At 37.0% G+C, this 65719-nt stretch overlaps 2 protein-coding genes across 2 annotated transcripts; both read right to left on the bottom strand.

Moving 5' to 3' along the window:
• Positions 1 to 5023: 5023 nt before the first annotated feature.
• On the bottom strand, positions 5024 to 36186 carry LOC121415776 (protein SMG5-like). Its single transcript, XM_041609105.1, has 20 exons — positions 36064 to 36186; positions 33599 to 33697; positions 28355 to 28478; positions 27483 to 27645; positions 24705 to 24791; positions 23274 to 23442; positions 21622 to 21747; positions 19908 to 20167; positions 18822 to 18959; positions 17392 to 17762; positions 16295 to 16556; positions 14750 to 14925; positions 13956 to 14031; positions 10770 to 10960; positions 10182 to 10334; positions 8996 to 9097; positions 8351 to 8507; positions 7504 to 7594; positions 5900 to 5980; positions 5024 to 5257 (listed from the first exon to the last, which is right to left on the bottom strand). Exons 1-20 carry the CDS (start codon positions 36159 to 36161, stop codon positions 5029 to 5031), a joined length of 3153 nt encoding a protein of 1050 aa, XP_041465039.1. The 5' UTR covers positions 36162 to 36186; the 3' UTR covers positions 5024 to 5028.
• Positions 36187 to 45109: 8923 nt separating this feature from the next.
• On the bottom strand, positions 45110 to 48676 carry LOC121414831 (G-protein coupled receptor 54-like). The gene is made up of 2 exons (XM_041607887.1): positions 48543 to 48676; positions 45110 to 47096 (listed from the first exon to the last, which is right to left on the bottom strand). The coding sequence occupies exons 1-2, from the start codon at positions 48640 to 48642 to the stop codon at positions 46411 to 46413; spliced, it is 786 nt and encodes a 261-aa protein (XP_041463821.1). The 5' UTR covers positions 48643 to 48676; the 3' UTR covers positions 45110 to 46410.
• Positions 48677 to 65719: the final 17043 nt, after the last annotated feature.

Genomic DNA, 65719 nt, shown 5'->3' with positions numbered 1-65719 from the left:
TTGGGTGAAAAAAAGAGGAAGAAAATGAGACTGATCGAGACGAGACAGGACAAAGAGATGAAGCAAAAAAGGGTTAGAGACATACAGTGTAATGAAGACAAAGAAAGAGTAGAAAAGGAGAGATTGCAGTGAAGGGAGAGAAAGACACACTCACACACAAAGAGAAATAGAGACAGAAAGATACAATAAGAGACAATTCCGATGGATAGAAGGAAGGAAAATTGCAAAAAAAGGGCATACAATCAATTTTAGCAATTGACAGATTGTAATAGCCTCAAGAGTTTTTTAAAAATTCAATCTCATAAAAGCTCAAAATTAAAAGTAGTAGGTGACAACTGTGGCTACTCAGCTGTAGAGCTACATGTACAAAAAGTCACAAGGTAACACTCCCCGTGAGTAATTAAATGCTTCAAAATCTCGAAATAGGTTCAGTCGAAAGAGTAGGGGAAGGCGGGGTAAGTTGTGACACTTTTTGCATTTTGCATGTTAGAATTGATATGACTAGTACTATTGTAGAAATAAGTACCTTGCCTTTAAATTTGATTCTTGGGAAATGTTTTTCACCTACATGTAACTTTCTACCCCCACACTGAAAGTCATCGTGACCTTTGAAAAAAACGATGTCAAATGGCTCAACTTGCCCCATATATGGGGTAAGTTGTGCCACCCGTCTGGGGTAAGTTGAGCCACCCGTCTGGGGTAAGTTGAGCCACAAAAACTACGTACAAAATGTATAGGGGGAGAACCAGCATGTCAATTTTTTGTTTAAAGTCTTTTCACTTGCTAATTCTCTATAAATACTAACGTCCTTTAAAAGGAAAAGAGCAGTCATGTAAATTTGCTCCTTTCAGCCTGCATTTCAATCGATTTTTATGGTTTGTTTGTTTTTTAAGATACATTACCATGGCTCAACTTGCCCCATGCTGTTTGGCTCAACTTACCCCAGTCCGAACTTAGTGCGATAATATTGTATCCACACATTTATTATGCATCCATCATATAAAAGACTATAACAAGAATGAAGATCCATACCTGGACTAACAATGTTGTTATCATGTCTTTACTATATTTAAAGACGTGTGTGTGTATAAAGCACTTATCTATTTCACACTCTTTTTTACTTTTTTGGCTGAAATTCATACTTTTCCCTCTAAAAAACTACTTTTTGTTTCAAAGTGGAAAACAATGTGGTGGGGTTAGGGGTTATGCTATGGGTCATCAATACATGACACCACCACAATGTCTGACTCATTCATTATTGGCCTGGGGCTGGTGGCTCAACTTGCCCCTATGGTCAACTTACCCTGCCTTCCCCTACCTTTTATTCTTCATGTATCTAATGTCAAAATATGAAATCCAACCCTTTGAAGCTTAATTACAATCTGCTCTTGCAAACTACATAATATTTTAATAGACTAAAAACTGATTTGATCAAATCTTATTGCGAGCGGTCCCAATTTTATCTTTTCTAGCATTAAAAGAGGGGCAAAATGCAGACTAATACTTCAAATTCTACCATAAGAGGAAGAAGTAGTATTTAATCCATGATGCTAGGTAATTCAGCATAATTAAGAAAATACTTTAAAAAAAAATTGTATGAAATTAGAAAATACTTTGCTATTTCATCATCAAGTACTTTCTGCTTTAAAAATCAATGTCTGTAATCCTCACATAACTGCTCTTCAACAAAGGAGTCTTTATTGATTTCATATTTCTCTTCTCTCATACTTCCTTTGGTGACCCTCTCTTTCTCCATCTCTTCCCCTCTCTCTCTCTCTCACACACACACTTTCTTTGGCCCGAATTCACAAAGGTGGTTTTAAAAAACCCACGGTTGAGTCCATGGTTTATGCAGATTTACTCTATAAATTACTCTTAATTTAGCGTGTATCTGGCGCGTGCATAGAGAATGTCTAATTCTGATGCGCGCTTTTGTGACTTGCGCTAAATTGACGCCTGTTACCATGGTTATATACGCTATTTTATTCATGAGTCCTCTGTTTGTAAAGTGCACTCATGAATAAAAATAGAGGTCTCATGAATAAAATAGCGTATCTAACCATGGTAACAGGCATCAATTTGGCGCACTGTGACAAAAGCGCGTATCAGCATTCGAATTATTTATATACGCACCAGATACGCGCTAAATTAAGCATAATTTATATAGGAAATCTGCATAAACCATGGATTCAACCGTGGATTTTCAAAACCACCTTTGTGAATTTGGGCCTTTGTGTCTTTCTCTCTCTCCTCATCTCTTTCCCTTGTCTATTTTTTCTGACACTTTTTACTTCTCTCATTTTTGCCTCCTCTAGTACTGTATTCAAGAATAATGAAAATTATTTTCAGTCTTTCCTAGTCCCACGGTCACCCATGCAAAACTGACTGTTCGTGATGTGAACATAGCATAGTCTACCTTTGAAAATATTGGCCTATCAATGTTGTTAATCCACGATTAAATACAGTTTATCATTATTTGAAACAAAATATTAGCTTTACATACATGAATATCAATTTTCCATTCAGAAACTGCATTAAAAATAACTTCAGAATAACAATCGATAAAGTACAATTAAATTCTTTATTCATGATAATGAAACCATCATTCAGAAGATATTGCAAATTAATATTCAAAACAATAAATATGTCAGTATCTATGGTTTTAACATATAAAATTAATTGAAGTTTAGTCTAAAAACATTGATAGGGGCAAGTTTTAATAGTACAAGGCATGCAATGCACATTGGGAGCATACATGTATATGGGTATGATCTCATTTTTACATATCAACATAACATCTTTATAGCACCGTTTTATATTAATCAGATAAATTGAACTCATAATTCATGATTTTAAATTGGACCTACATCTTGATGTAATGCATTCTAGTTTTGTGCTGATAGGAATGACCCCCAAGCATACAAAATATTGATGATGTAAAAAAAGTGTACACGGTTTTAGATGTAAAATGTACATGTATGCATAACCAAATTTGCTGATAAAATAATAAAAACAACCCCAGTGTGTTTAAAATGTTTAAGATACATGTACTCAGGAACCATGAAAAGAATCAAACTGCAAATTACATTTATATGAGATATTAAAAACATGATCGCATAAAAATCATTTGCATGAAAGGCAGTCCAGTTCAAAGAGCCTATCTTATTTCCAACACTGCAAATGCAGTATAGAAATATCAAAAAATGAAGAAAAAAAAACAGACATGTGTAGAAGAGGAATCCAGCCAGACATCTATTTTGAAGGACGGACCATTGTGCATGAACAATACAGCTCCTGAAATGGTATCGTATCGACCCAGCTGAACCTGCCACTGCATTTAGCAGTGACTTTCAGCAAGAGTCACTTTCATACCAATCCTTCAATTTCTGAATTGAATACCGGTATAAAAGCCTGTCTAAAGCTTTGGTACAGACTAAAGGGCAGTTATTTGAGTATCATAAAAAATTACAATATCAGAGAAGCAGAGTAGTGATTGAATGCTATTTTTGCCAGGAATTTTTTCCCCGCTGTTAGGATTTAAATTCAAATCTAACAATCTCTCTCGGTAGTGTCCTTATTTTTATTCAATATTGCTGTTTAATTAATTACTTTACACATTTAGTTCTGGATATTAGAAAGACACTGATAAAGATTATATCCTGAAATTTTAAGCCCATTCCTTGCATGAGAAGGTTTCATATTTGTTTGATTTGTATATTTAAGGTAAAAAATCAATATTATCAATCAATGTTATATCAATATTATCAATCTTGATACAAATAGTGAAATTTGTTAGATCTAATGCAATGTTCATTTTTTGGGGAACACCAAGAGTATCGTTCAAACAATCAGGAAGAATTGTGTTTGATCGCAACAACTAAGCACCATCCGTTTCCTTCAACTTCATCCAATCATTAGCACAGACACATAAAAAGAGTCATTAGTGACCTCACTTGAAATTCATACATATGGGATAATAGAGTTAGTATGTATCGACATGTTCATTCAGTCTAAGCCATCCAAAGTCAGGTAACGATGTGAATCAGCAATGCCTATCTTTCATTCCTTTTCAACAAGCCGAGAACACTCATAGCTGAATTGACCTGCCACTCATAAATGCCTCGATATTGAGCAATCCATTCATTCACAAAGAGAAAGTCGTTGGTGACCTGCTTTGACCCTCGTAGATGGTTTTAACTTTTGAGTGGCCCCAGTCACATATGGGGTGACACATGGTTAGTACACATTTAGTTGTAGAGTGAGGAAAGCCATACCCAAAGTCAGGCACCGATGTGAACAGTGACGCTTCTCGCCTTCATCTTCCCTCCAGTCAACAGCATTCCTCCTTCCTGTGGTCATCTAGGTCACCAAATCCTTCTTGAAATTCTCCTCTGGTCTTCTCCAGTGCAGCGGCATTTTCTGAAAATAACAACACAGAGAATAGTACGTACCTCTCATTTTCACAAAAGCTAAACTTAAAACATGTCTTCTCACAATTTGCGTCTGTCCACCAAAAAACCTCTTGGAATGGTCTGTGAAAAGGGCAACAACTTAGTATTGTATTTGTTAATGAGTGAAAAGCAGGTTTGTGAAAACATTGCACAATTAGATCCTCATCTTAATACAAAAACCCTCTATTGAAAAGGGGGATAGTTTCTCAACTTTATATTGAAGGGTTCTGGTGGAGTGATTTACATCAATGACAATTGCAAGTACAGTCAATTGATTGGTTCAATTGAAACCTAACCTTCATCATTCCTTTTCTGTTCCTTCACCCTTCCCCCCCCCCTGAGATCTTTAAAAGGACAAATTTGGTCTTACTTGGAGTGAGGAACCTTTTTTCGCCCTTTCTTCTGTAACCACCCCCCCTCCCAAATTTCAAAATACTGGATTGTCATCAGTGGCTGTCAATAGTTACCTTTGATTGGATCAATTGCAACTCTCTACAAAACATGATTAGCATCCATCAATTTATCAAACAACATCCTACTTCTGTCCGCATACCTTTTTTCACCTTGGATCTTCCCTTCACGTATGGGCCTGCCACCTAGCTTGGAAATCCCTGGCCGTGGTGACGTCGACACCGACGTTGAGAAGCTTGTCGATGGTGGCCGTCACCCTGGGATTGTCTGATGGCTCCTGGTGTGTGAGAATGGTGACCATCCCCCCTGGGGTAGGGTTGGCAGGGCTACGCAAGGAGGGATCCCCAGAGCGAACGGCAAAGAAATGAGCACATTCCGCTATGCTGCAGAAGGTTCTGAGAAAGTGAAGCAAAAAAAAAAAAAAAATCAAAATAGAAATCATATATTGAAAATTATATTAGCCAGTCTGCCATAATACAGTGTATTTAAGATTACACTAAAAACTTGGTAAATGTAATTCCTGTTATCAATTAATTTCAGTATAATACATTGGTGTTCCTTTGTCATTTTTTTGGCTTCCTCCTTTACTTGTGCGATTTGAGCATCTATAACAAATTCAAATTGTAAGATGAAATTGCATTCATTGGAATTGTTATTATTACGTAAATCATTATTTTCATTCTTATCATGCAAGGATATCTGAGTTACAACCCCAAGGATCACTAGGTCATGGGGAGTAGATTATTATACGCTGACCCCGGACTTAATGAAAGTATAGGATATACCTGTAATAGAGACTTTTTTTTAGAAAACAAACTCAACGCACCAGTAAGAAATTCTTTGGCTATGCCAGATTAGCTTAATAATGACTTTACCATAACACAATTTCCAGTAGCAATACACCATGTACATATCGTCTGCTGGTAATAAATCTAGTTTTACTATACGTGATTGTTATCCAAACGGTGTCAATTCCCCATCAAACTGGAGAAAATGCCTTCCAGTTATGAATTATTAACAGACCAGAAATGTCTTACCTGACATTAACATCATCTATCTTGGTTTTGGAGTTGTCGTCAAAGCGTAGACTCTCTTTATCTTTTTGTGCTCTTAAGTATCTTTAGAACAGAACAAAGAGAAAGGGTATTGTCAAGTATACATGAATTATTTCCAAAAATACTACAACACATCTTTTTTAATATGTCATCGTATTATGGACCCCTATGAAAAACAGCGTTTACTGATAGGGTGTTCCATCCTACGCGTCGTAAATAAATAAATAAACAATAATGTCGCTAAGGCAAGCACATAATACTCCTGTCTGTAACACAGAAAATTGAGCTATTGGTCAAGCAAGAAAAGTGGAAGATGGCGACTTCACCTTTGACCTTCTTACCTCAAAATCAATAGAATTGCTAGGATCTATGCTAGTATCATACACACCAACTTATATGAGCCTCGGTTAAGTTCAACTAAAAGTTATCCCGTTAACGAGGACTGCAGAAGGGTAAGATGAAAACATGTCACTGTGATCTTGACCTTTTGACCTCAAATTAATAGGCTTTCTGGGATTCATGATAGCATCATACACACAAAATTATTTGAGCCTAGGTTAAGTTAAACGGAAGTTATCATTGTACAAGAAAAAGTTAACGAACGGACAGACGGACGGACACACCGAGCGTGATACCATAATACGTCTCGTCGAGACAGGCATATAAAAATCGTATTAACAATGTGATTCATGAGCAATGAGATGATCATGAATCAATTTACATTACCTATGACATTCAGGTAAAACATTCTTCTAACTAATTAATTAATTAATCAATTAATTAAATTATTCATTTTATTATACCTTCATTCATTCATTCATTCACTCACTCACCCACTCACTCACTTTTTTTGCACGTTTTTATTAAGGATTTCATTCAAATGAATTACATAAACTCCAGATAAATACACTCACTCATTTATTTATTTATTTATTTTTTATTTATTTATTTATTTATCTATTTATTTATTTATCTATTCATTCATTAATTTATTCATTCATTTATTTATTCATTCATTCATTTATTTATATTAATTAATTATTTATTTATTCATTCATTTTTGTTTCCATTTTTCTATTTTTTTTCTTGTGGGGGGGGCTACCTTTTTCCCCTCTTACTGCCTAATTTGGCAACATTGGAAAAGCTTTAAAATGGCAATGAATTGGGATTTTCCAGGGCTCCTTTTTTAGTTTCCATGGTTTATTTGGGCATTTCAGGGGCAAAATCGCCCAAGTCCCCATGTAATTTTTTTTCCCCTGATGTCATTACAAATGACAGGACTATGCTCATGTGCCTTTCCTTGGTATTTTGACAAATGGGAATGAATTGCTTTAACCAAGATCAAATATCGACATGTAGTAAACTTTGCATTTAAGAAACACCTGGCACTCCTGGCAGCCTCTCCACTATGCACGTTTCAGTTTTATGTTTGGGTTAACAAGCAGATTTTTCCATCAGAGCAACCGTCGCAGGACCAAATGTCTTGGAACCAATTCTTCGTCCTCAAACCAGCATGCCAATCATCCCTCCTCAGAAAACATGCCCATACTAAAGTACCCAAAGAAAACTAATAAAGAATCACTCACCTGTTGCCAATTTGGAATTCTTTCTCCATGAACTTAATTGCTTCTCGAGCCTTGGATTGGTATTTCTTGTTGACATCTAATTGAGAAACAACTGAGAGAAAACACAAAATATTTGCACAGGATGAAGAAGGGCAATTCCATTTAATGTGACTGGCCACCCATCAGTGATTGCTTTCAGGATAGCATATTTAAGGCTGTGATCATGTCGTCCTATTTATGTGGCAGGACCAATGGTAGGAGGACAGGTACAGCAACTAGATAATGATTAATTTTATGGAAGAGGGTACACTGAGCAAGAAGACAGCGTGTATAGAGATTAAAACTTCCAGCTAGAGACACAAGGGCTGAGGAAGATGTTGAGGTCCTGTAGTCACTGTGCACTTTTGTGGGCTATCAATTTTGCCAAGTTATATATCATTTTAAAGCTTAGGATGTGCTCTTTGAAGCTCAATGAAAATCTAAAAAACCCTCAATACTGTTGGTTTTTTGGTGGCAGGTCACAAACAGTAATCATTTTTTAACATTCAACCCTTTTATTTTGTTATGGCTACTTTACTTCAAGTAAAGTAGTAAAGATGAATGATATTGGAAACAATGGCACCTTTTCCATAAGAATCACAAGGAGAAGATGAATCACATTCAAGTAGGGTCCTTAACACTACCACCAAACACTGACACTACAGTAACATGTACCGAGTTTGGGTATAATGAAGATGAATCATGATGTAGTGACTTAAGACCTGACAACCAATAGCTGATTGGATAAGACGGCTGTATCTGGAATCAGGTATGGTGAAAGAGTGTCCATGCTATTAACACTAAAACCAAACACTACTACAACACTTACCTGCTTTAGGTATAATGAAGATGAATCGTGATGTAGTGACTAACGATCTCACAACTGATAGCTGATTGGATAAGACAGCAGTATCTGGGATCAGGTATGGGGAAAGAGTGTCCATGCCCAGGGGTTCTATACTGCCTTCGAGCTGACTTACTTCAGACTGAAAAAATAACAACAAATATTCATACAAGAATTACAATAAAGTCAACCTTGAAAATGAAAGTGCTTCTTAAATGTAATGCACTACATAAAGTACTTGTAACTTCTTTTTTTTTGTCTGTCCATTGGTCTTTCATTCTTCCAACCATTCATCCATCTAATTATTGATTTATTATTTTACTTATATATTCATTCATATCTATCTATCTATCTATCCAACCATCCCTTATTTCAGTCGTTCATTCATTCATTCATTCATTCATTCACTCATTCATTATACAAATGTATTTAATTAATCAATTAATATTGATTTATTAATTAATTTCTTTGTTTACTTATTCATTGATTAATTCATTTATCTATTTATTTATTCATTTATATATTCATAAAACAGAAACTTCTCTCTCATATTGAAAATTAAACTTTTACTAAAACTTGAACCACAGTCCCAAACCATCTTATCCAGGAAAAATTTAAATTGATACCTACCTGTAATCTAAGCTGGGCCATTCCTCTCATAACTTGCTGTCTCCTCGTTTCTCCATCATCAGCTTTTTCTTCAGGTTTACCACTTCCTTGAGATTCATCATCCTACAGAAAAAAAAATTGATTCCAAAGTAATTTTTCCCTTTTCCATTTAATTTGTTGGGTCAGATGTATAAAAAGTAACAATTGCAAGCCAAGCAAAAGATCATGCCTCGGCAATAGCTTTAATATGTATAACCCTTTGCTAGTGCTTGAACCCTTTCAGAAAGCAATTGCTAGCGGCTTGAACAATAGCAGCGTAACTCACAGAAAAGGCAGGACTTGAAAGCAAAGGTGTGGCAGTGCAAATTACTGCTTCTTTCATTTAACATCTTTTCCTTAGACATGGTGTCAAAATAACTTGTTTCTTTTCAACAAATTTACATATTTGGAATTTAACTTGCACTTACTAGGAAGAAAACATGTACATGTAGGCTTCTATACATCTTGGGGTTCTCTCTCAGGTGCATAAAAATGATTAAAAAACGTAAACGCCCTGATCAAGCAAACACTAAAGCTGCTCTCAAGGAGCTTGAAAAAACCCAAGCAAGTGCTTAAACGCACAAGTGCTTCATGCATATGCTTTTAAGCAATAGCTTGATCGTCAAGGAAGTGCTAGCAGTCAGCTACTGCTTGAACTAACTAGCAAAAGCATTTGCTCGCTCATTTTTATGCATACAGAAGCAAGCAAAAGCCTAGCAAAAGCAATTGCTACTTTTTATGCATCTGACCCTCTGGGTTCGAATCCCAGACAAGACAGATTTTCCTTCAGCAATGAATTGAGCCACATTGTGCTGCACTCAACCCAGGAGTGGTAAATGGGTACCGCCAGGATTAATTCCTTGAATGTATTCAGCATTACAGCCTTTTCATTTATAGCGGGACAGGTTTACATACGGACTTGCTCATTTTTGTACCCGGTTTGCTATAGACTTATACTGGGGTATTGCAAGAAACCAGGCTCAAATGCTGATCAAGTTTTAAGTCCTAAAATCAAATGTAAGTCCTTTGATTCTTGATAAATATTGAACTGCAACTCGACCTTCCATTGCTCCATTACTCTCATCAGAGATATCCTATGTTGACTATGTCGACTGTATCTTTTATGAAACAAGGTCTAGAACTTATAGACCCTCAAAGAAACCCTCACCTGTGGTTGTTGCTGGGGTTCGTCATCTTCTTGTTCATCAGACTGGTCTACAGCTTCACTGATGAAGTGATCATCCTCGCAACAAAGACTGATACCCTCGATACTGCTCAGGTAGTAACCAAACTGACGAAGACACAGGACTCGTATGACAGTCTGGAGGGAAGAGTCAGTTAATGATATTTTTTTAATCATAATTTTCAGCTTCACTGGCCCTTTTTATTGTAGTATCTAGGGAGATTAAAGGAAACCAAAACCCAAGAAGAGAATATTATTGGAAAGAGTAAAATGAGAGGAACAATTAAAAAAAAGTTTCATCAAAATCGGTTATGAAATAAGCAAGTTATGGGAGTTTGAAAACTCTTGTTGTACTGTCTATGGGCATCCTCAAATTGGCAAACGTGCTTCAAACCCTTTTCTTACAATCCAAGGGCCACAGGTTCGAATTTCTGCCACTGAATTAATTTCCATTGGAAAGAAATTTAGTCAGTGTGATGCACTTGATTGGTAGTTTTATGGCAAAGTTTTGTGCAACAGGCCTGACAATTCTTACTGATACCCTTATTGGCATGCATTATTTGTAATACCAACCTCTTCTTGTGCAGTCAGGTCCAGGTCATGATGGATTCCGAACTTCATCTTCTTCTGTAGGTACTGTAGAGGCGGCATGGTCCATATAGCAATGTCTTCAGTCAGAGGAATAGGCTGGTACCATGTCTTGCCATTTCCACTGTTGAGAGCACCCTCAAGGAGCTGTCTCAGGGCAATGCTACCACACCAATCTGTTCACAATGGTATCAGAAAATTAGGAGTCGTAAAGGACAAGTCAATCCAAAAGTTGATTTGAATAAAAAGAGAAAATGCAACAAGCGTAACACTGAAAATTTAATCAAAATCTGATGTAAAATTAGAAAGTTATGGCATTTTAAAATTTCGCTTAGTTTCACATAACACTGATATGCACATCCTGGTCGGTATGCAAATGAGGAGACTGATGACATCATCCATTCACTACTTCTTTTGCATTTTATTATATGAAATATTCCAATTTTCTCCTCATTGTCAAGTGACACAACAATTAATTCCTCCCTGAACATGTGGAATTAGCATTGTACAATACCATATGGTTGACTTAACTTGGTCCTTATTGTCTAATCTGTAAAAAAACAAAAGTTTAAACAATAAAAACACAAAAGAAATAGTGAGTGAGGAACCTCACCGACTGTCTCATTTGCATGTCACTGAGTTGTGCATATAACTGTTTTGTGAAAAATAAGCGAAACTCTTAAATGTCATAACTTTCTTAATTTACGTCCGATTTTGATGAAATTTTAAGCGTTATGCTTGTTGGCTTTTTCTCTATTTATGCACATGAAAATTTTCCTGGGGTGGACTTGACCTTTAAAGAGTACTTTATGTAAAGTCGTTCTGAAAACCACTTCAGGAGATGGTGATAAGGACACTAGTAAAGTGATCTTCTAAACTGGCTTCCTCAACAGGTTTAATGGAAACCAGCTGAAGAAAATATACTGACAACCGGTCAAGGTCTCTCTGGGTTGCATGTTTACCCAGTACCAGGTGATGTGAATTTAGGTTTATGACTTACAGTCTCCGCTTATGAAATGACTTGTATATTCCTATCAATTGTCTCATATGGTCAAGTCATTCCTTCAATTTTGAAACATATTCTAGTACCAATGAATATCATGGGGACTTCAACGCTATTTGGATGTTATTCAGGTATTACCCAGAATAGAATTTTATTTTTATTACAAGTACCTACAGACTAGTGTTGTTATCTAGAAAAAAAATCCCGGTCCGAAACCGTCCCGGCAACTTCAAAATTTCCTTATCGGGATCCCGGCTCGTCCCGAATCCCGAAACGTATCTCCACGCACAAATGCAATCCAAAACTGTATACCTACATTTCCAGCCTTAAATACGGTTCAACCACACTGCGCACTGGCGGTGCACCAGACAGTCAAAGTGTGCATGCCACCACCGCAAATTGTAAACATTCACTCAAAACGTGGGGAAAATAATGATGAGACAGTCAAAGCATGCCACCACCGCAAACTGTAAACATTGATGACCACTGACATGACCCGAATTATGTTTTAGTCGATCCAGCTGCGGATCTGACAGTCCAATGATCTGTGGTCGGTGCGCACGTGGTTGACAGTTATAAGCAAATTGCGTAATGTCTTGTCAGTGAGCCAGTGGCCCTAGCTAGCCCGGAATATGGATTAACTTTCAGTTTCACTCTCTCTCTCTCCCTCTCTCGTAACTCTGAACAGTATGATATCACCAAGGAGATATCTCCTTGATATCACTACTACTGAGAAAAGTGAATACTATCTTATCAGAGAAGCTTATTTGGAAATTTACACAAGATTAGTCCCGGCGGCCGGCACTTCGCATCAAAACAACAAACTCATTTTTTCTTTAATCATGAATTACTTTCGATCAAGAAAACATTATTTGAATAGATACTCAGACTATTCACAGTAAAAAAAAATATTTTGAACAACTATTTAAATATTAAGAAACATTGTTTAAGCCAGTCAATATACAACTATTTTTTAAACTATTAAACCAATAGAAATTTTTTTAAAACTTTAAACAGTTTGTTTTTAAATATTTTTTGCAATTTCCAACGATATCATTTAAAACTGTTAATATCATTGGAAATTTGTTTGATGCATTTAACAACATATTTTTACAACATATAGGGTATGATATGACTTTCAAAACAATGTTGTTTCAAAGTTTAAACAACGCCACTTTAAACATCGCCAATTCTAACAGCGTTTGGGTACAATTTTATAATTTAAGTCGAAATATATCTAGGAGAAATGATTTGACCGACTGGTTTGCAATTGTAAACATCAAGTCAACAGTGTCAGATGGTCCCCAGTCGTGAACGACCAAACACTTCCCGTACCCCCCCCCCCTCTCTCTCTCTCTCTCCCGGCTCTAACCAGCTGAAACATGGTGCGCATTCGTCTAGTTGTTATTTGCAAACCTTTTCGCAAAAAAATACCCCAACAAATACAATCATCACAAAATTAATGTCGACTTTTTTTAAATGACTAAATTTGCAAATACTCATAGATCATCATCGTCAATTGTTAGTAAATTATTTCATGATAAATTCACTAGTCCATACATATCGTAGCAGATTCAACTCGAAAGTATGGGGTAAATGAATGACTCAGTAAAACGAACTGAGGTGAAAGAGGTCTGCACATGAGACTATACAGTAGACGATTGTTGTCTGCGTAGATCTCTCGGAGCCGTGTGCAAAGCTAGATTGCGTGCATGCTCTCATGCGATCGACGAGTACAGATGTAATTGCGTAATATTTCGAGGTGCATGTGCACACAGCCAGTTGAAACTAAATTGTTCTCCCGTATTTCGTAAGTACAATTATTAATTAAGGAAATATTACAACATGAATTTGGCCATTATTGGTTTTATTTTCCTGCCGGGATACGGTCTAAGTTGATTGATCCCGGAACCGTCTCGGAACCATCTCGGAGCCTCAGACCGCCGGGAATTCATCCCGATCCCGGACCGACTGACAACACTACTACAGACCTCACGTAATGCTCTGTATATCCCAAATTATTGCCTTGCATTCTACAGTTATTCCATAATCATTAAAACAAACTGCTATTCTAGTACAAACACATATTATTAAGAGTTATTGTTTGTTGTTAACTTTCTAATAAAAAAAATATCTTTAAAAAAAAAATATTTCAATAGCATAGTTACCTTGGTTTACAAGTGACTTTTCATGGGGACACATGTTGAGGAGACTGGCTAGTCTAGCCCAGAGTGGCTGAGAACTCTGATAAAAAGATCAAATAAAATACATCTATTCAGGAATCAACAAGTAGCTATATTTACATGTATATGTATTAGCGCAAACAACGTTATTAAATATAGTCCACAACCCTCCACTAAGAATTCACGTGACATATCCAAGCGGTATCCAATAAAACTGTTTGTAAATTACACCAAACTTTATGCATTATGAAATGAAGATCGGTGGCAAATCAGATTTTCAATTTTTAAGTAAACACTAATTTTGTAGATTGAGTCTTGATAATAGGCATTTGAAATAAAAGTGTATTACGAGCCAGCATTTGATTTGCAATTGTAGGAAAGTGACTCCCATTAAGATAAAACCGTTAATTTGAGATGTCTTATGAACATGTCAGTGGTTGTGAATGTAGAAATGCTAACTTACAACCCACTTTATGAAACACCCCCTTGGGCTGGAAATTACAAATACAATCAATTATAGAATTCTTGAATTGATTGTAATTGTGATTTTATGCCAAAACCATCTATAAAGACTTTAAAATTATTTTTGAATATATATGTCTTAATATTACAGCATGAGCATGAAGTTAATTGTATACAGCAACACTTATATTTGGTGTGAGTATCGGATAATACACTGTACATAATATGCAAATCTTATCAAAAATGTGGAAGTCTTACTGAAACCTTTAATATGTAAAAAAAAATAAAAATTCACTAAACACAGAATAATAACATACCTGTGCTGTCTTTATGATGAAGTCTTCATTAGTCCGCAGCCAATCAGTGAGGATCTTAATGACAGGTAGGAGGCCCTCGCTTGTCAATATCTCCATGATCAGCGGTAGAGGGATCTGACTGGTCTGTAGTTCCGTTGGGCTGGTTGAAGCACTAGTGACACTGGTATCTTTGTTTTCTGACAAAAGAACATGATGAAAAAGTAGGGAGTTGTTTAAATCACTGCTGCTTCATATTAATTTCCATATATACTACCAGCCGTATCCATGGTTTAACTATTTAAAAAGTGTTCATATGGTATATTACGCTGTAGGGTTTGTGTGTACTTATAGTAAGGAAAAAGAAGTGGTTTGGGGAGTGTTTAAATAAGGAGATGCTGGACAGCAGCTGGGATTATAGGACACCTAGATAAATCCTTGCCATTCGATTGGTTGTTTGACGTTGATCATTCAGCACATTTTACAATGACGTCATCATCCATGCAATTTCCGATCCATTCATTATTCAATTTTGGATCCATACGATTTTGTCCGCGCGCACGGAGACAGCAGGCAACACAAGTAAAAACACCCGTGTGCAGCCGCGTGCATGTTGTATGTAAGCCTATGCGACGATCAACAGACTGAGCTGGCCTAACATGAGCATATTTTGCATCAAAATTCATAAATTTCAAATGAAAAAGGATCTTTTTCTAGGAGTCATATAAATCAAATAATGATTGTTCTTTTCATTTGTGCAATTGAAAGAATACCTCGTTCGGTGAAAGATGAAATGGATCACATCTTTTACCTCATGAAGTATTATGTCCATTGCACTCATTAACGTTCATTATTTGTATAACAATACACAGATTACCAGCAGGACAAAATGTGACTTAAATTCATACCACTACTTTACCACAACTACAACACCACTAATCCAAGCTTTAATCTACCACCTTTCTCAAACTTACATACTACCATTCCAACACATAAAGGATGGCTAGATCACAAAATAAACATGGCAGGATTGTTTGACACACAGCCCACATATTTTTGTACACCAAATTGATGCTTTTTTAAACAGTTGAACAATTTCAGAAGGGCTTGGTAGTCCAGTAAACCATAAGAAACGGATTCAAAGTTTCCTTGTACATCCAGGCCACACAGAGTTCTTGTTACACATACCTCTTCTTGAAGAAGTCTCTGACAACCATACGGGGATCCCCCTTCTCCTCCTTTGTGAATATCAACCATAGATTTCTTGTATAAACACATACCTCTTCTTGAAGAAGTCTGTGGGGACCATATGGGGGTCCCCTTTCTTCTTCTTCTCATTTGTGAATCTTGACCATAGAGTTTGTGTTTAAACACATACCTCTTCTTGAAGAAGTCTGTGGGGACCATATGGGGGTCCCCTTTCTTCTTCTCCTTCTCCTTTGTGAATCTCGACCATAGATTTTTTGTATAAACACATACCTCTTCATGGAGAAGTCTGTGGGGACAATATAGGGGATCCCCTTTCTTCTTCTTTGTGAATCCTAACCATAGATTTCTTGTTACACATACCTTTTCCTGGAGAAGTCTGTAAGGACCCCATGGGGGATCCCCCTTTCTTATCCTGGCCATCTTCCTTGGTCTTTGAAGACGATGTTTCCTTGGTGTAAGCGTCGAAGCTTGGTGCCAGGCGGATGTTACGCCTACCGGGAGGGGTATGGGTGGGGCCGGCGGGAGGGGTGATGAGTTGAGAGGACATGTCTTCCACCATGATGTCGTTCATGATGTTGAGGGCGACCTCCTCACCTTCACCTGGGGGAGGGGTCTGGAAATCCTGAAGTTGAAGGGATAAAGGTTTTAAAATATTTATTACACAGGATATCTATTTTGTTGTCAATACATAAGAGAGTACAAAGTACCGTAGATGAAAGGTCTTTCCAAGGAGTGTCTTTGTATTGCTGATATATTATGATGAGCCATATGAGATGCCTTTTAGAGAAAATATTTACAAGCCTCTGATTTATCCAATAAATAAACCAAAACTGTTGCTTACAAATAAAAGAGAGAATTATGTCATATAAGTTAAATAATGAAACCATATAAAAATAACTGATTACGAAGAGAAAGACAAAGCTTTAAAAGTTGCTCAAGTGTTATATAAACATTGCATATTATTATTATCATTAAGGAAGCAATTCAGATCCGTTTACACCCGAGCAATATGAAAAGGGACAGCGGCATTGTGATCCCTGATGAGTGGTTGCCTACTATCGGACGGCATACTGCATCCACCGTTCACAGCGCGCGGCGCCCACACCGGCCGATTCCTGACCTCAGCGTGGACGCTGATTGGCCAGTGGCTTCGGCCAATCACAGCGCGGCTCACACCCAAGTGGAGCCGGACAATAGCTCCCGACGCTATATAACCCCATGCGCAGCAGTGTCTTTGCTCATTGCCTGACTAAGTCTAGCAGCTTGCAGACGAAACGTCACTTTCCTACTACGCTTGATACATCGTGAGACAACTGGTTATTTCTACTACTCAATTTTTCACCACGATGAACCTCTTCCACATCATTATTATTATTACTGTTATTATTATTATAAATATTGTTATTGTTATCATTATTAGTATTATTATCATTACACTTAGATTAATAATCTTATACCTCATGAACATTATGTTTCTCCAAAGCCTCTTCATCATCTAGCTCAAGCTCCTGGCTGTCCATGAAATAATCACTATCTGATTCAGCAGCCAGAACCCTCTCCTCCCCAGACTCTCCAGAGCTACCGTTGGATTGATTGTCCTCCCCCGGTTCCCCCTCGCTGAGGTCAGACTCCTCACTGGTGTGGGCCCCCATCCCAGCCCTCTTACGACGGCGTCGCATGGCCTTCAGCACCGTCTTGGGCTTCTTCTTCTGCTGCTTCTTCTTGGCTGGTTTGACAGTGCCGTCGCTGTCTACGTCCTGGCTCAGGATAGGTGTGATGGTGTTGGCCGGACTGGCTCGGCCGTCGGTTGATCCACCCGAGTCTTGGGCTACAAATTAGAAGAGGGTAATTCTTTTCAACTGAATTATTCATACTAAGGTTCAGAACATTGAACAGTAGAGAGTTTCAGCCCTCCCATCAAGCCCACAGGAAGGCATGGCGATTACTGCTGTCATTTAGCGAGCTACAAGGCAGTTGAGGTGGGAACTTAAGGCTATCGCAATTGGCGCTTTTGGTCACCAGAAAAACCTTGTTCAGCTCCATTTCTTAAATGTGCACATCATCAGCTTGCAGTAGCCCTGACACATCATTATTTACAATAAAGGAAAAAAAAATGATAAAGCATCCATATATATACATACATATATATATATATATATATATATATATATACATGTACAAATAGTACAACTACACTGTACTGTTTGCATATACTCTACTACAATAAATGAGAGTTCGGCCTGATTTAGAATTCACTGGGAAAAAAAAATCATGACACATTAGGGCAACTGCTTGCATATGATGTCACAAAAAACAACAACTTAGAATTCATATAACGTTCATGGATTCTCTTCAAAACTACTCTAGTATTTCAAATCATATTTGGGGTATTCTGAAATCAAACATTTTGGCAGGATGAACATTTCATACATAGTATGATATTACTACCCCAGTTGTAGCTGAGAGCAATAGGAACTAAAGAAGAAAAGGAATCAATTTTACCCATTCACCCCACCTGAGCCGAGTTCAGACACTGACTGAAAGATATTGATGTCTGGAGAAGAATTTGAACCAGCAACACTTTAATTGAAAGGTAAGAGTTAGAACCACTACACCATGACAGAGCTGCCAACCTGAACAAGAAAATTTCATTATTTTTAAAGCTAAAAATCAGTATTGTGGCGAGGAAATCAGTATTTTCAACGAAATACCATAGGACAACACATAAAAATGAAACTTAAGAAATCAGTATTTTGCATGAAACCATCAGTATTCTTCTCATTTTTCAGTACTAAATACGGAAAATCCATACTACTTGGCAGCTCTCCCATGATGCTTCTGCTAACATCACCCAAAATACATGAAACACAGATCAACATTCAGCTACCTTTTGTGAAAGCAGTAGCAGTCTGGTCGGGATAAATCTTTCTGTAGACAGCATTGTTGAGTTTCTCACAAAGATGGTTGAGTATGTACGAGAACAAGGCGAGGGTGAAGACAACAGCTGTGGATGTCTGCTTGGAACCTAGAAGGAAATTCAAATTCAAAATTTCTTTCATATTCATCAAATCACAACAAACTTTACAAACTGCACACCGGGTGGGTGTTTCATAGAGCTGTATGTAAAGTTACACAGGACTTTACAAACGAATGGAACATGCTCTTAGGTCCGAAATCAATTACACAGGGATATAATACTTGGCACTAGAAAGGGTCACCAGTCGTACATCAAGTCATTTGCTCTTATGAACAGCTTTATGAAATACCCACCAGTGATCATACATGTAAGCTCAAACGTTATCTGAAAATTTTAGATACAAATCAAAATACATCTGCCTGAAACCTGATCTGAAAAAAAATCATAAGGGAGGGGGGGATTTCCAATCCCCATAAAAGAAATATTTGTAAACATGAACCTTAAAACCACACCTGCCAACCTCGATGAATGGGAAACTGCAATCTGTTTAATTATTTCTTTAATATGGACCTTAAAATGACCTTTGACCTTGCCCTCCATACCCTGACATTCTATTCATCCAATTTTTGATGGTAGGGTAAGTTTTATAAAAAAGAGACATATAAGGACAATTTTTCTCAATTGAGGTATGATATTCTAAGAAAAACAAGCTAATTACAGCAAAAAAATCAGTTGGCAACTCTGTGAAATACATTGTAAAGTTTCAATTAAAACAACAATTCATGCAGATTATGTGTACAAGTAGCCGACACATACAATGAGAAAGGTCAAATGTACTATGACCCGACAATTGCTCCAGGCTTTATTTCGTCCAAGAAGTAGGGTTAGGATTTGGGTTGCAATAAAGGTTAATGTCCGGTTTAGAGTTAGGTTTTGATTAGGGCATAGTGTTAAATCTAGGGTTGAAGTTAGATTAGTGTGTAGAATATGTTATGGGCAATTGTAGCCAGAGCAAGTATCATGGAATCCCAATGCACAGTCAAGACAAGTCCTAACCTGCTTTCTGCAGCCTATATGTACTCATTAGAGTCAGCACAACCAATTTGAAGATAATATCATTCGACAGATAGCTCTCTCTGCCCTCCTCGTCCCTTTGCCTTGCATGAGGTACGGCGCCATGCAGCATGCACTGGTGGAAGCCCTGCAGCACCTCCTGACATAGCGACGGCAGGGTGTCAGTGGACGTCTTGTTGCTCGGCTGGAACAATTCTTGCAGGTAGAGGAAACGAATCAGAAACTGTTTGATGTCCCGTGGTCTGCAGGAACACAACGGAAAACACATGAAAGTGAACACATGAAAAAATTCAAAGTGCTCATATTTAAAACAAATTGGAATGCTCTCATTAAAATGGTGATATGAATCCTAATCAAATGACTGGCTGAACCATACAATGTGACCATTCATTTATTTTTAGCTTAAAGGAAAGTTTGACTGGTACTGCAGACTTGATAAAGTGCTGGCTCGGAAGAAGCCAGGTTAATGATAGTTGTGTTTTGCATCCTTTGGCAAAAGTCAATACATAAAATTTGTTTCTATTGATCGGTTTTGATTTTGAGAAGCGGGTAATTTATCAAGTAACAAGAACCCACAGCACTTCTTATAAAACATAAAATACACCTTGTTCAGTCATTAGTATGACAGCACTATCCTCTTGCCAATGCCTGAGGCATATCAGAACTGTTCCAATACCTCATGCACCTAACTCTTGCTAAATGTCCACAATGATGTGGATTGTTTGTATAATATTCACTCAACTCTTAAAGGGGAAGTTCACCCTGACAAAAAGTTTATTGTAAAAATAGCAGAAAAAATAATAAAAAATATTGCCGAAGGTTTGAGAAAAATTCATCAAATAATTAAAAAGTTATTAGAATTTCAATTATTTGATTTGTGACGTCATATGCGAGCAGCATTCCTACATAGCGAATGGTAAAAAATCAATGAAATGTCATATTTTTAGAAAATTGAAAATGGTTTTCACTGTAACTTTTGTATATCAATAGACAAATCGTTTCATACCCGATCATGAAAAGAAAACAAAATTAAGTCATCAGGAACCATACAAAATTTTAATTCATACATTTTATATTACATAACACATGGGGCAGCTGCTCGTTTATGACGTCACAAATCCAAAATTTTGAACTCTAATAACTTTCTTACTCTTTAACAGATTTTCCTCAACCTTCATTAATATTTTTCACTATTTTTTCTGCTATTTTTACAACAAAGTTTTCTTCAGGGTGAACTTCCCCTTTAAGCATTCACTATCAAGATAAATGCCAGTTGTGGTTACAATTTCAAAATGAGTTTGTATAGAATCCCATGAAAATGACCACTCAAGTGTCTGTTTGCATACCCAAGAAAATAAGAAAAAAAAACATGTGCCAAAGGATTCTGGAAGGAATTGAATAATTGTTGAGAAATTAGCAAAATAAGCATGGGATTCCATCCAAACGTCCAAATATTTTTCCAAGCAATAATAATTCACTGTCCCACATGTGCTTATTTGTGTTAGAGATCTAGAGTGAGATTATTTTTCAGTTTAGGTTTCATAAAGTTAGTTAAATGTAACTTTGCCAGATATAGATTTTGGTTTAACAAGACTTTCTCATACTTTTTAACTTTTCATATTTCTTTTTAAATGAAAGGCATTACACTGATGAAGTAAAGGAGTAACAAAAGAAGAAATTCAAATTGTAACTTTACCTCTGTAATTCTGCTGGAAGATCAGGGCTTGGACTCGAAGGCAACTCGTGGAATCTCTTCTGATTCCTTTCAAAGACCTTTTCCAAGTTGGCAATAGCACCGTCAAACCTCAGATCTGATAACCAGCTTCATAAAAAGAAAATATTGACAAAAACTACATCATCAGAAAAAATACTGGTTTATTTATTCTACTTTTTGCATTAGCCACTGATATATATGGGAGGGACACAAGACTGACATGAAAATACTTATACTACCATTCAAATGAAGTGCACTGATCTCTTCATTTTTTTTCTCTCTTCCTCCCTATGTTTTTGTAAGCCCTTTCTTTCTGCCGAAGAATTTTCATGAGGTACTTTACTTTCGTTTATCTGATTGCCGCAAAGTCTTTGCCTGTTTTGATGTCAGTCTCTCTCTCTGTATGTCTGTATATAAATTCCATCAGCTGTTCCGTCCAGCGTCCTTAATTGATTATGAGGAATTCACACAGCAAGGTTTAGCCCCTCATCCCATTCCTTCCTCCTTCTCCCCAATGAGTCCCTGACATTGAGTTCTGACTAGCATCCCAGGCTGATTTCGAGGCATGCTCATGGCAAGACTCATGAATCCCTATCCCTAGTCTGCTGTGCATAAATTTGTATCCTTCACTCGAGTCAAGGGTCTGAATGTGCAGCCTATAATGTCTTGTGTACTGAAGGCCCTCCGCAAGTGTTACATGTGCTAGTCTTTGCGTGGAGACCCACTCGTTGATTCAAATTTCAATCAGGGTCTGTGCCTGTAGACTCCCCTATCCCATCTTCCTCAGCCCTTCTACCCCACTATATCTCTCCCTATACATCAACATCTTTTACAATGACTCTTAGCATTGCAAGTAATGGTAGGCTGCATCAAGACTTTGACAGTAGTGTGTTCTGGGTCCCGTAACACAAAACTTAGCAATGATCGTACAACAATTTTCTATGATTGATTGCGTTGACTACAATGTACAATTAATCGTGAAAATTAAGCGTACGATTAATCGCTAAGCTTTGTGTTGCGGGACCCTGGTCAGGGTACCCATGCTGATTAAGAGGCATGCCCATGACACAAGTCATAACCCCTCTCCTTCTTTCAATGGGAAGTTCACCCTGAAGAAATTTTTGTTGTAAAAATAGCAGAAAAAATAGAACAAGATAATGGTGAAGCTTTGAGGAAAATCCATTAAAGGTTAAGAAAGATTTGTGATGTCATAAACGAGCAGCTGCCCCATATGTTTGTGATAATTAATGCATTTATTTCAATGTTTGAATGGTTCGTGATGACTTATATTTGTTTCACTTTTAGGAATGGGTGTGAAATGATTTGTCTATTGATATATATTGAATGTACTAAACAACTATTTTCAGTTTTCTGAGAATATGACATTTCATTGATTTTTTACGTGCAATATGTAGGAAAGTTGCTTGCATATGACGTCACAAACAAACAATAAAAATTCTAATAACTTTTTTTTTTATTCTTTGATGGATTTTCCTGAAACCTTCAGCAATACATTTTATTATTTTTTCTGCTATTTTTACAACAAACTTTTAGTCAAGGTGAACTCCCCCTTTAACCCTTCTACCCCACTAAAACAGTCCCAATGAATCTACATCTTCTACAATGACTCTTACCATCGCAAGTAATGATATGCTGCATCGAGTCCTTGATAGCGCGTTCCGGCCAGGGTACCCAGCTGATTATGAGGCATGCCCATGGCAGGGTTCAGGACCAGGGCTTGGTGATAGAATCGCTGAGCAAGAAGACAACTACTGGGACCTTCAAATTCCTGCCTATACCTTGCTGTATAAAAAATAGAAATTATGAACATGTCTTATATTGTGAAATATAAATAGGACAAAGCCCTTTTAATTACAATAACTAGAACATCGATGAAGTGGAGCTCATCCGGCATCTCGCAACAAAGTTTAACACAATTTTAATTTCTGTTCAGTTGACATTGTAGTGAATTTTATTGGTGACATAAATTGAGGATATAGAATTTAGATTGATGAAGAAATGACATACATGTAGAAGCAGTTTTTGTGATCTATGAATAAATTTCATATGAATTAAGCAAAATAATTTTCTAGTCAAAATTTCTTAACTCTGTGTAGAACCTTGGTGAACCTCATGTAGCTCTCAGATGGAACAAAAATAATCAAAATCAATCAACAAAAAAATAAGTATTTTTGGTGAGTTTTGGAAATATATGAAAATTAGCACATTTAATGAGTTTCAAAATTCTGTGTTGAAAATTTGTATCACCATCTCAAGCTACATGCATCATATATAGCAAAAAATTGAAATTTATAAACAAATGAATAAAAAATTTTTTTTTGCGATTTATGAATAAATTTTGCATAAATAAGCATATATAATTTTCTCGACAAAATTTCAAAATTTTGTGTACATGTTTGGTGAACCTCATGCAGCTCTACCAGATGGAAGAAAAAAAATCAAAGTCAGTCAACAAATAAAGAAGAGGCATTTTTTGTGATTTATGAATAAATTTTGCATAAATCAGCATAAATAATTTTCTACTGAAAATTTCAAAATTCTGTGTAAAAGTTTGGTGAACCTCATGAAGCTCTTACAGATGGAAGCAACAAATTAGATCAACAAATAAAGAAGAAGCATTTTTTGTGAATTTTGAAAAATGTGCATAAATTAGCATATTTAATGAGTTTCTAAATTCTATGTAGAAGCTTTGTATCCCCAACCTAGTGCTATCATAGAAAGCAGACAGATTGAAATCAGACACGAAATGGCAAAGAAGAAGCATTTTGAAATTTTAGACGGATAACAGATGACGAACGACGGACGCCACACCATGGCATAAGCTCATCAGGCCCTTCGGGCCGGATGAGCTAAAAATGGGGGAAAATAGAAGGGGATAAACATATCAATGAGTACCACTGAGGCCAATCCAAAATCATCCAAATCCTGAACTTGGATTATTTCAAGCTTTCTTATAATTCAATTATCAATGTTTACTTGTTGTTCGTTAAAGGTCAGGACTTGTTAATTTTCTTCACCAAATCCAAGTTTATATTTAAACATACCCAAGTCACCAAGATAGATGAGACATCGGTGACAGGCTTTCTGAGCCCAGTCTTTGGCCTCTGGTTTATTGGCATCCATGCAGGTATCTGGAAATTAAAGCGAAAAAAAAATAAAAACATGAAATAACACAGTACCGTACATGTAACCAGCAAGCCAGTTTTACTACATCTGACATCAAGGGTACATGTAAACATTAACAAAAAGAGAAAAAAAAAACACTGGGATAACACTGAAATTCTAATTTAAGTTCTGGAGCATCTGGTATCTCGTCATTTGCTACTGAAATGGTTGCTCCTGCCTGTTAAATCATGTCTTGTTTTTAAATCAAAGCAAATAGCAAGAATCATAAAAAAAATAGCATGGGAGTCGTAAACTGTCTGAAGTACATCAAGATGTATTATTCAAAATAGTAGAATGGTTCTCCTATTCCCAAAAATGTATATTTATATCTAAGAGTTTAAATAATTCATCTTCCGATTTCTTTAATGAAAACTTTAAATCAGTATCCGAAAAACATAATGTAAATTCAAGATCTGCCTCCAACGGTTACCTAGAACTCAATGTCCTAAAATGCAATACAGAATACTATAAATGCTCATTCATTATCTCCTCAATTTCAATTACTTGCCCCTTCATTCAAAAACCCTATCCACCCTCTCTAGTTTCAAAAAAGAACTCAAACCATATATTATGTCCAGCAAATGTTAAAATATCAATGGTTCCTGTATTACAAATATTTTGCATGCCTTTCTGTGTTCTAATAAAACATGATTTATATAATGTTTTTACTTTGTATATTTTTATCATTTGTATATATACACATGTTTTGTGTTTATGCTTTTAGGGCCCCTTCTGATACCAGCTTTTGCTGAAATGGCACCCTACTGAAATATTGTTTAATGAATAAATGTAAAATGGTTTCCTGTGATTTTCTTGGAATTCATGTGCATCTGATCTGTGTATTTTTTGTGCTGAAGGCTAAAATGTTGACTTAAGTTAACTTAGAAATCAGATAAACAGCCAAACGGCTTTCTATTGGAAAAACGTAATCCTCACAAATAAGAAATTAGGCCATTGATTTTTAGAGTAATATTGTTTACAAAACATGTACCTTTCCATACATACATTGTTTAATTATTCTGTAAGGATGCTCGTAAGTGTTTACAAACTTCAGAAAAATAGCTCATGGGAACAAAATTATTGGGAAACTACAAGCATGTTCAGAAACAAACATTAAAGATGTACAAGTTCTACCGAATACGGAACATCCAGTGAAGGTTCTTTTGAAATGTTATACAGTGAGTTCAATCTTGATTTCCAAATAAAAACAGCAACATGAATCATGATTGCAAACTTAATTACAAAACAGAGAACAAAAATAAGATCAGGAGGGCAATGTTAATTGTTGAAAATATAAAGTCGATTATCATTATACATCAATCATCTTTACAAGTCCTGCTCTGTGTGAGAGCAGCTTAACTCTGCAATTCGACTCATCACAAGAAAGGTCTAGTCTAGCATGTGCTTGCATTGGCTTCCACTGTGAGAGCACATTTAAAGACGTTTCAATTACAGCGAATCATAAAAGTCTCAGTCTGAACACAGTGTTAAATGAGATCACAGCCAGGATCTACAAGTAGATTCTTCCATGAACCTCCAATCCACCAACATAATTACACTTGTCATGGGACACCAAGGAAGTAGTAATGTATTCGGTCGAGGGCAATGCATGTAACCCGACCTTCCAACAGCCCTACATACACACATCATCTGTTAATACTGGATGATATGTGAACAACTAGACCACTCAGTCAGTAGGAGCTGAATTAATGGAATTAGCCAATGGGGGGCTTGGGGGCATAGGAAAGTGTACCGTGACGCGTCATTTTCAAAGTGGGAATACAAATAGCTAGTGGACCCTGATTTTGAAAAGGAGCTGAGTTACAGGATGGGGGAAGGAAAGAGTGATGCATCAAGTTTCTAGGTAATGTCATAGTGGGAACACACATAGCCAGTGGCAATGATTTTGAAAGAAGTACCATTTTGAAATTATGCAGACCCCAGCCTCCAAACGTACATGCGGATCTTGAAAAAAGATGTGTGCAAGAAATGCAAGGTCATACAGTGTTTACTGGGCAATGCTCATGTTACGAGTATGATTCAGAGTTTATCTAAAGTTAGTGGAATAATCATCATTTTCCACAAACACTAGGTAACTGTTTAAATAATTCCATGGTGTTTCAGATAATGTTTACAGCAAATGATATCATGTTTGCTTTATAAGGAAAATTCTTCTTTGCCAATAGATATCAATGCAAAAAAATACTGTACAGAATAATTGATTCTGATCTTGCTTTTGGGCTCCTTTTAATGATTAAAAAAAAGGTTGGATCCAAGAAGATAGTGTGGTTTATGTATACCTACCCATACCCTGATATTATCCTTGAGATGACTTAAAATTGCTTTACACACGATCTCTCCTAGTATTTCTTGTTCTATTATCTGAATTTACTCTCTTCTCACCCTTCTGGGGAGCATTTCAAGGAAAAAAATAGTGATCTCCACTGACAACTGTTATAAGCTACTGAAATGCTTGCATCTGATTGACTCAATGCAAGTTTGTCAGTGAAGGTCACAGACAAATGTCTTCATGAAATACTCCCCTGTTGTGTTGTTAAATAAAAATAATAAAAAAAGACAAGGGAGTGTTACAGAAAGCATGATGTGATTTGTTCTCAGATTCAATCATTTCAGCAGTTTCGAGTCCTTAGACTGACCTTTGACCTGATCTTGATCCGGGAAGCTGATGAAGTCCATGATGTGGTTCTCCTGCAGGCCATACTCCCACTGTAGCCTCATCAGGAGATGATGGTAGAATCCTGTAGCGGCCAAGAGGTGTGTCCGGTATGCACACTCCAGGGAAGAACCGCTGCGTATGTACTGACAACAAAAAATTCATAAGTTTTTAACACAAAGTCACTTAAGCAATATAAGTTACAAAACCAAAATTACATTAGCCCCTATGGAATCATTCTGGAGATTTTGCCATGGGCAAAACCACAGCATTTTTCTCTTCTACTTGTATTTCTCTTTTTGGTCATCCTGACTATTCACAAGGTGACTTTGCCATGGAAACCTCCAGATGGAAATTAACTGTGTGTATTTTTTTGTCATATCTTCTTGACCCCCCCAAAAAAAAATCTGGTTAAAAATAGATTCAGCATCCATCCATGTTCTACATGTACTTTACTGCTTCTAGTTTCATAAAAGTTCTGCATGATTCAGATAGCACAGCAAATATTTATTTATATGAAGTTACTTCACAGAATCTATACTGGTGATCTCTTTAGGAGCAGGGATTTATTATTATTATTTTTTTTTTTGGGGGGGGGGTCAGCTACATGTTTAATTATGATAAATACTATCTTAAGGCCTGGTCACACCGCCTGAGCGGTCGTGGAACGGTAGGGAGAGAGGGTCGAATTTCACTCACAGAATTGGGGAAAAAATCGAAAACAAAACAAAAAACAATCGAAATCGAAAATGGTGAATGGTAGCGAGTGGTATTGATTTTTTTTCTCTCCGCTCCACGACCGCTCCAACAACGCTCGGGTGGTGTGACCAGGCCTTTACCTATAGCGTAACTCACCTTTTTACTCTTCTTAGCCAGGGTAATGACATTATAATAGACTTTCCACCAGAGAATCTCTTCTGCTTTTCTCCCAAAATCAATCGGGTGAAGCATCATCAAACGTTCACAAAGATCACGCAATCTAAATGTACAAATACAAAATGAGATTTCAAATAAAATGAGAATTATTGATGAAAAAAATTAAACACATTAATTAAAATAAAATCATATTCACTATTAAAATGGATGTAGCAAGAAACTAATCCAAATCAATCTTAGGTCCTAGTTGACTAAACACAACTTTGTACTTAACCCGTTCGCGACGGCATAGTAGAATAGGTTCTAACACCCCAAACGAGATTAATCAGCCGGCCATGTCAAGTTCGAACAGCTCCATTGTTCCGTGCGTGCGAGCTGGATCGTTGATTACAAAAGCGTGTGTGCGATCCACGATGAGTGAATTGATCGATCGATAGTTTTCGCGCATGCGTAGTTCATTTCCTGTTTTGGCTGCACGGAGTTCAGAGCTCACCTGTCGCTCCAGTGCTATAATTATGTCCGTACAGAGTGACTTCTTTGAGAATGTATTGTTGGTGATGTGGGTTTTGAAGTTCTTCTTGGACTTCTTCTTTTTCGATATTACTATTATCATAATATTCTCATAATGTTACTATTATCATAATATTCTCCCTTCCTTTCTTCTTCCTTTTCTTCTTTTTCGATCTTCTTATTATTATCAAAATTATTCTCATTTCTTTTCTTCTCATATTCTTCTTTTTCGATATTCTTCTTATCTTATCATCCTCATTTCCTTTCTTCTTTTGTTCGATCTCTGTCTCATCTTTTTGTTCTTATACTTCCTATTTATAGACCCCCCCCCCTTCTCCCTTGATATAGTCTTGCTTTGTTTCCTCTTGCAAATGAAATCCTCCTTGTTTTTTTCTTCCTTTTTTATAATGCTCCCTTTTCATTTTCTCCTCCTTCTTCTTCACTGATAATTGTGTAATCCTACACCTCCTCCATCTCCTAAGTTTTCTCTTTCTATTTCCCTTCTATTTATTCTTGTTATGAATTTGCTTGTGCTTCTTTTTTCGCCTTTTTTCTTCGTCGTCTTATCTTCTCTTTATACCTATTCTCATTCTTTTACTCCCGTCGTCCTATTTTGCTTAATTTTGTTCTCTCTGTTTTTCTCTTCATGCAAAATGAAAAAAATGAAGAATATGATATTTCCTTTTAAAAGTATGCCCCCCAAAACATGAATCTTCAAATATCGTTATATGCATACAAGTAATAATTTCTGAACAAGAAATCATAATCTTCTCGATTATAGGTGGTATACGACAATTATTATGAAGATTATTTATCATTTATCATCCAATTACTTAAGTTAGCCCACCCCATCCCCATGATCACCATTATCTTCTCCCTTCATCTTTTTTTCTGTTTCGTCTGCTTTTTTATTTTATCTTTTTCTTTGTCTTATCATTATTATATTCATAATCTTAACCATTGTTGTTATTATTATCAATATTATTATTTTTTTATTATCCGATTGTTATATTTTCTTTTATTATTTGTTATTATCATTGTTAGTGTTGATAGTAATGTTTATAATTGTTATCATTGATATTATGTAAACATTTGAATATTTTACATGTAAAGAATAAAAAAAATTAGTTTAATTCGATTGAAAAATATTATTGTTATTGTCATGAATGCCATCCCCTCTACTTTCTCTAATCCCCTTACCTCTAGTCAACCTCTACTTGTATTCTCTCTCTCCTCTATTTTCCCTTTACTTTTTTCCCTTCTATTCAATCAGTAGCTTACGCAGGGGGGGGGGAGGGTTCAATTTCATACGAGGCGCTTTTAATCGAAAAAAAATGTACTACAACACTGCGCAGACAAGTGGGTTATGCTCTCTCTCTCTCTTCTTCATCTCCCGTTCCGTGCCCCCCCGGCCCTCTCTCTATTTTTTTCCCTTCTGAGTATATTCTCGTCATCACAGAAATATGTCCAAACCCGGCCCTCCAAGCCCAACCCATACTAAAAAATAGAACCTACATTAGGATAGGTGCCCGGCATATTTGGCCCATAATCAATTTCAAATGATTTCTAGATTTTATACGTCGTCGAGAAATGTTCAACAAAAACCTCCAAATTATTTCCTTAATTCAAAATCCAACGGAGACGTTGCCATGTATTTGTGTAAAAAAATGAATATTATGTATCAAATGATTCTAGTAATTAAAATTGTATTAAAAACAAGACATTCTGCCTTTCTTTCATTATCCAAGAATATACAATAAGTCCCTGCAAACCGTTTTATTTATTGTGAACTTACTCAATTCTCAGTTTATTTCACTAGTTTAGAACGTGTGTGGTTATTTTCTTGACATTTATGTGCAAAGGATTTAATGATCAACAAATGATTAGTAATTCATGGAAAATGCAAGAAAAATAACTTAATTATATGTTGGACAATTTAAAATGGAAAAAATGAGTGTGACCAGAAAGACATTTTCGGTTTTGCTGGTAATCTAGTTGTCAGAGATCGGCGGTGAACCAAGGAATTCTTGGTGGAGGGGACTATAAATGCGCTACTTTTTCTTTACTTTTTTTCTGACAAGCAAAGGGGGGGGGGGGAGAAATAGAGGTCAGCAATGAAATCGCAACCCAAGTTACACCATTACTATATTTTATACCCTTTTTTTTATTCTAGTGCATATAAATTATATTCCATCATTTAACCCCCCCCCCCTCATTTGTTTCGCCACACTCACTGTCAAATTTTCGGACAATATATGATTTGATTAACATTTTAGGAACTTTCCGTTCGGAAATTATTATTTCCTGCGTTCAGTTTGTTTTAATATCCAATTTCGTCAAGATGAAAAAGGACTCTGAAAATAATAACCTGCATTGCCAAAGTATAATTCTAAAATGTCGTAAGTGTATATAATTTCTCACCCGGTACATTCACCTTTACAGAATTTCGATGTATTAAAATAATTATTATGTTTTATTTCTCCACTTCCTTTTTCCTTGTAGCCAACAATCCATAAGAGCTGCGATGAAAATACAAATATAACGAGTTAATTAGAGAACTGTAAGACGAAGAGCGTGCTTCAAAAGAGATACATAGAAAGGCCATTCTCGCCTGCCTAAATATCATATTCCAGCTCATATTAAGTGATATATATTATCTCTAATTAATTAATTAATTGTCTTTATTAATCAATTCATGTACTGATTGCTTTTTCTCATATTTATCTTTATCAAAGTTGAACGTCTGTTATATTCTATGGAGTACGGCCAAAAATGAAACAAATAACTGAATGGACGTATATGGAATCACAATATGCTTTATGCCGTTTTTCTCGCACCCTTCTAACAAGCAATTAAAAAAAATTAAACGAGCCGCATGATGATAATGATTAATAATTCATATAATATCCACTAAACATTGTGATCAAGACGCTCTACTTATTCATTACCCGGCTTACATCATTTGTTCCTTGAAAAGCATTATAGGCCTGTTTGCAGACATAAACATAAATATTTTATTTTAATATATTCTGCTTTTCATTCCCTCTATCTTCTCGAATAATATATCCATGGAATGCATATTTACTCCATGCTCTGGATTCCTATCGCATCACATTTTTTTTTATATGCAGGTCAAACCAAACCACGATAACATACTCAATCAGAATAAAATCAATTGGGGAAACCTTAAATTTTTTTTCCGAAAATTCATATGAGATTACTGATATGGATAAAACATGCTTCATATACGTTGTACATCGTAAATAACACATATTAGTCTTCATTAGCATGATTATGCCTATGTCACGGCGTTTATCACTCTTTGGTGTTAAACCAAACTGACAAAGTGTGAATTCATCCGTACATCCTTCCCTTTCAAGTCACTCTTTTACATTGTTAGTAAGTGGCAACTTTATTGACCTTCGCTGGATGCCCTTTTGTGATTTTCAAAGGAAAGGGGGCCATGCCTCCATCAATTACCACATCCGTATCGTTAGAACAAAATAGAGTGTACGTACGATCTGAGGTATTCTCAATAGCCAGCTGTATACACTTTTTGTTTAGGATTATAGAAATCGATATCAACTTAAAGTCGTGTACTCTCTTCTAGTTTGATCTAGCTTGATCAGTTCATGAAGTTGAATATTATGACAGCCATTTTCAAGAGGCAAAATAATGCACCTAAATGAAAGAAGAAAACAAAAATCGATGTGTTATAAACTGAAACCATGATTTTTCTTCTTCCTATATTTTATCAACGGCGCCATTTTTTAAAAAAGAAGTGCACACCTAGTTAGCAGTAATGCATATAGCATTTTCATTTATTTGAAAGCAGGATAAAAGAGCATTGTAGATTAAATGCCTTGCTCACGGGCATAGGTGCCGCGGCCGGGATCGAACCCCGGACTTTTTGAAACCTCACAAGCAATCTTATAAAGTATCGATCGTTTTCAATCTATCGTTGATCATATCAGCGCACGCACGCAGCTCTGCGTGCGTTTTGGGTTGCATTTCGCTGCTCCCATTGTTTTCCCTCACTTTTATTGATTACGGTATATACGTGGTTCTGCGAAACTGAAAATCGTTGAAATCAAGCTTCCATCGCGGCAATGCCCCCTGTACGCCAATATTGGACTCTCTTCGAAGCATAACTCGTTTTATAATGCTTTATAAACTATAGAAACAAAAGGTAAAAACGTATGACTTTCTGGAATGTGTAGTTTAATTAATGGACATTGTAATTATAACACAGAAAAGGCAGAAACATAGTATGAAATTGTATTTTTAAAGCCTGCAAATGGATGCGAGTAATAGCCTTTGGGGAACCGACTATATACGGCTCCCGTACATGAATAAGTTTTAGGGAACCGTATATATCCGGCTCCCGTTGGCAACGGGTTAATACATTTGTGCACTGAAATACTAAATAATTGTATTCAAATAAAAGGTGCAAGAAATCAATAATGGAATGTCTACATTCATTTTTTTTTTCTGAAATGTAGCATGATGTTCATTCGTCAATGGTACAAGGACAATCTAATCATCCTGGGATTAGGAATAATAAGGCTCGGTGGGTCCGCATACGACTAATCCGCACCCTGAATAATCAATGCCAGTGTGGACAGGCCTCATTTTCTACACTCCAGCAGAAATGGGAAATATGAAAAGGGCCCATTGGATCTCCAAGGCCAATGTGAGGACAAGTGAACTTACCTCATGCGCATTTCTATTGAGTCTTTCTCAAAGACAACCCTGTAGGCCTGCTTGTGCCTGAAAACAGACTCCAGCTTGTGGGTCAGATCTTGGGCAGACCTAGAAAGAAACAAGGGCAATTCAATGATAGGCCTGCTCAGTATTTTTATCAGACTTCAAAAACTTTCAAATCTTTCACCCTAGTTTAGTGTGTTTATTACTAGATGAGCTGAATGGAATTGGAACATCACAAACTAAACGAAATTACAATTTGAGCAAATAAATAACAGTACTGAAAAAATACCCATCCATCTACATACAGTGTGGTCCTACATGTTGTTTCCTGTGTTAGCTATATACAGATAAAACATATGATTTCAAGCAAACGTGAATTATTTTAATTGAAACTTGTTGTTCTAAAGCATTCTGACACAACTAAAAGGACTGCATCCAACCATTTCCTAATGAAATTAGATTTCTCTAGACTCCCAGATCTACATGTATAACGTTACCCAGCTGGTTCTAAATTCATGACTTAAAAGAAGTCACAGTCACGCTGTACGCTCACATTGCACAGACACTCAGTGAGACAGGGTGGTTGCATAATGCAGACTACTGCAAGTAATTATCAATCCACAGCAAAGACAGTACAAGGGAAGACTGAACACTTCTGCAATTTTTTGAAATGCTCAATTTTGCTCATGGCGAAGGACGACCACTAGTGTTGGGTAAGTAAACCTTCGTACATCGGCACTTGGCTGTGTATAATGGGGAAAATGAGAGGATTTGGGAGAGGGCACAAGGGCGGCACATGGGGATAATTCCAACTTTTCTTTCCCAGAAACCTTTACAATATATTCCTACCTATTAGAAAAAAAAATAGTTTCCTATAATGGTTTCGTGGAATCTAATTAGGGAACAAAAAAGGGAGAATTAACAGTGGGATGGTATAATTTGAGTGGGCGGTGGGATTCATTCCATCTTTTTCCAATCTTTTCATTGTATAGACTTTGGGATACCGTATACCACTTGTTCACTGCAACCATCCTGCCTGTGGGGAATCTGCAGGTAGGACTATGGTATGCCAATGCAGTACATAGCACACACTATGAAAAAATCATTAAAATATCACTTTTGTGACCAATATTACTGATTTCCATACAGTTGCAATTTATTTTTCATTAGTAACTTAGGATAATTTTTGTATTCACCAGAGCGCTCAAAAACTTGAATTTTGGACATATTTTTGTGTAAGCCCTATATTGGTGGAAAGTAATATGGCAAGAAAATTTCCATTTTCAATCCCTATATTTAAGAAAAAAATGATTTAAAGAATTAAATTTACATAAGAGCAAAGTTGTATGATGAATAGCTGTAATGAAAACTGACAGTGTAAGAAAATCAAGCATTTGTCCCATATAAAAAGAGAAATTAAGCCAAACATTGCCACCATTATTTTGCCACACATGGAGATGTAACTGAGAACAAGGTTATATCATAACCTTGTTCATTGAATGAGTGCCGTATATGTATTATTGACGTTCGTTAAAGCTTGTACTGCTGGTTTCTTTCCAGGCACGTATATTCTTTTCATTTTTTTTTATTAGTCATCTTTTTAAATTCATTGCAAATAAGTGTTATCATCACCAATAATAATCTTTATGTTTTTGAAGGTATTTCATTCATTGGTGCCCATAATTAGTAAATTAATCATAAGGATTGCGCATTCAAAGAATTTAGATACAGTTATAAAATTATCGAGGAGCTAAATCAAGGTTGTGAAATTATTAGCGCCACCAACGGGCTTCCTTGTATTTCCATACAAGAGACAAGCGAAGTCACTTTCGAGGCCGAGGTAAGCGAAATTTGCTTTTTTTTAATGATTATTATTTTATTATATTATTTTCATATTTCTTTAATGTATTGCTACTTACCGGCAAGAGCCCCGGTGCGTAGCGAGAAAGAGTTTCGGCAAATATTACTTCAGCAATGAAGCGATGTTTGCCGACTAGATACTTGTAGTACTTCGAAATCCAGGGTCAAACACGGTCTATTGATTGTACGAGGTTAGTATAGTTATAGAGTCTATACTAACCTCGTACACGTACAAACTACAATGTGTGAGTGGCCCAAATCTACTGTCTAATCATCATATTGTCATGATTGTAATCAAAATAAACTATACAGGACAATATCAGTAAACTGAGGAAAACTGTATCCCCACATAGATTCTAGATCTAGGCCTACACTGTACACAGAACAATTTATTAATAACGAAAACATGTCCCGAGTCAGTATGCCGCAGAACATTAGAGCGCTGCAGCGGCCAGTACAAGCAGTGCATGGGGGAAGTTCCCCGTGCGAGTTGTTGAGCTAACCCATTAAAAATCGGTAGAGTCTGCATTACTATATTAGTCACAACATTCATACTGATAATAAATATAACAGATTTCTCTTTGCATACACTGATAATTATCTCCATTTACCTATAAACACGTCGAGTCTGCTGAAGACGTTCCACGTCTGACTTAAACGAAATACGACCTTCATTTCCATCTTCTGACGAATCACCTACTTTCACCATCTTGTTGATGCCGCATTCAGCTTTCAAACTATGGACGGCCAAAGGGGTCATAATGATAAGCTTGAGAAATATATGGCAGTGTATCCTATTGCCGGACACCTTTATTTCAGTGCTTTTAAAAATGACAACTAGAGGAAATACAATCAAGAAAAATTCGCACTTGCTATTCCAAATATTATGAAAATTATGAATATGATAAATTATTTTATATTTACCAACCATTTTCTTTGCATCGCATTTGCCGCATACCCCTCCACGAAAAACAATTATTTTTGTGCGCGACAATATATACATCTTGATTCCGGACGCGCACCAGATGGGTAAAGATATCCTTGATTATAATGATGTAAGAACATATTTGTGTGATTTTTTCTTCTTATATCATATCATGAGTAAATACAGATGGACCCAGAAATATACAGACTAGCAATGAGAGGGCGCGATAGCTGGTTTTACTTAGCTAGTGCACAAATTACATACATGCACATGGCCTGGGGTGGTATGGTATTCTGAAAATTGTCTTAACTATTCTTGTAACTTTTCTTGTAAGTCAGCAAGATAACAAACAGCTCGCTAATTTTTCTTAAATAATTGTTATTCTGAAAATTGTCTTATCTCTGTAAGGACGTCCTTATTGTTTCCAGTACTTGTTAAAGGACAAGTCCACCCTAAAAAGTTGATTTGAATAAAAGGAGAAAAATCCAACAAGCATAACACTGAAAATTTCATCAAAATCGGATGTAAAATAAAAAAGTTATGACATTTTAAAGTTTCGATTAATTTCACAAAACAGTAATATGCACATCCTGGTCGGTATGCAAATCAGGAGACTGATGACGTCATCCACTCACTATTTCTTTTGTATTTTATTACGTGAAATATGAAATATTCTAATTTTCTCCACATTGTCAAGTGATACAACGATTAATTTCTCCCTGAACATGTGGAATTAGCATTGTTTAATACTATATGGTGCAGTAAGTTGGTCCTTGTTGTCAAATCTGTAAAAAATGAAATATGTTATCATTCGAACCATGACAAAACAAAAGAAATAGAGAAAGTGTTGGAAACATAGACAACTACAGAAAATACAGACAACCACACCATTAAATGAAACGACTGAATTATTATAGTCTATCGTGAACGCAGCATGCCAAATATACAAAAACAATACAGAAATACAGATGGACCCAGAAATATACAGACTAGCAATGAGAGGGCGCGATAGCTCGTTTTACTTAGCTAGTGCAGTAAGTTGGTCCCTGTTGTCAAATCTGTAAAAAAAAATGAAATATGTTATCATTCGAACCATGACAAAACAAAAGAGATAGAGAAAGTGTTGGAAACATTGACAACTACAGAAAATACAGACAACCACACCATTAAATTAAATGACTGAATTATTATAGTCTATCGTGAACGCATCATGCCAAATTTACAAAAACAATACAGAAATACAGATGGATCCAGAAATATACAGACTAGCAATGAGAGGGCGCGATAGCTCGTTTTACTTAGCTAGTGCACAAATTACATACAGTACATGCATATGGCCTGGGGTGGTATGGTATTCTTAAAATTGTCTTAACTATTCTTGTAACTTTTCTTGTAAGTCAGCAAGATAACAAACAGCTCGCTAATTTTTCTTAAATAATTGTTATTCTGAAAATTGTCTTATCTCTGTAAGGACGTCCTTATTGTTTCCAGTACTTGTTAAAGGACAAGTCCACCCTAAAAAGTTGATTTGAATAAAAGGAGAAAAATCCAACAAGCATAACACTGAAAATTTCATCAAAATCGGATGTAAAATAAAAAAGTTATGACATTTTAAAGTTTCGATTAATTTCACAAAACAGTAATATGCACATCCTGGTCGGTATGCAAATCAGGAGACTGATGACGTCATCCACTCACTATTTCTTTTGTATTTTATTACGTGAAATATGAAATATTCTAATTTTCTCCACATTGTCAAGTGATACAACGATTAATTTCTCCCTGAACATGTGGAATTAGCATTGTTTAATACTATATGGTGCAGTAAGTTGGTCCTTGTTGTCAAATCTGTAAAAAATGAAATATTTCATAATTCGAACCATGACAAAACAAAAGAAATAGTGAGTGGTTAACATCATCGACTGACTCACCTCGTTGTGCACATCACTGTTTTGTGAAAAATAAGTGAAACTTAAAAATTCATAATTTTCTTATTTTACATCCGATTTTGATGAAAATTTCAGCACTATCATGCTAGTTTGATTTGTCTCTATTTATGCATATCAGCATTTTCCTGGGGTGGACTTGCCCTTTAAGGGTCAATGGAAGTGCCCCCCCCCCCCCGGATTTATGCCAGAGGGACCCAGCACGGGTAAGCGCTAATAGCTGCGCCATGCCTACCGAGCGAGCTAGCTAGTTGGCCCACAAGACTGGTGAGAGGAGTGAGGTACGGTTCTTGCTTGCTAACTTAGCTAAACCAACCATATCTCACTCCTCTCACCAGTTGCGTATATATTTCCAACACTATCTATATTTCTGTGTAAACCTATATTTCTGAGATTGTCTTCATATTATGTGTTGGTCCATATTTTTGCAGGTGGATTTATTTCTGCCTTCTCTTTGTATTTATTTATGTATGTTTGTGTATTTATGACATATTGATATATTTCTCAAACTTGTTTAATATTTGCCCTTTTAGCCGTCCATATACCAAGACGGTACGGTAACCTTTAGGGGAACCTCACCCTGACAAAAAGTTTACTGCTAAAATAGCGCGCACACACACACAAAAGATAATTGCCAAAGTTTTGAGATAAATAAATCCATCAAAGATTTAAAAATTAAAAAAATTATAGTATTTTTTTTTTTTTGGGGGGGGGGGTTATGACATCATATGCGGGCAGCATTACATAGCGAATGGTAAAAAAACAATTTCATCAGAAAATTGAAATTGGGTTTTACAGTACCTGTATATATAGGTAAATTATTTCATACCCAGTCATGAAAAACAAAACAAAAATAAGTCATCAGGAACTATAAAAATAAATGAAACTCATGCATTTTATATTACATAAATTACGGGGAATCTAGTCGTTTATGGCGTCACAAATCCAAAACTTAGTTCTAATATCTTTTTAATCTCTAACGGATTTTCCTCAAACCTTCACCAGTATTTTTTATTATCATTTCTGCTATTTATACAACAAACCTTTCTTCAGGGTGAACTTCCCCTTTAACCATCGCAGCGTGTACTACAGCTAGCCAAATGCAATACTGGATGTACGAACCGCATTAGTGGGCATAATGGAAGTTTTTTTTGGGGGGGGGGATGCGGTAGTGAAAAGCAAAAAAAAGTTTTCATCTATATTTAAGGTCAATTCGACTCTTTTAAAAAAAAAATCCTACAGGGGCTAGCGCACCTTCGCACCCCTTGGATCCGCATCCCCCCCCCCCTCCCCGAACGAATTTGAAAGTTGGGCATGGCCCTCGGGAAGCGGGGCCTATACTATACCCAATATTTTTTTCTGTGGGTGCTTCGTATGTTTTACATCATAGACTACATCCCCTGGATTTTATAAATATAGAAATTTGACCAAAAATCAGAAGCGAAAAACATATTTTTGTATTTGTTAATTTTGTCAAAACCAGTACCCCCTCTTAAAATAAAAATCGTGCCCAGACCCTTGGAGTTGGGGGCGCAATGGGCTGAATATGCATAAAATCACAATATGATTTCACGCTCATGTAAACAACCTAAACGCTCTCCAATATCCTATTCTCTCTCTCTTTATTTCTACTCCAGACCCCCTTTTTTTATTTGAAAGTCTTCGTGGCGGTGATATAATGCTTCGCCTGCTGCTCGCACCGCGTCATCATGTCTGTTGGAAGTTGGAACCTAATTCTGGTGTATGTGATAATCTTGCCAGGAGCGGCGATCATGGGGGGGGGGTGCAGCGGGGCACAGTGCCCCCACCTTTTGAAGCACTGTAAAGTGTCCATTACCAAAAAAAAACCTGTCAGAAACGTGTTAAGTGCTCCTTTTTTTTCTTTATCTTAGAAGGATCTGTTTTAGGTGTTAACGTGTGCCCTGGCCTTCTTAAAAGTGCCTATTCCCGTATCATATAAGTTTCTTTGTTTTTAAACACTAGTCTTTTCATGCCCGATTATACAACACCCTTAATTAGTTTCCTCCTGCAAGAGCATCTTTTAATTAAAATTTAAAAATCCCTTTTGCAATGTTTTCTTGCCCCATTTAACTCGTATTTTTTTCATAGACCTCTCATTCTGCAGTATGCCCCCCGTAGTTACGTCACTGTACTATAATATTGTTAGAAATCTCCGCCTTCAAAAAGGTTTCACTCAACTAACATGATCACGAAACACACGGTTACTCCAGGCAAAAACGTATTCTGACGAAGGACATAATGTTATTTAGCAGTTTAGATATGCCCTTTTCAAAAGAGGAAGTGAACTTCCCCCTGTGCCCTCCTCTTTCAAATTCACTCCTCCGTCCTGAATCTTGGATACAATTTTGTCATGTTCTTTTGCCCTTTTAATGATGATCAGTCTGTGTATAAAGGGGAACTCTACTCCAAGATGAAAATAATATCGATTTGAACAGGTGAATTAAACGTTAGGCAAGCAAAACACTGATCAAAATCGGAAAAGAGATAACGAAGATATTACGATGTTTTAAAGATTTGCATTATTTTGATGGAACAGTTCTATGCGCGTTTTCGTGAATATGCAAGCTGATAATTTCATATCCATTATTCTTTGTAGTAGTAAATCTAGTCTCCCTTCTCCAGACTCTGCATTATATTCTATGCGAATTGCGAAAAAAGAGGTCTGCACATGCAGAATACATATGACTGGGGTGCAACCGCCCCTGTGATTTTCAAGTAATAAACAATGGATACACTCTTAAAACAAATCAGTCAAATTGACTAGACCAGTAGTCAGCTGGGTGCAACTGATATGACAATCACTGATTATCACATTTCTGACATATGGGGCTATTCTAGTCAGAAATAACTCTGTTCTAGTAAAATGTGACTAGAAAATATTCAAATATGACTAGCTGTAGAATAACAGTAGCACCCAGCTGACCCTATTAAATCGTCATTTTTACTGATTTGTTTTTAGAGTGTAGAGTTGAACCCCAGAATGACAAAAATGTACTCGGAGTAGGAGGTAAAAACATGCATACTGCCCTCTCTAGTATGACCCTGCAATGCACCTCGTTAATAATTCGAGTTTACACACACACTGCCCAAATACCTTTCTCCCTACATGTTCCTGCCCCTGTCACCCTCACTACCTTTCTTTCAATCTCTCTCTCATCTTCATCTCTCACACTCTCCCTCACTCTTCCTCACTCTCTCTTCTTCTCTCCCCTGCTCCGCCCAGGGCACTGGAAGCGATTTTTGACTGGGGTGCTGATCAGTGGCGTACCTAGGATTTTTTCACAGGGGGGGGGGCAAAACCGTCCGCCAAAGCAAGCAAAAAAAAAAGGTCTTCAAGCTCGTCAAGGGGGGGGGGGCAATAAAGGTCTTCAAGCTCGTCAGGGAGGGGGGGGGGGCAAAAGGTCTTTCAAGCTCGTCAGGGGGGGGGGGCAGGGATACGTCCTTTGCATTGGTTGTGGCTCGTCAGGGGGGGGGGGCAGACTGCCCCCCTGCCCACCCCCCGTAGGTACGCTGGTTGTGCTGATGTACGTCAGTTTGACAATAATAATAAAAAGGTTTCACTCTAAATTGAAGGTTATTTTCGTAACGAGAAATTTGACAAGCAAAAAAAAAAGGTTCATTCCAATTTAAAGGTCATTTTCCTCGGTTACATTTCTCCATTTAGACATACCGTCCAGAATTCATGGGGATGCTGCCTATATGGAAAATAATACATGCAGCACCCCAAGGATTTGTTTTGGTGCATCAGCACCCCCAGCACCCCCGCTTCCCAGGGCCATGGCTACGTCTTATTCACCCTTCTTGGTGTATTAATGCTATAGGGGTGGGAGTGTGCGCCCTTATTTTGAAACCAAAAATGCAGAGAAAAAAAAGAATAAGAAAGAAGAGTATTAAACAATAAATGCGTGGATCATATAACTCTATGCACCGTAAAAAGGTTATGTATAAGCGTGTCACTTTAACAACAAATTGTTTAAACATTTAAACAGATGTTCACGTTTTTAAACAACTGTTGTTTAGACTTTAAAACAATTTATTGTGCAAACTTTTAAAATAATAAACTTTTAAAACTTAAAAAAAATTAAACAATAGTTATTACAGTGAAGGACCGAAACAATGAACATAAAAGGTTGTAGTATCCCCAATGTCATGGTTGTATTTTTTTTGTTTTTTGTTTTAATCACGTCACTTCAAGTTAAACTTTACCCCTCCCCCTGCCACACAATTAGCAGCCATTTTACACCGATGTTAAATTTGAGTGTTAAATCAACACGATGGTTGTAATCAAACACATTCAATGTACTTCATGATTAAACTCTGTGGTGTTATGTTTAAACTCTAGGATGCACTATCAACACCTCATGTTGTGGTTCTCTAGGGACACCAACTGCCGTCAGATATGATTTTTTTTTTAATATTCTAACAAAGAATACATAAAAGGAAATAGATGAACGAAATAGATGACAAATGAAGGTCATGTCAAGACAAACTTTATTCAGTACAATTGTAATTCAATTAAAATATTAGTACGACGGACAGTTAGACAGTGAGATGACAATCATTAATGATATCAAACAGTAATACGGTCAAGAATAGAACAAAATAAATATAAAAATTGATATAATTGTGCCCATCTACATGTACTGTTTACAACAAGTGTGAAATATCTTTACAATAAAGTCTCTTTATATTATGTACATCTTACCCGATTTAACTATCCTTCCGAAATTACTCAAATCACATCTCCATTTACCAAAAAAAAGTTGAAGAGAAAAATAGCAAAGAAAAAAAATAATGCAAATCAATGGCGTAGGCTGGTTTGAGTAATATGGAGAGGTGCACATCCTGGGGAAATGGAATTGAAGTGATCTGGAGGAGGTGCACATCCTGGGGAAATGGAACTAAAGTTGTATGGAGGAGGTGCACATCTTGGGGAGGTGGAACTAAAGTTTGGAAAATCAGCTGAAGAAAACAGAAAAAGTGTACAAATTTCGTTTTGCTTGTCAGTGTCGGAACTCCTCCGTCTCCTCTGCCTAACACGTGGGAGGGTGCGCGTACACCTCTACACCCATTGCACACTAGCCCACGCCCTTGCAAATACATTATTATATCAAGATACAATGAGATGTCTGTGTAATGGCAGTGAAAGTATAGACTACAGTATTTCCTGTAACAAAAGCGCAGAGGTAAAAATAAAAATCTGTCATGAACGTGTATATCGTATGTAGTGCGATATGAAGAGTTTCGTTCCAAAAAGAGGTAAATCCACTTTGGGTGTTTTTCTCTAAATCATGGTTTCTTAATTCACCACTTTTCCATAGTCATGCACTGCTGTTTTATTTTGATATATAATTATGATAGCACTTTCATCCTCAATTAATCAAATCATGATTATAAAAAAATGTAGCATTTATTTGTCTTCTTTACCCGGGGTAGCCTGTACAGTGGGTTGGACACTGTTGTCAATCATTCACTTTCAATTTTAAAGAATTTTTGAAATTTTTATTTTTTTATGGATTAAGCTCCTTTTGGAACAAAACTTAGTAAAACCAACCGCGTCAATTTTTGCCAATTCAAACATGTTTATATTGGAAATTAAACACGAAACACATAAATATGGCTAGCAGAGTATATTTTACATCTTTTCTGATGTTTATCCATTAAAAACTACAAAAAGAAAAAAAAATATTTTGTCATCTTTTCCAAGGACACTGACATTTCGATGTTAATTCCAAAAGGAGCTAAATCCCAAAATATTAAAAAAGTTGCAAACCTACGTTATTTTCAGTAAAATTTGCACTGATGGTGTAAACTTTGTATCCACAACATGTACCTAAAATATTGAATGCATAATTTTATTTAAAATAGGAAAAATAACAAATTTTAAATTACCGTATTGTGGATTTAGCTCCTTTTGGAACAAAACTGTTTTGGATTTAGCTCCTTTTGGAACAAAATTCAAATTTGCAATCAATTTTTGCCAACTTTTCCAATTTCTTTTTCAAATATATTGGATGGCTCAGTATATAGCAAAGATATTCGAAGAGTTAGCAGTTCGTGCTCGCCTTTGTTTAATATTAAGATACGTATGCTCTTCATGAATCCCTATAAACCAGTCCTTAAAATGTCAATTGTCTGGTCCGAATATAACTTTTTTTAAGCTCGCTCTTTCGCGCTCAAATTATTTGATTCGTAAAACACTAAAGCTCACTGCAAACAGTTTCTCATTTTCCATGTTTTCAGTTCTGAATATCAAAACTTTCGAGATCGCGCTTCTTGCTTGCAATATATGATTTGTTAGATACTTCTCTTGATTATGATGCTTAGAATTTTCCTCTTTTTTAGGTCTCAATCTGAAGAAAAAAAATCAGCTCGCGCTTCGCCCTTGCATCATTTTGATGAGTGAAATATATATATGTAATAATAATAATAATAACAATAATATGTCCATTTATATAGCGCAGTTACTATTTGCGTATACCCAACTGCGCTTTGATACTCGTTATCATTACCCCGGCTTGTAGATGAGCCGCCATATTAATAGGCGCAAAAGCATTCAAGGAATAAATCCTACCGGGTACCCATTCACCTCACCTGGGTCGAGTGTGTGTGTGTATTTGAGTTTTGTCATACGTGTATCAATCAGATATGATTATTTACGTCTGGGACCGACCTTTAACGTCACCATCCGAAAGACGTGACCAGGGCTGGGACCGACCTTTAACGTCACCATCCGAAAGACGTGACCAGGGCTCGAACCTCCAACCTCTGCATCAATTTGTAACTTCCCCACAGCTTGGATTACAGGCGCACGCCACAACGCCCAGGTCGAGTGCAGGTCAGAGTACATGGCTATTGAGGGCGCGTCAATTCGTTCGTTCATTCGTGCCCCTCCATGCCATAACCCACGGTATGCCATTGACGAATAAATAGCATCCTGAACACGACTATTCTCTCGGATTTTCTTCTTTTTTTAAAATTAAGTTTAAGAAATATCGTTGGCGGATTCAGGGGCGAGGCGCGGTTGAGGCCCCGTATTGGCGCCGCAAAAAAAAAAAGACGGGGGGGAGGAGAAGGCAGAAAGGAAAAAAGGGAACAAGAGTAGGAAGATAAGCGAATGAAATAGTGAGGGCAATAAAAAGAAGAATGTTCGGTAATTACTTACAATTAAAAATTTCGCTCGCACTTCGCGCTCGCATTGCCTTGAATGAAATGATTTTCTTCTCAAGAGGATAAGAACGGACTTTAAATATTATGTTTTCGAGTCAATATGCACAAAATATTCTGCCCGCTATTCGAGTTATCATTATCTAGGTTCAGCGATATACGCATTCTATTCATACAAAAATGTGAGGAAAATCAACAATATTCGGCCCGCGCTTGCATTATTTGATAAGCGAGAAAGTATCCTCTCCATATGAATTGCACTGACATCATTTTATATAGTGACATCTTTTATGCTCTTCGTCATTTTCAGCCTAGACCTACATGTTAAACAGTTGTCAACATGTTCACTTTCGGGTCAATATACAAAAAAACATCAACCCCGGCTTCATGCTCGCAGTAATTATTCATTGAGATACACAGCTTGTTCAGTATTTAAGAAACATACTTAAACTGTCCGGTTTTCAGACCGGAATATCAAAATGTTCAGCTCGTGTTTCGCGCTCGTATCATCTATTCAGAAAGATATCCATCCTATTAATTATTACAAAAGTGAAAAGTGTGTGCCGCTTCTAGGACAAGATCTAAAAAAAAAAAAATCAGCCCGCGCTTCGCTATTTCAATAATTGCTTATTGAGCTTGAGGAAAGGCATACATAATAATTCCCAGAAAATAATTCTTGATAGATGGTGAATAAATATCACTCAAAGCTGCTGATAAAACACGCAAGATTTCTTTGGAATTTCGAAATAACTAAGATACAAAATAATGTACCATAAAAGTAAACTTTCATTTATGAATAAATCACACCGACGTTTCGCATAGATGAATATTCAAAAATATATATATCCTTGTGAACGATGATTTTAAAAATGTTTCTTAACTCTAGGGTGAATCAATGTTCATAATGAGTTCGTTTGCAGCGTCTGAAATGTCTTCCTGATGAGAATAGGTCTGATGTTGACCCTTGAATTGTTAGGTTCTACTGAGTTCAGAGATTGCTGCGGCGAGTATAGCCGAGTCCCTCGTGTGAACGCACTCGAACACTTACGCCTTGTCTTTCGAGACTGGAACGAGTAGAGGAGCATCTCCCGGTAGCTTCTCCCGCTGAACGCGTAGAGGAACGGGTTTAGAGCCGAGTTGGAATATGCCAGGCAGAGAGAGAAAAAGGTAAAGTGCATGAGGTGGACGCTCTGCATGGCCTCGCCATCGATCTGGAACGACGTCGCGAGGTTGATGGCGTGGATGGGGCCCCAACAGACGCCGAAAAGGATGACGACCAGGAGCGTCATCCTCGTCACTTTCCACCGCTTCTTCCGCTGCGCTTCCGACGCCATGCTCGCCAGGTAGAAGCTGCTCCAGACTGTTCGCAGGATGCGGAGGTAACAGTACGACATCACCACGAAGGGAAGGATATAGAGGATCAACTTGGCGTAGACTTGGTAGGCACGGAAAGCGTAGAGCCACTTCTGTTGGTTACCTTGGCTGCCGGTACTGAAGCCACGAGCACCGCAGAACTTGTCACCCTGGACGGGGCCGCTGTGAACCTCCATCAGTAGCATGGCGGGTATGTGGAGAATAAAGGACGCTGGAGGGAAAACAGACAGAAGGGGAAATGTAAAAATATTACGCAGGCTTTATAGTGCCATCGACTTGTCGACATGCCAAGTTGACATATGAAAAGTGTACGTCAACATGGCGAGATAAGTTATCTAACAACACATTACGATACTTTAATCAGATAAATGGAACCTTTTCTGCAACAAACCCAGGGTGTTACAAACATTGGCGGCGGAAGCCCCAAATTTTAGGAGGGGACAACCCAAAAAATTTTGACAAGTAAAAAAAAAAAAAAAAAAAGGTCATCAACTACAAATTTAGGGGGGGGACCGTCCCCCCCTCCTCAAATTTAGGGGGGGACACGTCCCCCCTGTCCCCCCCCCGCTTCCGCCGCCTATGGTTACAAACCCTTTATCATGTTTATAGAGATATTCCTTCCAAGCCTTCGCGTTTTTAAATGTTTTTTTAAATCAGCTTCTTTAATTATTACATGCACGTCTTATCTTTTCCATTAATGAGTCGATCATCCTTGCCCTTGTACTGCACAAGTTCCCTTACTACCATCGGCACGTCTGCCGCTTCAGGGTACCAGATACGGCACGGCAGGGGCGGGGCACCCTGACTGATTTTTATCTGCCAAGTCACCAAAACATATACAGCAGCATTAAAATCAGAAAGCATGGACAGGACAAATAATCTTGGATAAGGATAAGAAATCTTGGGTGGGGTCCTCAAAATCTTTCAAGAAAATCTGGAGGTGGCAGAAGAAAACAGGACGGTATCAAAATAATAGAGGGAATTAAAAAATACACCGAAAAGATTGTTGAAGCTTGCACAAATTGACGCCACGGCGTCAATTGCTTGTAAATATAAATAACCCTAGCACACCGTAAAGACCGTGGTCAAATCCTTGGTCATATCAGCAACGCAGAAAATGGTAACAATCTGTACAGGTCTACGAGACGACAGCCTACCTGTGCAGCAAGGTTAGTAGAGAATTTTCGAAACTGCCACGGGGTCTGCTTGAAGAATACAGAAATGTATTTTCAAACATCCTTCATGACAAAGAGTCTTTGTTGAAAATTGATGAACCAAAACCACAGTTCCGTATTTGATACTGCACAAACGGTATATTTGCAATATTTAGGACGACACAGCTGTTCCGGTTCACGAATTTTCGACAATAACCTCCCAGTTGTTCTTTGTCCTTTGACGGGCATTTCAATTTATTTTCGTTATTATTCAATCCGTCTCCTTTGAAGAGTGGTGCAAAAATTCCCAGTTGTTGCCGCCTGAGAAAAAACGCGCCGGCGCCAATCTGTGCGAGCTGCGACAATCTGGCGTGGCATGTTTTTAAAATATTCCGCCGGGGACATTTTGTGCATCGGCGACAATTTATGCCGCAACAGGCATACGTGTCCCCGGTACGTGTCTCTCTCATAAAATAATGCTATTCACTGGATGCCATACACACCTATCCATATAACGAAGTTGATGACATTGGCTCGGGTCACTGTCCGCGAATGGAGGGAGTGGATTGGGTGAAGGATGACACGGTAGCGGTCTGCTGTCATGGCAACCAGAGTCGCACTCGATGCTTGTACAGTCACCTGTAAAGACAGCAATAGATAAAAAAGGGAAAATAATTATTTGTATCAAGCACAAACACAATATTCATCATGATCATTGTTCTTATGAAGAGGAAAAGTCGATGATTTTAAAATTCTTGAATGCAGCGCCAACGACATTTTAATGATCATTTTCTACATAGAGGTGCTTCTCTAAGACGATTTCCGTGAGATGATGCTGCTGCTGATGTGGTGGTGGTGGTAGTAATGATGATGGTGATTTGATTTTATTGTTTACTTCTGCAATTACATCATTCGTATATAATACATTTTCCATAACATAACAAACATAGTATATTGAGAACTTTTTTGGCATGAATCATAACTAAATGTACTAAAATTATCATTACAAACAAAACTGATCTCATACCAAATTAGTTAACATTTACAATTTGCAGGAGAAGGATTGTCATCATAAGCAGATTGCTTGAAAAAATGACAACCCCAGGTTAAAACTCATTGATTAATATAATACATTAATACAGCAGAATCGATATACAGTACATTTCATGAAAAACAGCAGTAATGTAATTTGAGCAATGAAGATGGAGATGATAAGGATGAAGATGATGGTGAAATGGTGAAGATGAAGGCGATGGAGAGGATGATGATGGTGATGATGCTTTAATGATGACACATCGACACAGAAATTTTACTTCAAATATTCTGATATCAACATAGATTTAACGTTTGCCTTAAATGAGTAAAGAGACGTGGATCTTTTTATAGATTCTGGTAGAGAGTTCCACAAATCAGGACTTATGGATCTCTGCGCAATAAGCAATTTGGGGTTGATTAAATGGAAATTAGAAGAGTTCCGCGTAGGGTATGAATGGATAGATGTGTTCATAGTATAACAATTGTGAAATGAAGGTGGGAGCATGTTATTTACGTATTTGAACATAAGCAGTAAGCTTTGAAATGAATTTATGTCAAAAATAGTTAGAGTCTTTAGTTTATGGAATAAATGGATTTGTGTGTGATAAATATTGCGAATTAGTACAAATTCGAATTGCTTTTTTCTGTAGTAAGTATATTGTATTAATTTTAGTTTTTGCACACGTTGCCCAAACTATATTGCAGTACGATATATACGGCAATATTAATGAATTGTATTGTAAAACGAGTGTAGTATGATGAATTATGTTTTTCATTTTGTAAAGTACACCTACGTTTCTGGAGATGTTAGTAGTTATACAACGTATATGTTCATTCCAATTTAAATTTTCATCTATTGTGACACCTAAAAACTTTGTTTCTTTTTCCTTTTGAGTGGAATATTATCTATGCTTATATGTCGTATGGAAACTCAGTAATATGTGAACTTGTATGCTTAAAATACATAAAGTTTGTTTTGTCTATATTATTAAAGTGAGAGCCTATTACATTTAAACCATAAAGATAGTTTAGGTAATTCACGATTAAATGTATCTACTAAAGTTTCTAAGCTAGTGTTTGAACAAAAAATGTTTGTGTCATCCGCAAATAATACAAATGATAATAAAGGCGTTACAGTAGTCAGATCATTAATATATATATAAGGAAAAGTAAGGGGCCAAGGATTGATCCTTGTGGAACTCCGCATTTTAATGACTGAAAGTTAGAAGAAATATTATTGTGAGTGACATATTGTTTTCTATCAGACAAATAACTCTCAAACCATGATAGTGTGATTCCCCGAATTCCATAATTTTCAAGTTTTTTTAAGTAAAACCTGGTGGTCAAGAGTGTCGAATGCTTTGCTTAGGTCCATGAATACTCCTATTATGTGTTGATGGTGATAATGTTGATGATAATGAGGATTGTGGTGATGTTAATGATGATGGTGATGGTGGTGGTGATGATGATACTGCTGCCAGAGCTGCAGATGATGTTGACGGTGATAGCGATGATGATGACGATGATAATGACTATGGTGATGATAATGACAATGGTGGTGGAGATGGTGATATAGTAACGATGCTCCCAATATTAATGAAAGAAGCTATATAGTAATGCCTAAAATGGCGCCAGCCAAGTAAAGATATGCTTAAAAGTGTTGAAGCGTCGAAATTAACAACAAACGCAGATGATGATGGTGATGATATGATGATGATGATGATGATAATTATGGTGGTGGTGATGATGATGATAATTATGGTGATGGTGATGATGATGATAGTGATGATGATGATGGTGATGTTGATAATGATGATGATGTTTATGATGATGGTGATGATGATGATGGTGATGATGATGGTGGTGATGATGACGGAGGTGGCGGTGGTGGTGGTGTTAATGAAGATGATGATGAATTGATAATGATGATATTGAAAAAAGTGATAACAATAAATGATGATAATGTTGATGAACAAGAAAGGTGAATAAGACGATTTATCTTTTAGATTCCCAATATCTATGATGGAAACATCAACATATTTTCATATTTCATGTATTTCTTTTCAGCTAGCTCATCCTCCCCTAGGATCGGCGTGAGTGTACACTTTGACGGTGGGGGGGGGGGGGGGGGGTGGGGTGCAAGATGACCTTAATATGGCCTCATATTATTCTCAATTAGTCAGGGGGATCATAGAGTATAACACGTTACAGTCTTACAGAGCTTTGCACTTCTTCCTTCCGGCTACATCTGCCCTTTTCTCCTTTTTTATTTTCTTCTTTCACCCTTAGTTTTTTTTTTACTTCTTGGAAATGCCCCTGACAAACCATTCTTCCTCTCGACCCCCCCCCCCATTTGTTCATACCCATTTTGCAATCCCTCGAGGACGCCAAAAACACTTTCAATTAAGCGGGGAAGGGGTTTTCGAAGAACGTGCTTAGCGAACAATCTCCCATCCCTCGTACAGACATTTTCATATAAGAGCGTTTAAAGAATTTCCAACTCATTTTGGAGGGGCGTTTCAGTCGGAGACATAAGGGTACACGATTTTTTTTAAATAAAGCTATTCTGACGAGCCTACAAAGAGTCATTTCCCCAATATGTGACCTCCGCCCCATTGAGGCCAGTAGGCCCCCCCCCCCCAAAAAAAAGATACGTTGTTCATATTTTTATATTGTCTTTTCTTCAACACAATATGAAAATATGAACAACGTATCTTTTTTTTGGGGGGGCCTACTGGCCTCAATGGGGCGGAGGTCATATATGGGGGGGGGTCCCCACTTCATCCGCCACTATGCTTCTACCCTGTTGAATGTTTTGTTTGCCTAGGATCCGAATAAAAGGCTGATACAATTCTGTAAAAAAAATAACAATCAAAATTTGTTTAAGACAATTAAAGGTTCAAGCAGATTCGAGGACTATTGTCAAATTAAAAAAAATACAATAAAGGGTACAATTCTTTTAAACTATTTCTTCATTGATATTAAGGATGTTTACATGCATGAATTTCTGGATAAAATACACTTGTGAGTGAAAGTGACTTGTGCTGGAATTCACACCTCGGTTGAATAATTATTCAGTTTATCCTCGGTCATCTCATATTACCTAAAACATTTTTTAATATCTGTTTTAGGAGTTTTAGAATCGGAGAAGTAAATTCATGTATGAATAATATATTTGATTCCTTTAACTCATATCTATAGCGTTTTATTTTAAGGGTGTTTGCTCCAATACCACACCTGGCGCTGCACTGCCTACATCCCCGACGCTAATTTTCAAATTGGAAGCCAATTCGACCTTCATGTATATCCTCCATGGGACTCGCACCTTCTCTATTTAGCCAATCTTTTTATGGCAGTCTTCTTGACTGCATCAGCATCCGCGTGTGACTCTCTCCATCTCTTCTCTTCTAACTTTCGCGCTTTGTCCATAGGCAATTAGATCAGATTCCATCGTTATTCGAGTTTGCAGTAAGAAGGTCCTTAATCTGGCCCGTTTTAAACCAACCAAATGCCCTTCTTGCTCCAATGAGATGTTTTTCTACTTTAGAGGGTGTCGATCATGGGTGCTTGATTGCAGCTTTCCTGTTAATTGGGGTATAAGCCATTCTCGTTGTGTTCCCCGTGCGTATTTCTTTTCTGGGATATTATAACGTGAGAGAATGATAATGGTTTTGTCACATTGGACACGGCATGAATGATTCATCAATGTCACTCCCGATGTCACTCTTCAAATTTACAAAGAAACAAGGCTTTTATCCCCACCCCACACTCTTAATTAAGGACAAGTCCATCCCAACAAAAGGTTTATATGAATAAACAGAGAAAAATACAATACGCATAACACTGAAAATTTCATCAAAATTGGATGTAAAAGAAGGAATTTTCGCTGAGTTAAAAAAACCCCACAGTTATATACACATCCTGGTCGGTATGCAAATGAGGAGATTGATGACGTCATCCACTCACTATTTCTTTTGTGTTTAATTATATGAAATCTGAAATTTTCTCCCTATTGTCAAGTGAAACAAGTATCAATTCCTTCCTGAACTTGAGGAATTAGCATTGCTTAATGCTTTATGGCTTAGTCAAGTTGGTACTTATTGTCAAATCTGTAAAAAATAAAATATTGTATAATTCACACAAAAAACAAAAGAAAAAGTGAGTGAGGGACATCATCGACTGTCTCATTTGAATGTCACTGAGTTCCTGTTTTGTAAAAAAAAAAACGAAACTTTAAAATGTCATAACTTTCTTATTTTACATCCGATTTCGATGAAATTTTTTAGCGTTATGCAAGTTTGATTTTTTGTACTTATTCAAATCAATTTTTTTCCTGGGGTGGACTTGACCTTCAAATAGTTGGGCAAAAAATACCAAAACTATAACAAACACTTGGCAACATACTGTCCATACAACTATTGGTTTAAATCTGCCCAAATTGGGTACTAAAATTAATAATTGGGTAATATTTTTTTTTTCAATTGGACAATGATTGCCCAGAATATACCGATGTAAACAAAGCATAGACGATTAGTTTCTTTCATTGCGAATGCATATTTCTTTTTAGACATTTTCAGTCCAGAAGGAGCTATAGAGCACTCTCAAAAGATGTAAATCCCACTCCAAAATGACTGGCACCCTTGTTTCACTCTAAGAGGAGTGTGATTCGGGGACCAGATAAGCCATTTTGCATCTATAGAGTATATTTTTTAATGGGAGATAGATAGAAGTGCAACGCCCTTTTATCAAACCTATGCTATAGAGGCCTACACATAACAGGGGAGCGTTTCAACAACGTTTTCAACATGTTCAACTGACAAAATGTCAGATCTAACAACTTTCCTCGATTTTTATGGGCTGGAAAGCCCAGTTCCTTAATGGCAACTGTCGGATAAAACAATTAAGACTTGTCAGATAAAACGCCCGAATCCACAGCAGTGATGGCATAATAAATACTTTAATTGCATCAATCCAACTGACTTTTATAATGGGGGGAGTACAATTTTTGTTTAATCACCATATCTTTGCAATTTCAAGTACAAAAGAAATATGCAAATCATAATCAGGAAAACACGCCCTTTCTGACATTAAAAACACTCTTCCTAATAATCTCTCATAATTTGACTCAGTTCTTCTCTTATCCCATGTCTGAATGTATAGTTTTATACTTCCCGGCACGAAATACATTAGTCCTAGCTGATAGCCGGGGAAAACGGAGTAGAGTATGGGGATTGGAAAATAATTTGAAAACAGAATCATCAACTTTGTGCGCAAAGCGCAGAAATGAAATTTATAAAATAATAAAATGTGCAATTAGAGAGAGAGATAGAGAGGGGGGGGGGGGGGAGACGTCGCAATAAGGTCTTCATTCGAGAAAAAAGGGGAAAAAGAAGCTCCTCGCTTTTCCCTTTCTCCTCCTTTCCGCCTTATTTGTGGGGGGGGGACCGGTTTCGTCCGTATTAACCTGATTCCAACCTTCCAAAACACGACCACCCCCCCCCAAAAAAAAATCCTTTCTCCGGATTTTTTTAATCACATTTAAATAATTCAACCCCAATCAATAAAGACCTTATCCTTGAAGTCGATTCGACTGTAGGCTTCGAGTGGGGATACCTTTCATGCTTTGAGCGACAAGATCAACACTTTGTTACTTAAAATTCATCCTTGAAATTCAGATGGAAAAGTGCGACATACATTATATTATGAAGCAAGACATGATTTATCTGGCCGTCAAAATAACGATTAGCCGAATATTCATGAGAAAAAAATCCTTCTTATTCAGTGTACCTCTATTTTCGTGCATGACAGAGCTGCTCAATATTGGATTTCAATTTCTGCAAATTTCATACATTTTGTTTATTGGAAAACTAATCCTTTCCCATCAAGTAACACTTAAAGGCGCAATATTCATTATCCGGCCTTATACCTGAAAACACATCTCGCAAATTGATCTAATTATGTTGTCGTCACGGGCGCTCAATTCAATTTACTCGCTTGTTTTATTAGGATTTTTTTCTCATGATATCTTAGAATTCGCAACAATCCATAATCGTATCAGGCTAATACTCCGGCTAACACAGCTCGCGAATGGACGATAAAATGCATTCGAACATGTTTATTCCTGTTGTATTAAGCACGATGATTAAATAATGTCGATATATGTTTTTGAGTATGTGCGTAAAAAAATTGAAAATGGATGGCGCTGCAGAGTTAAAACTCTAAAACGTGGAAATTAAAAATTTTAGGTATAAAAGATGACGGAGGAGTGAACTGATACAAAGACTTTAAAACATGATTTTGTTTTCATCACTGGCTACCCTAGCATTGTCGGTGAGCAGACATGTTTCTAAAATTTAATTATGACGTAATAATTATGCAATTTATGGGCTTTTTTCAAAGCATGATTACTGGATAAGGCCAAAAGCAAGGCCGATTTCAAAACCTGTTACAGACTGACATGCCGGGCCGACACGAGTTGCATTTACAATAGGCTAACAACACCGACGATTAATACCAATATAAACAATTATTTCATTTAAGATTTAATACCACTTGTATTGTCTTAGGGCGACCACACACCTTACGACTGGTCTGCGACCTTTAGAGTAGCTAGGTGACCCGATTTTGGAACAAATCGCATTTTGCTCATTTTCTGAAGATTTGAATGGAACATATTATTTTATTTGAGGTTGGAATTGATTGAAAAAATAATATTATAACAATATTGAAAGATTGCAAGCCCTATTTTGGAGTAAAGTCCAAATTACTTTCAAATCGTAGCCAATCGTACGACTGCTATGACGTCATTACGACTAGATATGAAATTCGCGTTTATTCTAAGAAGGATGATAGCATGGTCACAAATTTGATCATAGGTATTCGTACGATATTTAAGAACATTACACAGTAAGATATTCCAAGTCTCAATATTAGCATCAAATTCTACTACATTTTATTCTGAAATCGGGTCGCAGACCAGTCGTAAGGTGTGCGGTCGCCTTTAGGGCATGCTGCCCCCTAAAAAAAATACTGCTAATAATAATCAAAATGTTTACCTATTTTTCTTGATATAAAACCAATAAAAATATTTTTAGAAAATCGGGAGCTCGCTCGATTTGCTACCTTGCAAATTCCATTAATTATGTACCGTGTTCAAAACTTATCTGCCTGATATTCATGCCTTCTTGTAATCTTATTGAGGATGACTGTATAGCGAAAATAAAAGTGAAGAAGAAAATGGATGATGATATGAAGAAGAAGAAGAATAGAAATGTAAAGGAATTTCATGAAAGTGGGATCATAGACTTAAGATATTTTTTTACTTTTTATTGGATTGTGGAAGATGCCCTTCTACAGTACACTATAATTTTGTTTATAGTTAGTAAGAAAAATCTCAAATGATTGCAGTTATGAATGAATTTGAATATAGGAACCCTAAATTACTCTTCTAACTTCTAAACAAGATATTTGAAAAATATCTTTCTGCATAATGTTTTTTGAACTCGTCCCAGCGAATTGTTCGTTTGCGATTTATGCAATTTTTGAAGAAGAGTACCGCCTTTGTTATATTGAAAAACATACAGGGGCCGCGAAACCGGAGGGCCGGAGGTTTTTTTTCTCCAAAACCGTGCATGTACAAAAACATAAAAATTACCATCTGGTTGTGATTTTTTGCATGGATGGTCAGCCCCCCCACTTTCAAAACCGTTTCGCGGCCCATGTATTACACCCAAGTGATATCAAACATTTATCATTTTCAATTATGATGGTAATAAGCTATGTTTTAGTTACCGCGTGGATAACAATGATATTACAAAGTCTTTCGGCTAAAAAAAAAATTGTTCCGGTACTTATAACCACGGACCAACTACTCGGAGTAGTAAGTCTATGTTATTACAGAATGAAGAGATATACTTTTCCACCTTCACAGAATCTGGATTCTCTCTTTAAAGTTATCATCGAAAAAAAAGAGTATATGTCAGTACTCTATTAATTGGAATGCTCGTTAAGCATCACGTAACGCCGAAAGTTGTTTAGGTTACGATTTACAAGGGTAATCAGACTTTGAAAGGTCAAGATTGTCATCGGGAAAGGCATGGCAGAAGATCCAAACACTAAACAGACTGGGTCCATCGAATTGGGGGACAGGAAAAAAAAATCTTGTTATCTTGTATACTCTCAGACGAATGATGGTTAGTTGAAACATGGACCTACTATGTGCCTTAATGTAGTTGGATGTGTGTGATCAAAGGATATGATGAGAGCATTGATTTATAAAACGATGGGGGTGTGGGGGTTGGGGCTTCGGGCACCTCAACCCCCAAGTTCCATTACACAGGGAAAGAAGGACAAAAAGAAAGAAAGATAAAGCTGGGGGGGAGGGGGTGAAGTATGACATTATTTTAATATATTGTCAAATTCTATCATATAATCATATATTTGCTTTATAAAGGTCACATTTTTTGCTTGCTTGCTTACTTCGCTCTCTTGCGACTTTATAAAAATTTGTCCCTTACCGAATCTTCTGTTCCGGATGAGTTGTGGCTTATTATACAGCACTGGATAAGAGTAAATAAATATTAGATATTACGATTATTGAGCACGCACGTGCACATATAAGAACGTTTTGGATCATAAATTGACAACAGCTTATCACTGATTATCAAGATCATCAGAGGCATAATAATGGATTTAGTAATTATATTTATACAATCAGTGGTTTAATCAATCTAGTAACTACGTAGAATACACAAATATAGGTTTAAAAATAAAATGGAATAAGGTCCTCGTAGAAATGATCGTGCTCACGAAAGGTCATCATTCGCAGTTGACCCTTTTCAGCCGTTTGATACTTATTTTAATCAACATTCACTTTTCATCTTGTTTATTTTCGTTTAAAGAGCTTTCTCAAAATTTGATTTAGTCAAATTTAAGTTTCATTTTCATTTCCATCATTGACATTAAAAACAAATAAATGTCAAACATACATCATACAAATAAACAAAATACAAATCAAATATAATTACAATGGTTACATATCAACTAAAAAAACTTTGCTTGTATAGAGCGTGGATAACCCTCAGATATTATCTTATTAAACTTCGTTCCGAGGATGAAAAAAATGAGACGTGATCCATAATATAATAATAACTATAATCAGCGTAACAGCCTAACAAAATTACAACAACTTCAAATACGGATCATTTTCTAGTAAAAGGTCAAGTCCACCTCAGAAAAATGTTGATTTGAATCAATAGAGAATAATCAGACAAGCACAATGCTGAAGATTTCATCAAAATCGGATGTAAAATAAGAAAGTTATCACATTTCAAAGTTTCGCTTATTTTCAACAAAATAGTTATATGAACGAGCCAGTTACATCCAAATGAGAGAGTCGATGATGTCACTCACTCACTATTTATTTGTTTTTTTATTGTTTGAATTATAGAATATTTCAATTTTTACGAATTTGATGATTAGGACCTCCTTGCCTGAAGCACAAAATGTTAAAATAATGGAATTCCATGTGTTCAGGGAGGAATGAAACTTCATTCACATGACAATGACAAGAAAATCAAAATATTTCATATTTCAAACAATAAAAAAACAAAAGAAATAGTGAGTGAGTGACCTCATCGACTCTCTCATTTGGATGTAACTGGCTCGTTCATATAACTGTTTTGTGAAATGAAGCGAAACTTTAAAAATGTCATAACTTTCTTATTTTCCATCCAATTTTGATGAAATTTTCAGTGTTATGCTTGTTGAATTTTTCTCTTTTTATTCAAATCAAGTTTTTGTTGGGGTGGACTTGTCCTTTAAATCATGGCTATCTGTTCCCCCTTTCTGCCTCATTACACCTTTCATATTTTCTTGGCCTTTTCCCTTGTTTGTGTCTCTCTTATCCCCAGAGTCCAAAGACCGCGCCAACGGCTGACGTGTTTTTCAATCACACAACACGACCCAAGGGACCATAACAAAACGTGACTGCTTGTAAATTAACGAACCAAAATGTAGTTCGAACATAGTTATTCCTTGCAGAAAAAACAACGAATTTCAGTTTGCCATCAGGTATTGATTTCTAATTAATGTTAACTCTCTTCGATCTATAGAATGCGCTCTTTTGTGTTGTATGTATATGTTTAAAGATAGTAGTTAGATTAATGAAATAAATAAATTTTATCTCAGTTTGGATGGAGTTGATAAGGAGGTCATGCAGGTCATATTCAGTTCACCTTTTTTTTTAATTATTAAATTTCATATCCCTCTTATAAATATTCATGAGTATTCTAGATAAACGATTGGTCAATTCACGATCATTTGACAGATATAATTTCAATAGGAAAGCACATCGCTGCAAGTAGCTCCATACAGTTTTCTTCTAGCTCTGGACCGTATATTTTTCGATAACTTTCATGAGAACTTCGCATGCTCATGCTCGATGTGTTCCCTCAACGTTGATGTCGACCCGATATTCGCAAAAATAAATAAATAAAATGAAATACAAGCTCTTGCTCAAATTACCAACATACGGACAATCTGAAAAAAAACCCAGAGTGGAATTCGGTCTATAGACCAATTTCACAACGTGAGAGGGCAGCAGACTGGTCGCCATGCTGCGGTGGGCGAATCAACTTTTATAGTACACAAGTCAATAGGGTATTTGGTACATTCGTTCGATTTTTTTTTATTTTGGACCAATTGAGCAGATTTCTTGTAAGATTCACAATGAGCATTAATCGGAGAAGTTCAGGTCGCAGCTGTGCTGTGTTCAATTGCCACAACAATTGGAGAAAGCTTCAGGATTGGAAGCAAAGTGAATGTGAAATTCACTCGCCTTGGACTCATGAAGCCTGTTTGTGTGTGAAGCCGTACTCCCTGCATAGGTTTCCAGGCCGTTATGAAGGAATGCGTCGCCAGTGGCCCTCTCTTCCCCTTCCTCCTTTCTCCTTCCTCTCTGTTTTATTCTCTTGCCTTGCCCCCTCCTTTTGGATACTTATAGGCCTGCATAAAATGTGGTGGTGGTGGGTTTTTTTTGTGGGGGGGAGGGAGGGGGATTTATTTGATCATGCTTAGATGGAAATATCAGTCCCTCTCTCTCTCTCCCTCTCTATCTCACACTATCCCTCTCTCTCTCCCTCTCACTATCCCCTTCTCTGTATTACAACATCCCCCTCTCCCCCCTTTGCACACACTCCCTCGCTAGCCCCTCCCCTCCCTCTCTCTCTCTCACTACCCCTCCCTTTCTCACTATTCCCCTCTCCCCTCTCACTACCCCCTCCTCTCACACATATCTCTCCCCCCTCTCCCCTCTCTCATCCTCTCTCTCATCCTCTTTCTCTCTCTCACTCTATGTCTCGTTCACTCTCCCGCTACTCTAACACAATTTACTAGCAACAAGAAGTGAGCTCCCTGATGAAAACCAACAGCGATTCTTGGTCATCATCAACTCAATTTTACTGACAAAACTAAGGGGAAATGTAGCCAAAGTGCAAAAATTCATCATACCTTCATCGGTCAGATATGGCCATTGTCTTACATCGTCTACCCAGGTGTCCATGCTTTATTTTATTGATTTATGATGAAGTTAATGACACAATATCAGAGCTTATCTGTAATCTTTCATTGAATTTGTACACAGAGCCAATCGCGGTCAGCGCACTTGCCCACCGCAGCAATGGCGTCGCCGATAGAGGGCCACATACATAAACCGGCCGTGAAATTGGTCTATATCATCATGAAGAAAATGTCATTCCATGACGAACTTTCATACATGATTATTCAAATAATACCTAACAAGGTGAGTCAGGATCCGATTAAGTTAGCCTGCGCGTTAACAATTTGAGTGCAGTCCGGTAGCCGCGCGCAGCCTACCTAGGAACAGATTAGCATAAGCTCGACAGGCCTATATTGTAGGTATTGGTCCGGCAACGATATAATTTGTATTTATTAGACAAGTAAAACATACAAAGTAAGACATGTCAAGGGATACAAAAGGTTTGAAAACCCCGTACAAGTTTGAATCCCAATATAAAGTAGCATCGAGATAAAAACATAAGTTTAAGAATCCGAAAAAATAAAACAATGTAAATTACCCTTGAAAAAGGACATAGATAACATTTACGAATTTATATAACGTTTAAAAACATTAAAAACGTGATATAAGAACAAAATCATAAAACATGCATAAGATAACATAATATAACACATATAATAAATGAATTCATGACAAATCTTTGAGTGGTGGCCTGTGGTTTAAAATTATACTTAATATGACAAGAAAGATGATAAATTAGCTGTGAGGCATTATTATGGAAAAGTGAAATTATTTTGTAATAGAAAATATATAAGAAAGTGAGCGTTGAGTAAGTTTTTATTAGTAGAGATAGATGTGCTATTTATTACATTACTAGGGAGCATGTTCCAATATTTGGAGGTTCTAACATAAAAAAAGTTTTGGCGGTAATCATTTTTTCTGTTTTTGCTAAGGGCGTGATTACCATCTTATCACGATCGTTCGACATGCCTACATTGCAGGACTAGGTCCGGCAACGATAGAATTGTTTTAAATTTTGTTTACCCATCACATGCCTCAACTATCTTAATTAGCAAATCGCCAATATTCAGCTTCCGGCATTATTCGTGAGAAATATTCACAAAATTTGTAAAGGGAAATATCAATACCAAAGCAACTGGATTGCGGTTTTTTATAGTGACATGCGACTCGTTTAACATATCGCTTTACTCCTTTAAGTGGATTTGGCGCCTGATAATTACCATAAAACCATGATGTTATTGTCTCCATTGTGTTTCAAACGAACTCAGATCGCATCACTCTGATAATAAAGAATTTTACTCCTCGACGCACGACGGATTTAATAACATAGAAAATATATCGTCAAATACCATTCATGACAATGAATAACTGATCCACAATATGCTGCACTCAACCCAGGTGAGGTAAATGGGTACCGCTAGGAGTAATTCCTTAAAAAGCTGTGTGCGCTATGAACGCCTAGCTTAGCCGGGTAAATATAGGAGCGCCTTAAGCACCTAACAGGGTGGATATGTGCGCAATATAAATACCCTATATTATAACCAAGAAGTCTTTGTCCAAAATTGGTAATTGAAAAAAAAACAGTTTTCTGGACACTGGTCAGACGACATGTGTGCAATTTTTTATCAGTTCCGAAACTTACAGACGAAACTGCTATACCGGTTCCCAAATTTTCGACAAAGACCTCTCAGCTGTTCATTGTCATTTGACTCGCATTTTCAATACAATTCCTTTGTTCTTGAATAAGTCGTGCATCGCGGAGCGAATACTCCCTTAATTCTTATAAGCATAATTTTCGGCAGAATTTGGGGTTCGAAACGACTTTCCCCTTCTGCCAAATGGGGGGAGCTGGGGAGCCGCATGACCTAGGAATCATCCACGACTTGGTATTAGAGACATGGACGGTGGATTAACAGCTTTGAATTTTTACATGCGAACCGGGATGAAGTGCCTTCGATCTGCTTTAAGATTGCATTCTCCTGTAGGTGTTAGGATAGTATGAGTTCGTGACCAGGCATATCAGCTTCCAGAAGCCGCGTCACTCACCCAAGTCGCACCATGATACTGGATGGAAATGTTGAGCGATGATATCGCCACGTGATCGATCTCACATGAGATAAAGCTCATCAGACATGGCCATATTTCCCGTCGAATTCAATATCTTGCTTTCTTCACTTCCATCTAAAGGTCCCGTCACACAACGGCATGTTTGGAAACGCAGAGAGTAAATCAACTTTCAGCGGAATCACAATGTTTTTTTTTAATAATTTAGACGACATTAATAGCAGTTTTTACACTGTGAATATACGACTACTTGACACCGGCCTAGCACCTTGGCCTCATTTGCTCCGCGGTTTAAATCTTTTTATTTATGGTTCCTACATACACCCGATTGGTGGTTTATTTCCAATCCGTCATATGCCAATTCGTCCAATAGCCAACTCGTCTACTACCATTTGGTCTACCATCAACTAGTCCACTCACCACACGGTCTACTTTCATTCAGTCCAATGCCAATAACTTAGCCATTTAGTCCATATACCATTTGGTCTAATTGGACTAGTTGTTTAATATAAGTCCCGAATGAGCGAGAGAAAAAAATCAGCTCTTCACGAGAATCTAACTTTGAGATTGATTTTGACATGGTATTCAGAAGATAACATCATATCTTACATCTTCCTTTCCTTTTCTTTCATCTTTTCTTTTTTTTTTTTGTTCTCGGTTGTAGAACATTTGGGGGCCAGTGCTATGCGAGTCGGGTCCGGGGCAATGGCGGTCCCAAGATTTTTAACCTCGGGGGAGGCAAAAGAACATTTGGGGGTGGGTCAACAGACAAATATTTTGCCTATTTCTCGAAGTCGAGCAAGAAGCGCGAGCTTTTTGCCATTCTTTTTTTAATGTAGACCCTACTGACTTGAAAAGAGACCTGTTAAGGACTAGCTGTTTGCATTGAGTCATGAAGATGATATCTCACCAAATAAATAATGCGAGCGCGAAACGCGAGCTGAAAATGTTTGACATCCTGAAATGATAACTAGACGTTCTATAAGCACTTTTTGTAATCATGAACTGGATGGATATGTAATTAAACATTTGATGCGAGCGCGTAGCGCGAGCTTATTTTTTTTAATTGTGAAAATTATGAATACGCAGGATTCGTATCTCGCTAAAACAAATAATGAAAACCCTAATCGCGAGAAGCATATTGACTTGAACATTGAATATTTAAGCCCAATTTGAACAGATAATTTAATTATCTCAGTCAACAGCTACTGCGAGCGTGTATAGCGTGGGCGACATTTTGAATCTTATATAATGACCTGAAAGATTTATGTTAGCGACAAAAAATAATGTGAGCTAGCAGCAACGGATGAGAAAATTTCAAAATTTAAGGAACGAAAAAGCTGTTTGGAGCACTTTCCAGCTTTTGTAGAATGCTTATGATAACATTTACTATACATTTTTTATTTTTCAAAATTTCGGGGGGGGGGCAACTCACTGGGGGTAAATACCCCCCCCCCGTGCCCCCTCCCCCCCCCCCCCACTGATCTCAGTGGTCTCCTCCTTGGTGCCGCCACTGGTCTGGAGTGGAGACCCCGGAACCTCGTGATAATGATGGCCACTGTTTTATCAAATCGCGGGTACATCCACAACACAATATTAACTTCAACGCAGTTGCGGATAATAAACGAAATATTTTGAGGCAGCACAACATAGCAAATCTGGAAAAATTTGTAAAATTCGCCAGCGAGCGAAGTGAGCCAGGAAAAATTGGCCTTTATTATGATTTTGAAATCAAATTCTACTTATGTGATAGTAGCTTTAAAAATTAAGCCGAAGTAAACAGGCTTTTCACGGTAAATCTAGCCAGCGCAAATCTTAGTTTAGGAATAAAATATCGGGGGATATAACTAGCCCTTGGCTAAGAATTTTTCCCGGGATTTTTTGTCCAGATTGCGACCATTATTGCATAAAATTTAGCAAGCTTATAATAGACGCCATCCACCTTTCTTCCCGTTCTTCATATTTTTTTAATCTTCGGCAACCCGGTCGTGTTATCAAGTTCTTCTCTTTTTTTCTCGTCCCTTTTCTCTATATTCTGATTTTCCAATTAAGCTTTTGTTCTACATTCGTTTCTTGTTTCTTTCAGCCTATTTCTCCCATTTTTCCGCCATTCACTTTTGATTTTATTTCCCTCTCTTGCTAATTATGCCAATGAATTAGTACATGTATTTGAGGATATTTGTACTTCATCATGTGTTCTACTTTCCTTCCTTCAATTTTCCCTATTTATGTACTTCCTTTCTTTCTCTTTCTTTTCAAATTTTTCCTCATTTCTTTTTTTCCTCTCCCTTTCCCGTTCTCTCTTTCTCCCTTTTCTCTTTTCCCGTTTTTTTTTATTTTCCCGGTAAAATCCGTAGGGGGGGGGGGGCAAGCAGTTACGCCACCACATAGCTTGTGCTGATATGTTACACGAAAATTTCCACATTTTATCTTTTGGGTGGCTTTACCATGGAAGGAAATACATAGGTAGAGCTCAGACACACTTTATCTCGAAGACATCTATATTTCATCCCTTTTTCTACTCAAAATGATCTAATGTATTCTCTAATGAATATTTAATGGATTTGTAGGGCAACGGACAGGGAATAAGCTACCGATTCCTTAAAAGCTGCTGTGTCCCCGCAGACTTAACGTTATTACTTTAGAGTACTCAAACATGATTAAATAACTCTAAAAAGCGGATTTTTACCAAACTGAAGTGGGGATGCCCCTCAAGATCCCCTTTCCTCCTTACGAAAATTTAAGTTTGTTGAACTTAACCATGTAATGACAAGATTCCGAAATGGATGGGGTTATTATTTTACTAAAAAAAATTATGCTCGTGTACAGAAACGGTGTAAGTTTCACCCGGTAATCATGGTAATCCAGGTGATTTAAACATGAACTTGGTATCAGCGACCAATGTAAGAGTGGGAAATTTGCCCCCCCCCTATCACCTTCCTCGCCAGCATTATAGGTATCAAAATCATACTCCTTTCAGTATTATGACACAGACGCCTACACTGGATTACACCAGTCATATAC

This window comes from Lytechinus variegatus, chromosome 5, assembly GCF_018143015.1.
Source record: "Lytechinus variegatus isolate NC3 chromosome 5, Lvar_3.0, whole genome shotgun sequence".
NCBI classification, from domain to species: Eukaryota; Metazoa; Echinodermata; class Echinoidea; order Temnopleuroida; family Toxopneustidae; genus Lytechinus; species Lytechinus variegatus.
This window is presented reverse-complemented; position numbering and strand designations above follow the sequence as displayed.

Bases quoted from the DNA above. Each gene is read 5' to 3' on its own strand.
- LOC121415776 (XM_041609105.1), bottom strand. From the start codon at position 36,161: ATGGTGAAAGTAGGTGATTCGTCAGAAGATGGAAATGAAGGTCGTATT. The intron at 33,698-36,063 runs GTAAATGGAGAT...GTTTCTTTCTAG, and splicing joins CAGACTCGACGTGTTTATAG to GTCTGCCCAAGATCTGACCC. The intron at 10,335-10,769 runs GTTGGTATTACA...TCTTCCCTCCAG, and splicing joins ACCTGACTGCACAAGAAGAG to ACTGTCATACGAGTCCTGTG.
- LOC121414831 (XM_041607887.1), bottom strand. From the start codon at position 48,642: ATGACAGCAGACCGCTACCGTGTCATCCTTCACCCAATCCACTCCCTC. The intron at 47,097-48,542 runs GTGTGTATGGCA...TTTTCCCTCCAG, and splicing joins CAACTTCGTTATATGGATAG to CGTCCTTTATTCTCCACATA.